Consider the following 72,089-nt stretch of genomic DNA (forward strand, 5'->3'; position numbering starts at 1 on the left):
ATCGTCATACTGGCGTATCACGCGGCGTGATGGTATGGGGTGCCATTGGTTACACGTCTCGGTCACCTCTTGTTCGCATTGACGGCACTTTGAACCGTTGACGCTACATTTCAGATGTGCTACGACCTGTGGCTCTACCCTTCATTCGATCCCTGCGAAACCCTACATTTCACTAAGATAATGCACGACCGAATGTTGCTGGTCCTGTACAGACCTTTCTGGATACAGAAAATGTTCGTTCGACTGCTGCCCGGGCCAGCCCATTCTCCAGATCTCTCACCAACTGAAAACGTCTGGTCAATGGTGGCCGAGCAACTGGATCGTCACAATATGCCAGTCACTACTCTTGATGAACTGTGGTATCGTGTTGAAGCTGCATGGGCAGCTGGACCTCTACACGCCATCCAAGCTCTGTTTGACTCAATGCCCAGGCGTTCAAGGCCGTTATTACGGCCAGAGGTAATGTAATCACATGTCAGTTCTAGTATAATATATTTGTCCAATGAATAAACGTTTATCATCTGTATTTCTTCTTGGTGTAGCAATTTTAATGGCCAGTAGTGTATTAGTTGTTTGAATCAATCGTTGTTATTCATGTTTACATGTTTTCACAGTCACACTCGATTTCAGTTTGTAGCCATGGCAGTTGTGCGTAGTTACACTACTGAGGAGTTCTAAGTAACAAGAGTGTGGATGCATGAACGAGAACACACAGGGCAGAAAATGGGACAGTTATGGGAACATTCAATAAATGTTTAATACGGCTCCTCCGCGAAAGGTAACTCTTTTGGATTGCGAAAGTCGTGCTTTTCCTTTTGGCAGTGTTAGTGGCAGGCAATGGAGTGTAAGGAAGGAGACACGAGAAGAAAGATGAGCCAGAGCCTCTGCTTCGATTGAATAATCTCCCATGAAGTGAATGTGCTTCGGAACTAGATATACCGAGGAGATCACACGAAAAACGACGTTGAGGTCAGACCTTTACGACCGACGTACGTGAACGAGTAATCGGATACAGACCATAACGAGTGCGTTTTAGAATGTCCTACCTTGTTAACGCAATTTCCGAATGCAATGAACCGTACCAAAGTTACGTTTTCAGGTTAATGTGGTTTTGTCGCAGCTCGCGTGCTAGAAGTATGGCCATTTTGGCCAAAGAGAATCCTCATTGCACAGTCGAGTTAGAAATGAACCTGCCTCACGAATGATATGGGTAGGCGCTACAGTCTGGAACCGCGCGACCGCTACGGTCACAGGTTCGAATCCTGCCTCGAGCATGGATGTGTGTGATGTCCTTAGGTTAGTTAGGTTTAAGTAGTTCTAAGTTCTAGGGGACTGATGACCTCAGAAGTTAAGTCCCATAGTGCTCAGAGCCATTTGAACCATTTGAAATGGGTAGCGATGACATCACAGTATCTCGTTGGACCGCACTTTTTGAAAGGACTGTGAATGCCGCAATTTATTTACACATATACCAGATATGGTCAGTACCTCAACTTGAGGAACGGGGCCTCACAGAACGCGTATAGCTGCAGCAAGACGGGGCATCACTTTACTACACTCTTGCAGTCAGCGGTTTACTATATGGACACTTTCCAGGACGCAAGCTAGTTCATGATGCATCAGCAACGCCGGGTACTTTGAAATGGCCACCAAGATGCCCTGACCTTACCACACTTGGCAATTAGTTGTCGGGAGTCATTAAGGCACATGTATCTGCAGTTTGCTGTGCTGCAAACGAACAGCGCAATGCCTCATTTCGCACTATAACACTGGGCATGCCCAAAATATGTCAACAAGAACATGGAGGCAGATGGAAATGTATTTACAGCATGATGGCGAACATATGGATATAATGGTCACTAAATATGTAAGTAATAATTCTTGTGCTAAAACAAATCGTGTCAATTGGCATTCGATGCTAGTAGGTATGGGGTTCTCGTCCAACCTGTAGTATCAAACGAAAATTACATACCATGTCGAGTTGCGCATGGCATGGCTGTCATTTTGGAGGTCGTCTACACCGAAGACCATACCTAATTGTGCGCGGCAAGTAGTTTTTATTTTGTACTGTTTACGATGTTTCCAGAAATGAGATTAGTGATAAGGCAAAGAGATCATTGCTGACCAAAAAAAGTCTTCCAGCGTCAAACACTGGCGTTAGTTTCAATAAAAAAGTTCTGAGATCGTACTATTGGAGTACCGCATTTTATGGAGTTATAGACCGTGGGAAAACAAGAAAGAATACTTTCGAAGAGTTTAAGATGTAATGTTATAGAAGGAAGGTGAAAATGAAGTGAAATAATAAGATAATAAATGACGAGTTTCTCTGCCGAACTGGTGAAGGAAGGAACTTCTGGAAAACAGTGAGAGGAAGAAGTGCTTGAATGATAGGATATGTGTTAAGAAAATGAAGAGGCCGGCACAGGAAAGGAATTCTTGGTGGACCGCATCAGACCAGAAAGAAGACAGGTGACCCAATAAGAAAACGGAAAAAAAAATGTTTCCACATCTCTTGTGCACTTGAAAATAAGCTCACATTCGAAACTAGCAAATATTCTAATTAAAATACTTACTAGAAATAAAACACTGGTGGAAAACACGTTGCTGTCAAAGGTTATCGGTGACCACAAGGAACACTGTTAACAGTGTGAGGAATCCTTAGGGCTGAATCAAAAATTCTACTTCCTCGATATCGTAAATTTACAGTTAACAGCAAAGTATATCATTGTGGCTCACGACTCTGATGCGGCATTGAAGCCTCAAATTCCTCTACATTTATTTTCTCGGGGACCTCCTTCCCACCAGAACCAATAACATCGTCTTTAATATTGTGCTCTCTGAATGAGGAATTGGTTCCAGATCTTCACCTCATCGTCATGGAGAACCCTGAGATATTATCAGTCCCTTGTGTACACAGCAACATTTTCGAATTCTTGAACTTTTTTTTTTTTTGTTAGGTGACATTATGAATAGCACCCTTGGTGGCAATAGCGGACTATATGTATTTTACTATGAAATTACGAATCTAATATAATTTTTATTGTAGTAGTGTTGTTTTGGCAGAAATTTAGAGCCATATAACTGCCGAAAATGAAAGAAATCTGCACAGAACTAAAAAGATGGGGGTACGTAACACAGATGCGAGTCGGAGAACACTTGCCAAATGAAGCACAGTAGAATAAAAACTGTCAAAATTAACTGCTGTCTAAATACTGTTTACGTTACACAAATAATAACGACTAAAATAGTCAGCTATTGTGACACAGTCGTTTAAGTAGCTAACTCGGGAAGAACGTTACTCTCCATTCCGCTTGTGGCATTACGTGGAAATATGCTGGGCCATCTAGTATAATAACAAAACTCTCAGTCTCAACTGCTACAGACATGTCTAGCGTTTATGTTGCTTGTACATCTCACGATATTACAAATGTGTCGGTGATAAAATTGTTAAGCATATGCAAGGTGTAACTAAATACCCTTTAAAGGCCGTGAGGAGAGTTTCCTTATACCAAAATTGGGAAAAAAAGTCTGGGAAACGTAGGCTATAAAATGCATACCTTAGGAGCTATGATCTACGCATATTTCTTACTACAAGCTCTTTGCTTTCATTGTTTTAGGACGAAGTAATATGGGCCAAAACAAAAAACAAAAAAACAAAGAATGACTAGTAAACGTGGGCTTCGAGATGCATACCTTAAGAAGTGCTCGTAGATCTTACGCTATGCATTAAAGAATTCATGCAAAATGGTCATTGTTTTCTCCTTCTTGTCCAGTTTAACTCCTTTCAAACCATTGAAATCAAAGGGCTTGCCGCAGGAAAAATGTGTTTCACAGTAGTGAAGATGAACAACTGCTCAGAGATATGAGATATGCATCTTAGAGCCCATGCTTACTGGACTTTTTTCTTGTTTTAGTGTAAGGGATCTGCTCTCAAAGTCTGTAAAGGGAATTTAACTACACCCTGCATAAGTAAGAAATAGTAATGGGGACAGTATTATTATGAAGTGCCGACCGGTATAGTTTGTCTTTTCTGTTCTTACATCTCAGTGTTACATTCGTTTCTGTGTAAGATCTGATTCTGTTTAGATATCATGAACTAAGTCTCATCATCAAGGAGTGACAAAAACTTAGAGGAAGACAGAGATTACAGTTACATTCTAAGAAATGCCCACCGTGTGCGGGCATTTCTTAGAATTGTGAGCCATATACTTGTGACTATTACAGCGCCATCTATCACAAAGCGAAAAATGTGGTCCAACTAAAACATTCATATTTCTTTACGTACTATACGAATATGTAATAAGAAATAGGGGTTCCTATTTTTAAAAAACGCAGTTGATATCTATTTGACTTATGGCAGTGCCATCTAGCGGACCAACCATAGCGCCATCTGGTTTCCCCCTTCAAGCTAGACGAGTTTCGTTCTTTGTAGTTTTTTTCGTTTGATGCTTATTTCGTGAGATATTTGGTCCGCTCACTATCAATGGACCACCCAGTATACGTAACATCTAACGATTTCCGTTCCATTCGCATAATTCCATCGTAGGTTTTTTTCCCCCTTGGAGTGTACGGAATTCATGGTGCGTTACATCGAACCATTCCGAAGACAGAAATCCTGAAAAAAAATGTTACTGCTTAGGGTCACAACTGCTAACAATCCTACAGCGCCGCTGGGTACACTATCTGGGTAGCTCATCACGGCCATTTCGTTGCGTTTCCCTTGGCTAGTTCTTACAATTACGCCGATTCCATACATTCAAATTATTCGTGCTACACTTACGGTGAGATCGAGTGACGTATAACAGTGATAGGTGGGAGCTCCAGTGCTGATTTCAACAACCAATTAAGGTATGCGTGCCTGGAACGTAGGAGATGGTTAACATTGTGGTCTACCTATTTGAGCTGCAAATGCATGATAACTTGGCGACAGTGTGTTTTCACAGTTAGAAAGTTGTCAACGAACTCGGCTCACGGTTTGAAGACTTGAGTTTCAAATCTCTGACTACTGCTCCTGATCTAGCTTTTGCATAATTTCATAAATATCGGAAGGTCGGTAAAACATGCCAATGCGGAATCCCTACTACGTACTTTAAGTCTCCTAAACAGTATGTATTTTCTTCTGTCTGAACGAAGGTAGGAACTTGGTGTGAACTTTAACTCACATATCTAAACTAAATGTTTTCCTTCGCGTCACTTCAGTTCATGTGGTTGCCACTAGTGGTCACCTTGGTGCAGCTAAGTCCCTCACAGGATCCAACTACCTAGATATGTTGGATGTATGGATTCTTCACATATCCAAAATTTCATTTTCTGGTAGGACAACGCCACTGCACTGGCCGTTGCATGCAAGACAAATTCTTAACAGTAAGCTGCCGCAACGAAATTATTAAACAGCCTGCCAACATCAACAGAGAAGATGGCTACAAACTCCCGGCGTCCTGGCTGCCGGCCATCCCAGTCCAACGGGCCGCGAGCGGTCGCGGGGCAGAAGCTACACGGGACACGGACGTATCAGCACAAACAGCTGTAGAGCAACTGTCAGTCCACTTCCGCGCACACCAGGAGGAAAACTTGCCGACCAGAAGCCGAACGCTGATTGGCGGACAGCTACCAACCGTTGACTATATGGACATCCACGAATAGCTTCTTTCTTTCCATCTTCCCTTACGTCATGACTAGCCAATCAATTAGAGGGCCCATTAAAAGTTTTACAACAGTGACGTCAGATATCGATAGTCTGTAATAAATAGTAGCACCTATCCCATGCAAAACCAGTCGTGCCCTGAGGAAGGCCGTTGCAATTCGGCCGAAGCGTCGGTTTTAGTTTATTACTGTCGTTAGTTTTTAGCAATGACGCGGCATAATACCCAGAAGAATTTTAATCAATACGACAAATTGTTTAATTTCCTACTTGTTTCTATAGTTATTTTACTGACGTCATAAGTTGTTAATTTTGCCTCCTAGCCCAGCCCAAGCGTTCAACAGCATATTAGGCAGCTTTAGGGTACCTACGCCCAGTTCAATGGTAGCACAGCGGAGGTGAAGGGAAGTTGGGATGTGTTAGTAGACGGACGGTAGCATGATAACGATCTCAAGGATGGATGAGGGTGTAGGGTGCTGGAAATCAAGTTTACAGGAGATGTACGGGAGGCGAAAGTGTTCTAGGTATTTGAGGAGTGCAACTTTATGAACTGGTAGAGGGAGTAATAAAGTCTGAAGAAGTGGCATAGATAAGAATGGGAGTGATGAAGCTTTTATATTTATGGATGATGGTTGATATTTAATTCCCATGTTACGCCGGTAGTTTCAGTGGTCTTAGTGTTTCCTGGACCTCTTTTTTGATGGTTAATTTGTAAGGTTTCCTGGCTAGCTTTTGTTGGAGTGTTAGATCAGTATAATTAAATGCTTTAGTTACTTATATTGGAACTTTGTGGATTATAACGTACAGGTGTCTGCGACGGAATGATCAAGTGATTCTCTATAAGTTTGTTGATTCACCCGTGCCGTTTATGCCTTAATTCTACAAAAGCAACATCGTCGGATATCTTGTGGAACTTCGAACTTTACTGAGATACAAACACACTTTCTAGAGACTACGCATTTACATATATGGTAATATTCTTCATTCTGACGAAGAAGATTGGCCATTCCAGTCTCATTCATATAATAATTCGACTTTCATTGTCTCAGGATAGTTTTGTACTATCTATTGCAAAATAAAAACTCCGTATATCGTAGAGCATCCTTTCCAAAACCCATTTGTTCCTCATGCAGTACTACTTCCGTTATATTCTTAAGCCTTGTGTCTAAAATCTTAATATCTGTAGGCTGTCAACCAATTACACGACGAGGGTTTGGCAGATCGTATGAACATGTCCCTGAATTTGTGTGTAGCAGAGTGAATCGCAACATCCTCAACCAGATCCTTCTCAGCGATGGGGCAACCTTCAACACTTGTGGAGGGGTCAACCGACGTAACTGCGTCATGTGGCTGACGCACTACCAGTGGAACACCGGGAATTCCAAACAGACTTCGCAAACTGTGCTGATGGGAACATCTGTTGACAAGATCTACAATAATTATTTAAAAAAAAATCGATACTGAATTTCTGGATTCCTTTTATTATTGGACCCTTTGAATGCAAGTGTTCAACTTCATGTAGTATATAAGGAAGAGAGACTAGTTTCCCCGAGAACTGCCAATTTCGAGAGTTTTGTGAAGTAACAAATCTTCAAAGTCCGCACAATTAACAGAGGATATTTAGATGTCACAGCAGTGGCTACAAAAATGCAGTTTCCGAGCGCCAGCCCCGGTTCGCTTAAGAACAATTGTCTCTCGCACTTCACTTGAATATCGTTTATGACACATACGATAAATACCTCGGAGCTCCGATTCCGGATTCGTCGTTACAGTGTTATTAGTACTCCTAAGTGTCAGTGTTGGTTTACAGCTCTGTGGGCTGTCGCAGAGGTTTTACGGAATTTCTGTGTAAATATCTAAGTGTCATAATTGACAGTACACTAATACCTGTGCCGCAAAGTATCCTTAATCTACAGGGAACTGGTGTCGCAGATCTGTGGAACGTTTCCGCCGACTGTATGGTACACAATGTGACCCTTGTGTGACTGTATTGTACAGAAGAACTAAGAGACTGTGTAGCTATGTAAGATACCTCTGGCAACGTACATTATGATCCGACACCGCTATAAAATAGTTTCAGGAATACAATTACCTGAGCCAGCCTGTGCTGGCCTGACAAGGGAATGTGTTGCGTGGGTTTAGTCGACTCTTTTTCTTTTTATCGCGTGGGACTACATCTACAATGCCGCGTTGTATAACGAACGTTAGAGGTACGATACTGAGATGTGATAAGCCTCATTGACATAAAGTGACGTACGGTCCCACAGTCTTCCGCTTGTTATACGTGTAGTAGTGCGGAAGGCACGAAACCAAACATTTCGCTCTTTTCCTTGGCATACATTGTGCAAAATTTAAACACGTAAACACTGTCTCTCTTCATCTTGAGGTTGAAGCTCTTTTGTCTGTGTTTGCTATAAAAATAACGTATCTTTTTGGGCGAGGTCCGCCTTTAGCAAAACACAATTTTGTTTTTTGTCCCAGACATGTTTCACTGCAGTTGCAGCATCATCTGTGTTTTTTATTATTATGGCTGTTAAACATAAGGTATGTTCATTTCAACATAAATACATATAAATATTAGTTTCTAAATCGTAATTGCGGGTTTTTTGAAGAGTACATAAAATTGTGTATTCATACCTTCTTACCACATGGTGTGATTTTCTTACTGCATTACGTTTTTACAGTGTCTGTTTTTCTTTACAGTTTGTCACCTGCAACTATATACAACTTAATGTCGGCATAATACTTACGCAATAATTACGATTTCTAAACTGTTATGGCTATGCGTGAGATTAATAATTCATGTGAAAGATTGTGTGCGTGTGTGCGTGTGTGTGTGTGTGTGTGTGTGTGTGTGTGTGTGTGTGTGTGTGTGTGTGTGTGGAAATTCAGCAACAGTCCCCCACAAAAACTAATAATCGAGGAAAATTATCAAACACAAAAGCTATAGTTGAAGGAAAGCAACTAATAAATGAATACACAGCTCTCTGCAATGGAACTCTGTTCCCTGCCCTCAAAGAATTATTAGATAATACCAACCTATAGATTCCCCCCCCCCCCCCGGCCCCACACATGCACACACAGACACACACATACATACCCACACATAAAACAATATATATAATTGCAATTATAAAGATATATCCTACTCTCTCTCTCTCTCGCTCTCTTTCTCCCCTTCCTCTTCTTCCACACACAGACACAAACACACACACACACACACACACCATACCTCTGAGAAATTCAAAACAGTCACCAATGGCATCTTCAATTGTTCCACTGTCCGCCATCTTGTTTTCACTCCATCAGCTTGTTATTACAGCTGGTAGACAGTGACAGTGGCAGTGACAGTGAAAACTCAATACACAGAACTTGACAATGAAGAAGATGACGAAAAAAGGAACTGTAAATGAAACATAATGTAAATAGACACACACACATACACAACCTTTCGCATAAATTATTAATTTCAGGCATAGCTATAACAGGTTAGAAATCGTATTTTTTGCGTAAATATTTTGCCTACATTAAATTGTTTCGAAGAGTACATAAAATAGTGTATTCATACCTTCTTACCATATGGTGTGGTTTTCCTACTGTATTGCGTTTAGACACTGTAAAAACGTAATGCTGTAGGATAACCACACCTTATGGTAAGAAGATATGAATACACAATTTTTTGTACTCTTCAAAAATCTCTAATTACAGTTTTGAAACTAATATTTATATGTATTTAAACAGTAAAGAACATTCCTTATGTTTAACAGCCATAATAATAAAAAAACACAGATGATGCTGCAACTACAGTGAAACATGTCTGAGACAAAAAACAAAATTGTGTTTTGCTAAAGGTGGACTCCACCCAAAAAACGTATGTTTCTCTCTTTCTGTTCCTAACATGCATTTATTCATAATATATGAGACTTCGTTATGGAGGAGGGTATCATTTTTCTATTCCAAGTTTCCCCTTCAGATTATTACTACGGACTGTCGCTATTTAAAATAGTGAAGCGTCTGTGAAGTATTGATTCAGACATAGATAAGCATAAATACAAACATGAAACTGGTAAAGAAAAGGCGGTTTTTCAATGAGGGAACCCACTAATCTTAAATACAAGATAGAATTACGTCAATAAATCGATGAGTCTCGTACAAAAGTAAGTGGAATACAAAGAATCATCATGATTGATCAGCCGTAGAGAGACTTAAATTATTCCACCCAATAGTACAAATAACGTTAGTCTTACACCTCCAAGTTTCTTCCAACCAACCAACACGTTTCAAGTAAGGAAACAGCAAGAACTGGTATGGAGCCAAAATAAGAGAACAAGATAGTCTACAAACATTTAGAATAGAATTTGGTGCTTTCTTGCCATTTTGACACAAACTACGTTAGCTGCAACGTAGTGGTGCTAAAAGTACACTACATTCCGTGTATATTTTGGTAATATTTATTCAACTTCTGCGTAACAGAATAGAACTTGTCACGGTACTTAGTCAGACCAAGCTAGTTTACACTGTGGGAATAACGAAAAGCAATAACCACCACCAAATCGCACGACACATTGCTCGTTTTTTATTACTTATAAGCCGTTGTCGACGGCTTCATTTTTAAAAAATTTAGAAGATGCTCTACCACATTTTACCATAAGACTTAAGTACAGGAAATATGTAAGTATTATTAACGCATTGATCTTTTACATACATGTAGGTGAGACGTTGCCGATGTGACAAAACTTACGAGTTTCAAGGTTGGATGAAATGTTTAAATGCTTTAAATTATTTATATTGATGTGTGTTGGGTCCCTAGCAGACAAAACTTTAATATGAAGAATATGTTTTTCAGTAAATGTTTTAATTATTCCTAAGAATGCTACCGGTTTCGAAAAAGTATTTTAGTTTTCTAATACACGTTATAAAATATATCCATGGGCAATGGAGTTCATCGGACACTCAAACAAAACTGAGAATTGGACACATCTCTTGATAAACGCAAAAATGGTCCGTTTTAGGCTGTAACGCGTTGTTTATTAAACCGTCCGATTAGGTAATTCCGACCAAGCGTCATTGCCAAGCACACTTATAACATCTGTGTTTCACGTCATTTTCAAATCACTCACTCTCAATTGCAAGTAAAAAGTAGCCATATTCGGTCGCTGACACCTTTTAAGATCGTCAGTGATACTTTTTAAGATAGTAATCTGAACTTTTCTCTGTGTACAACAACACGGTAACTGTACTAATGATTGGAAAATGACATTATATACAGATGTTAGAAGTGTGCTTGTGAATGACGCTTGGTGGAAATTAGCTAATCTCGCGGTTAAATAAACACCGCGTTACGGGCCTACGGGCCTTGTTTACGTTTATTAAGCATCTGCAGGCTATGGGTCCCCACAAATAACAATATGTTAAGGACACAACTTTGTTTGACACCTCGGCAGATCACTTAGCCCTACCACACAAATCTAAAGGGCATTCTGCTATATTCATCATGCTCAAACTTATGATTACTGCTTCAGTACTGCAGACTCCAATACACGCGTTTCCATATTTTCTACGGAGCAGTAATACGAAAAACCTGAAAGAGCCACGTCGTGATTAATGCGATGGCAGTGGGTGATTTGGACTGGCGTTCAACTGAGAGGCAGCAAAGCTAATTTTTGTTTGCGTGCTAAACGTACACCTTGGGCGTCAGTATATACAAAGTGACGGGCATTTTTGAAGTCATGTATGTGTTTCGGGGAAGATCGTACTGTAAGAAAATTTGTAGATAAGATACATTCTGGAAAGAATATTCCGCACATCCAAGAAATGTTTAGAATCTCCATCGGCATGTACATTTAAAAGTTCGGAACATTCTTAGCTGTTCACTGGCTACTGCTTGCTCGAATCTGTTCCATTCCTTGCACAGAAATCAGTATTTTGTGACTACCCGAAAACCAAGAGAAGCCCAGCTGTAGAGAAATAATTCTCTGAAAACCAATAGTGATAGTGTTTTTTGTTACTGTCTAAGTTGTCTACGTGTTGTGAGTGAGAGACATTATTAAACTGCTTTGGAGGTCGTATAATATGCGGCACCAAGAATTGGTTAAAGTCAACAACAGAGAGCAGTAGTACTTTTGAATCAAAACTATTTGCCAGAAGGACAGATTCCTTGAAATGGTAAATGGTGTATGTTTAGCAATAAAAAAAAGAGTTTAAATAATCTGCAGTAGAAATTTGTATACTAAATAGTTTCGACAGGTATAACAAGATTGAACCACAGAAATAAATGATAATTCCACAGGAAACTCTTATTCTGTAGTAGATTGAGTAGATCTGATTCAGTCCACAGTAGACAGGAAAAAAAGTATTTCGTACCTGGCGAACAAGAGAAATCTTGCAGCAAATTTATTGTAGAAGCTTTCTCGGAAAATTATCTAGAACATGGTTAGATACTTTCTCATAGTGTAAATGTACTATAGCTGTTCTCAATAGACCCGTCTTCTGGTGTTCATACTTCACGGGTCTGTAGTCCGGGTGCAGTTTTAGCAATAATGAGTAAAAACATAAAATGTTATTGAAATAAATTGCCCATGTTGAGGGAAATGGATTAATAGGTGATTATTTCATTTCTGAGACGTATTAGAATCATTCGATGGACGCAATACCTAATTAAAGGATGTACGGCAAGAGATAAAGCGAATAAATGACAACGTTGTAGGAAATTACGTAACCAGCAGAAAAAGTAGTGATGACAGAAATCCCCCTTGGCACATAGACAATATGAGGAAGCATCTTACGAAAAAGCTCCAGGTGCACAGTACGTGTAAAACAAATCCTAATTCTTCAGATAGGCAGATGTTGAAGCAAATGCGTTCGGCTACCAGAAGAACGTATGTTTCCAATTTAAATTAAGTAGCAAATTTTCTATCACAGGTCTTATCTGAGAACCTCTACTATTCAAGTCATAATTCAAGAATATTAGTGTAACAAAGATCCATATCCGTTTTCTTTTAGACAGAACCGAAACTGAACTAGCACATACAGAAACAAAGACCTGAATGAATTCTCTTGTGATACGTTTCTTCCCAAGGGATAATCAATTCTATAGCTGTTTCGGAGTTGAGTGACGTAGTAATTAATAGCAGTAGCGGCCTTAAAGGGCATAAAATGTCGACAAAAATCAACAAGACCTCAGAGATCGATTGAGTCCCTGTAAAATTCTATACAGAATTTTCGTGTGAATTAGATCCGATCTTGATAACAATTTACCGCACACGTCGTAAGCAGAGGTATATTCCCCTTGATTGGAAAAGAGTACTCAGCAACAAAAAGTTGAAATGTTCGACAGATCTACCGTTCTATATAGCTCACATCTACACTGACAAGGCAAAACATTATGAGCACTCCTCATCGCTAGGTAGAACGACGGCCTGGTGACGCTGTAGTGAAGTGACCCAATAGCAAAGCACGAGGGGCATTGGCAATAAGTAACGCAACACATCTTTTCTAGACCAGTTTCGCTTGAAGAAATGCGGAATTTGTTGTGGGACATCGTGGAATATTCCCACTTCAGCCCCTTCAGTTTTATGAAGTTCCGATAGGTAGCGGTTTCAAAATCGTGTATGTAATGGAGGTGCGTTCCATGCAGACAGCTCTCATTGAGTTTCTTTTGGTGGAAAACTAGAGCATCGCAGATATTCGAAGGCCTTTACAGTATGTCTCCAGAGACCTGGTAGTGAACAAAAGCACGGTGAATCTTTGGGCGAGGCGCCTGTCATCGCAACAACATGGGGCAAACCTGTCCGACTTCCTGCGTACCAGCCGGCCGCACGCAGACGTGACTGCTGCAGTGTTCGAACGTGCGGACAGTCTTATTCGTAGTGATCGACGCATTACAATTGAACACTTCGCTGTTCAAATGAGTTTATCTGCTGGTAGTGCTGACACACTCGTCCTCCAGTTGCCGTACTCAAAGCTGGGTGCCCACTGGGTTTATCGCCGCCTAACGGAAGACCGTAAAGAGCAACGGAGGACGGTCTGTGCACAGCTGCTTGCGTGTTACGTTGCTGATCGTGAAAATTTTTTGTCAGGCATTATCACGTGCAATGAAACACGGGGTTCATCACTTCGAACGGAATTAGTCCAATGTGAACTCGATGTAAAAGGATTAGGACGCTAAAGAGCGCCAGATCCGGGGCCACGAAATACCGCAGTTTGCGAAAAGCAACCAGCGACTTGTCCATTCTGCTCAGAATCGCCGCTTTTATGCGTACCAAAGGTACACGAAGGAGCAGCTGACTGTACTGACTATGTTTGGTGTGGCTCAGTGGAGTCTGTTGAGTCCGTTGCCGGTCTCGTTATTTGATAATGATTTAAAATATTAGTCAAAATCTCATGCTGCTCACAGTTGACTTGTCTATGAGGAACAAAGGATAAATGCTACAATAACATTCATACAGATATAGACAGAAAATCTGCTTGATGCTACGACTGGCAAATAACTCTTAATCTGGAGAAACGCAAAGCTGAGCCTTTCACCAAACGTAAGAGCGCGGTATCCTTCGACAGTTTTGGCACATGCTAGGGTAATGGTGTGCTACGGTTCACTGACAGAATACTGGGAAATTACTGTCTCTTTTTTTCCTTTTTTGTGAATTATGAGTCTTCTGACTGGTTTGGTGCTACCTGCCACGACCGTCCGTCCTGTGCCAACCTCTTCAGCTTAGACTAGCATTTACACTCGATTATTTATCGGCTATGTTGCTATATCAGTCTTCTGTTACAACTCTGTCAGGTACCCTGAAGATATTCTTGATGTCTTATCACATATCCCACCAGCCCCTCCCTTCTTGTTGTCAGTGCTTTTCTTCTGTTCCATCCTTCGCTGATTCTGCAGAGAACTTACTCATTCCTCATCAGTCCATCTAATTTTCAACATCCTTCTACTGCATCACATTACAAACGCTGCGATTCTCTTGTTGTTTAGTTACGCCATAGTATTTGATTCATTTCCACGTAATGTTGTGCTGCAGACGTACATTCTCAGGAAATCATTCTACTAATTAAATTCAATTTTTGATAGTAGTAGAGGTCTTTTTGTGATCTCTTTGTCTGCGGTAGTCTGCTTTTCATGCCCTTCCTGATTCGACCGTCTTATGTTATTGCGCTTGCAATATAACAAGATTTCTTCAATTCGTTTACTTCGTAGTCTCCAAATTTAATGACAGATTTCTTACAATCTCATCTCTGATACTCTTCATTAGTCTTTATTCGGTTACTCTCAATCGATATTCTATGCTCAGTTAGCTTTGTATTCCATTTAGTATTTCCTTAAATGTCTCACACCTGAATGTTGTTGTTGTGGTCTTCAGTCCAGACACTGGTTAGATGCAGCTCTCCATGCTGCTCTATCCTGTGCAAGCTTCTTCATCTCCGAGTACCTACTGCAGCCTACATCCTTCTGAATCTGTTTTGTGTATTCATCTCTTGGTCTCCCTCTACGATTTTTACCCCCCGCGCTGCCCTCCAATACTAAATTGGAAATTCCTTGATGCCTCTGTTTCACTTCCATACATGTTTACACTCCATACAAATACATTCAGAAACGATTTCCTGACACTTAAATCTATACTCGATGTTAACAAACTTCTCTTCTTCAGAAACGCTTTCCTTGCCATCGCCAGCCTACATTATATATCTCCTCTACTTCGACCATCATCAGTTATTTTGCTACCCAAATACCGAAACTCATTTACTACTTTAAGTGTCTCATTTCCTAATCTAATTCCTTGAGCATTGCCCGATTTAATTCGACTACATTCTATTATTCTTGTTTTGCTTTTGTTGTTGTTCATCTTATATCCTTTCAACAGACCGTCCATTCCGTTCAGCTGCTCTTCCAGGTTATTTATTGCCTCTGACAGAAATACAATGACATCGGCGAACCTCAAAGTTTTTATTTCTTCACCATGGATTTTAATTCCTACTCCGAATTCTTCTTTTGCTTCCTTTACTGCTTGCTCAGTATACAGATTGAATAACATCGGGGTTATGCTACAACCCTGTCTGACTCCCTTCCCAACCACTGCTTCTCGACTCTTACAACTGCCATCTGGTTTCTATACAAAGTATAATAGCCTTTCGCTGCCTGTATTTGAGCCCTACCTCCTTCAGAATTTGAAAGAGACGAATCCAGTCAACATTGTCAAAAGCTTTCTCTAAGTCTAAGAATGCTAAAAACGTAGGTTTACCTTTCCTTAATCTATCTTCTAAGATAAGTCGTAGGGTCAGTATTGCCTCACGTGTTCCATCACTTCTACGGAATCCAAACTGATCTTCCCCGAGGTCGGCTTCTGCTAGTTTTCTATTCGTCTGTAAAGAATTCGTATTAGTATTTTGCAGTCGTGACTTATTACACTACTAGCCATTAAAATTCCTACACCACGAAGATAACGTGCTACAGACGCGAAATGTAACCGACATGAGATGATGCTGTGATGTGCAAATGATTAGCTTTCCAGAGTATTCGCACAAGACTGGCGCCGGTGGCGACACCTACAACGTGCCGACATGCGGAAAGTTTCCAATCGATTTCTCATACACAAACAGCAGTTAACCGGCGTTGCCTGGTGAAACGTTGTGGTGATGCCTCGTGAACGGAGGAGAAATTGCATACCGTCAAGTTTCCGACTTTGATAAAGATCGGATAGTAGCCTATCGCGATTGCGGTTTATCGTATCGCGACATTGCTGCTTGCGTTGGTCGAGATCCAATGACTGTGAGCAGAATATGGAATCGGTGAGTTCAGGAGGGTAATACGGAACGCTGTGCTGGATCCCCACGGTCTCGTATCACTAGCAGTCGAGATGACAGGCATCTCATCCGCACGGCTGTAACGTCTCGATCCCTGAGTTAACAGTTGGGGACGTTTGCAAGGCAACAACTATCTGCACGAACAGTTCGACGACTTTTGCAGCAGCGTGGACTCTCAGCTCGGTGACAATGGCTGCGGTTATCCTTGACGCTGCATCAAGACTGAAGCGCCTGCAATGGTGTACTCAACGACGAAAATGGGTCACGAATGGCAAAACGTCATTTTTTCGGATGAATCCAGGTTCTGTTTACAGCACCATGATGGTCGCATCAGTGTTTGGTGATATCGCGGTGAGTGCACATTGGAAGCGTGTATTCGTCATCGACATACTAGCGTATCACCCGGCGTGATGGTATGGGGTGCCATTGGTTACACGTCTCGGTCACCTCTTGTTCGCACTGACGGCACTTTGAACAGTGGAAGTTACGACCCGTGGCTCTACCCTTCATTCGATCCCTGCGAAACTCTACATTTCGGCAGGGTAATGGACGACCGCATATTTCAGGTCCTGTACGGGCCTTTTTTGGACACAGAAAATGTTCAACTGCTGCCCTGGCCAGCACATTCTCCAGATCTCTCACCAACTGAAAATGTCTGGTCAATGGTGGCCGAGCTACTGGCTCATTACAATACGCCAGTCACTACTCTTGTTGAAGTGTGGCATCGTGTTGAAGCTGCGTGGGCACGTCTACATGCCATCCGAGCTCTGTTTGACTGAGTGCCCAGGTGTATCAAGGCCGTTATTATGGCCAGAGGTGGTTGTTCTGGGTACTGATTTCTCAGGGTCTATGCACACAAACTGCGTGAAAATGTAATCATACGTCAGTTCAAAAAATGGCTCTGAGCACTATGGGACTTAACATCGGAGGTCATCAGTCCTCTACAACTTAGAACTACTTAAACCTAACTAACCTAAGGACATCACATACATCCATGCCCGAGGCAGGATTCGAACCTGCGACCGTAGCAGTCGCGCGGTTCCGGACTGAAGCGCCTAGAACCGCTCGGCCACCGTGGCCGGCAAGCATATGTCAGTTCTAGTATAATATATTTGTGCAATGAATACCCGTTTATCAACTGCATTTCTTCTTGGTGTAGCAATTTTAATGGCCAGTAATGGAAACTGGTAGTTCGGTAATTTTTACGTCTGTCAACTCCTGCTTTTCTTGGGATTGGAATTATTATCACACGAATAATATGGGGCCCTGTTGGGTGGAACTAAGATAAGATATGACAGCGTACTGAAAAAAGGCAGTGTGAATCATCAACGCTTGTCTGATTGGCGAGAAACCACGATCCATATTCACCCCAATGGGTACGATATCTGATCAAATATATCCGGATATTTATTAGTAGATATTTATGTGACAAGTCCCCCCATGAACCATGGACCTTGCCGTTGGTGGGGAGGTTTGCGTGCCTCAGCGATACAGGTAGCCGTAATGCAGGAGTAGGTTTAATAATGAATAGGAAAATAGGAATGCGGGTAAGCTACTACAAACAGCATAGTGAACCCATTATTGTGGCCAAGATAGATACGAAGCCCACACCTACTACAGCAGTAGAAGTTTATATGCCAACTAGCTCTGCAGATGACGAAGAAATAGAAGAAATGTATGATGAAATGAAAGAAATTATTCAGATAGTGAAGGGTGACGAAAATTTAATAGTCATGGGTGACTGGAATTCGGTAGTAGGAAGAGGGAGAGTAGGAAACGTAGTAGGTTTATATGGACTGGGGCAAAGAAATGAAAGAGGAAGCCGCCTGGTAGAATTTTGCACAGAGCACAGCTTAATCACAGCTAACACTTGGTTCAAGAGTCATAACAGAAGGTTGTATACATGGAAGAAGCCTGGAGATACTGACAGGTTTCAGACAGATTATATAATGGTAAGACAGAGATTTAGGAACCAGGTATTAAATTGTAAGACATTTCCAGGGGCAGATGTGGACTCTGACCACAATCTATTGGTTATGACCTGTAGATTAAAACTGAAGAAACTGCTAAAAGGTGGGAATTTAAGGAGATGAGACCTGGATAAACTGAAAGAACCAGAGGTTGTACAGAGTTTCAGGGAGAGCATAAGGGAGCAATTGACAGGAATGGGGGAAAGAAATACAGTAGAAGAAGAAAGGGTAGCTTTGAGGGATGAAGTAGTGAAGGCAGCAGAGGATGAAGTAGGTAAAAAGACGAGGGTAACAGAAGAAATATTGAATTCAATTGATGAAAGGAGAAAATATAAAAATGCAGTAAATGAAGCAGGCAAAAAGGAATACAAACGTCTGAAAAATGAGATCGACAGGAAGAGCAAAATGGCTAAGCCGGGATGGCTAGAGGACAAATGTAAGGAAGTAGAGGCTTATCTCACTAGGTGTAAGATAGATACTGCCTACAGGAAAATTAAAGAGACCTTTGGAGATAAGAGAACCACTTGTATGAACATCAAGAGCTCAGATGGAAACCCAGTTCTAAGCAAAGAAGGGAAAGCAGAAAGGTGAAAGGAGTATATAGAGGGTCTATACAAGGGCGATGTACTTGAGGACAACATTATGGAAATGGAAGAGGATGTAGATGAAGATGAAATGGGAAATACGATACTGCGTGAAGAGTTTGACAGAGCACCGAAAGACCTGAGTCGAAACAAGGCCCCCGGAGTAGACAAGATTCCATTGGAACTACTGACGGCCTTGGGAGAGCCAGTCCTGACAAAACTCTACCATCTGGTGAGCAAGATGTATGAGACAGGCGAAATACCCTCAGACTTCAAGAAGAACTTAATAATTCCAATCCCAAAGAAACCAGGTGTTGACAGATATGAAAATTACAGAACTATCAGTTTAATAAGTCACAGCTTCAAAATACCAACGCGAATTCTTTACAGACGAATGGAAAAACTACTAGAAGCCGACCTCGGGGAAGATCAGTTTGGATTCCGTAGAAATGTTGGAGCACGTGAGGCAATACTGACCCTACGACTTATCTTAGAAGCTAGATTAAGGAAGGGCAAACCTACGTTTCTAGCATTTGTAGACTTAGAGAAAGCTTTTGACAATGTTGACTGGAATACTCTCTTTCAAACTCTGAAGGTGGCAGGGGTAAAATACAGGGAGCGAAAGGCTATTTACAATTTGTACAGAAACAAAATGGCAGTTATAAGAGTCGAGGGGCATGAAAGGGAAGCAGTGGTTGGGAAGGGAGTAAGACAGGGTTGTAGCCTCTCCCCGATGTTATTCAATCTGTATATTGAGCAAGCAGTGAAGGAATCAAAAGAAAAATTCGCAGTCGGTATTAAAATCCATGGAGGAGAAATAAAAACTTTGAGGTTCGCCGATGACATCATAATTCTGTCAGAGACAGCAAAGGACTTGGAAGAGCAGTTGAACGGAATGGATAGTGTCTTGAAAGGAGGATATAAGATGAACATCAACAAAAGCAAAACGAGGATAATGGAATGTAGTCAAATTAAGTCGGGTGATGCTGAGGGAATTAGATTAGGAAGTGAGACACTTAAAGTAGTAAAGGAGTTTTTCTATTTGGGGAGCAAAATAACTGATGATGGTCGAAGTAGAGAGGATATAAAATGTAGACTGGCAATGACAAGGAAAGCGTTTCTGAAGAAGAGAAATTTGTTAACATCCAGTATAGATTTCAGTGTCAGGAAGTCATTTCTGAAAGTATTTGTATGGAGTGTAGTCATGTATGGAAGTGAAACATGGACGATAAATAGTTTGGACAAGAAGAAAATAGAAGCTTTCGAAATGTGGTGCTACAGAAGAATGCTGAAGATTAGATGGGTAGGTCACATAACTAATGAGGAAGTATTGAATAGGATTGAGGAGAAGAGAAGTTTGTGGCACAACTTGACCAGAAGAAGGGATCGGTTGGTAGGACATGTTCTGAGGCATCAAGGGATCACCAATTTAGTATTGGAGGGTAGCGTGGAGGGTAAAAATCGTAGAGGGAGACCAAGAGACGAATACACTAAGGAGATTCAGAAGGATGTAGGTTGCAGTAGGTACTGGGAGATGAAGAAGCTTGCACAGGATAGAGTAGCATGGAGAGCTGCATCGAACAAGTCACAGGACTGAAGACCACAACAAAAACAACATGTGACAAATGTCCACCATTTGCCTTTATGAGGGATTCAGGTCCGCTGGGACACTTTCAACGAGATGTTTCGATGTGTGCAGAGGAACGACAGAACGACAGTTCATTTTTCCTCTACAGCCGAAACCTGAGAAGGAAGTGATGTTCCCAAAATCGTTCCATTCTGCTCAGAATGGGACTCGGGGCAGGCAAGTCCATTTCATGAATGTTTTTGTCTTCAAACCAATGTCTCACAGACGCTGCCTTATAAGACACTGCATTGTCTCCGAATTTGTCAACTTTATGCAGTACGTAGTGGTGTAAAATGTGTGAATATCCATCCCAATTAAGGCTTTCTTCAGCGCAATAAGGGGATCACACCCTAACCACGAGAAGCACCCCTGTGTCGTCACATCACCTCCTCCGTTCTTCACTGAAGGCACTACGCATGATGACAGGCAAAGTTCTCAAGTCACTCGCCAAACGTAAACACTTCCAGCGTAGTGCCACGTATTATAGCGTGATTCATCACTCTAGATCCCTCGTTTCCAAGCACCCACAGTCCAGTGATCTCGCTTAGCACCGACTACAGAAATGTGTCGTTAATGAGAAGCTGCTCAACCACTGAAAACCAATTCTATTTAAGACCATGTGCACTGTCATTGTGCTAGGGGGTCTGGTGGTAGCCGTTTGGAACTCACGGGAGATTGCTCCCACCGATGTCATGCGGTTTTTCTTACACTCACCTTCCGCGGTACTCGATTGTCCCTGTCCTTCATATGGTCTGCCTTGACTCGGTTTAGCTGCGCTTGTTCCTTCGCCCCTCCACCTCACAGTCAAATTACAAACAGTCGTTTTGGGCAGTTTTAGAACGGTCCCTAACGTATTTGTTATTGTCATGACGTCTACGAGGGTTATTCGGAAAATAAGGAACGATCGGTCGTGAAATGGAAACCACAGTGAAAATCCGATGAAGTTTTGCACAGGTGTGTTGTGCAGTGTCTCTACTATGCCCGTCGATCGCATTACGTCGTCCTTTTTGGTTCAGAGCACACAGGGCGCACATGAAGATACCTAGAACAATAGTGTCTGCCGCCAAGTACGAGGGCCTAGTGAGAAATTTCGCCTGAAGCTATGCAGTCAACATTACATAACTGTCGTGCGTTTTCTTCTTCAAGAAAATTCTCAGCCGCATTCTGCAGGGGCAATGAAGATGCTGCTGCATCGTTTTAATTGGAAGTGTTTGATTACCCACAATGCAGCCCGTACTTGTCTCCCTCTGAGTTTCATCTCTGCTCACATGAGCCGCTGGCTATGAAGACAACATTTTGACACAGACAACGAGCTGTATGCCAGCGTAGAGAATTGACGGAAAGCGCTGGCGGCTGCCTTCTGGAACGTGGGTATTGGAAACTTGGTACAACGTTACGACAAACGTCTATGTCGGATAAGCGACCGCGGAGGTAAGTAGCTGGAAGTTGTAGCTAACTGTTGAAAATAAAACAGTCTAGATTTTCACTTCGGTTTGCATTTCGCGACCTATCGTTCCTTACTTTCCGAATAGCCCTCGTTTATAGATACACCATGAGGCACCGTGCAGGGAGTGGTATAGGGTGCGCTGTACTACTACTAGTCATTACCTTTCATGTTCCACTCGCAAACAGTGCGATGGAAAAACGACTATCTATATGCCTCCGTATGAGCCCAAATTTCTCGTATCTTATCTTCGTGGTCCATACGTGCAATGTATGTTGTTGGCAGTAGACTCGTGAGGCAGTTAGCTTCAAATATCGGTTGTCTAAATTTTTCCGTAATGTTTCTCGAAAAGAACGTCGCCTTCCCTCCAGGGATTCCCATTTGAGTTCGCGAAGCATTTCCATAGCACTTGCGTGTTTTTCGAACCTACCCATAACAAGTATAACAGCCCGCCTCCGAATTACTTCGATGTCTTCCTTCATTTCGACCTGCCACGGATCACAAACACTCGAGTAGTACTCAAGAATAGGTGGCACCAGCGTCCAATATGCAGTCTCCTTTACAGGTCAACCACTCTTTCCGGAAATTCTCCAAATAAAACGAAGTTCGCAGTTTTCGTATCGCTTTGCAACGCTACGCCCAGGTGTTTGAACGACTTGAGTGAGTGAAGCAGGACACTAGTAAAACTGATGTGAACATGACAGGTCTTTCTTCCTACTGATCCGCATTAACCTAAATTTTTTCAGCATTTATTGCTAGCTGTCATTCACCACACCAACTAGGAATTTTGTCTAAGTCGTCTTGATTCTTCCTGCAGTCACTCAACCGCGAAACTTGCCGTACAGCCCAGCATCATCACTAAACAACCTCAAATTGCTGGCCACCCTGTCTGCCACATCATTTATAAGGGTGGTCCATTGATTGTGACCGGGCCAAATATCTCACGAAATAAGCGTCAAACGAAAAAAGCTACAAAGAACGAAACTTGTCTAGCTTGAAGGGGGAAACCAGATGGCGCTATGGTTGGCCCGCTAGATGGCGCTGCCATAGGTCAAACGGATATCAATTGCGTTTTTTTTTAAATAGGAATCCCCCATTTTTATTACATATTCGTGTAGTACGTAAAGAGATTTGAAAGTTTTAGTTGGGCCACTTTTTTCGCTTTGTGATAGATGGCGATGTAATAGCCACAAACATATGACCCACAATTTCAGAAGAACAGTTGGTAACAGATAGGGAATTTAAATTAAAATACAGAACGTAGGTACGTTTGAACATTTTATTTCGGTTGTTCCAATGTCATACATGTACCTTTGTGATCATATTATTTCTGAGAACGCCTGATGTTACAGCGTGATTACCTGTAAATACCACACTAATGCAATAAATGCTCAAAATGATGTCCGTCAACCTCAACGCATTTGGCAATACGTGTAATGACATTCATCTCAACAGCGAGTAGTTCGCCTTCCGTAATGATTGCACATGCATCGACAATGCGCTGACGCATGTTGTCAGGCGTTGTCGGTGGATCACGATAGCAAATATTCTTCAATTTTCCCCACAGAAAGAAATCCGGGGATGTCAGATCCAGTGAACATGCGACGACCAATCAACCTGTCATGAAATATGCTATTCAATACCGCTTCAACCGCAAGGGAGCTATGTGCCGGACATCCATCATGTTGGAAGTACATCGCCATTCTGTCATGCAGTGAAACATCTTGTAGTAACATGGGTAGAACATTACGTAGGAAATGTGCATACATTGCACCATTTAGATTGCTATCGATAAAATGAGAGCCAATTATCCTTCCTCCCATAAATCCGCACCATACATTAACCCGCAAAGGTCGCTGATGTTCCACTTACCACAGCCATCGTGGATTTTCCGTTGCCCAATGGTGCATTTTACGCCGGTTTACGTTACCGCTCTTGGTGAATGATGTTTCGTCGCTAAATAGAACGCGTGCAAAAAATCTGTCATTGTCCCGTAATTTCTCTTGTTCTTAGTGGCAGAACTGTACAGGACGTTCAAAGTCGTCGCCATCCAATTACAGGTGCCTAGAAATATGGTATGGGTGCAATCGATGTTGATGCAGCATTCTCAACACCGACGTTTCTGAGGTTCCCGATTCTCGCGCAATTCGTCTGCTACTGATGTGGGGATTAGCCGCGACAGCAGCTAAAACACCTACTTGGGCATCATCATTTGCTGCAGGTCGTGGTTGACATTTCACATATGGCTGAACACTTCCTGTTTCCTTAAATAACGTAACTATCCAGCGAACGGTCCGGACGCTTGGTTGATGTCGTCCAGGATACCGAGCAGCATACATGGCAAACGCCCATTTGGCATTTTGATCATAATGCTACACATCAACACGACGACGACCTTTTCCGCAATTGGAAAACGGTCCATTTTAACACGGGTAGTGTATCACGAAGCAAATACCGTCCGCACTGGCGGAATGTTACGTGATTCCACGTACTTATACGTTTGTGACTATTACAGCGCCATCTATCACAAAGCGAAAAAATGACCCAACTAAAACATTCATATTTCTTTACGTACTACACGAATATGTAATAAAAAATGGTTGTTCGTATTTTAAAAAAACGCAGTTATATCCGTTTAACCTATGGCAGCGCCATCTAGCGAGCCAACCATAGCGCCATCTGGTTTCCCCCTTCAAGCTAGACGAGGTTCGTTATTTGTAGTTTTTTCGTTTGATATTTCTTTCGTGAGATATTTGGCCCGGTCACTATCAATGGACCACCCTGTATATACAGAGAGAACACAGCGGTCCTAGCGCATTTCCATGACGATATCCTTGTCTCTGATGAACACTCGCCGTCAAGGACAATACACTGGGTTCTGTTACCTAAGAAATCTTCTAGCCACCTCTCATATTTGTGAATTTATTCCATACGCTCGTACCTTCTTTAACAGCATCGTGTTAAGTGCTTTCCGGAAATCTAGAAATACGGAAACTGCCTGTTGCTCTTCGTCCGTAGTTCGCATTATACCACGTGAGAAAGAGCAAGCTCAGTTACGAATGAGCTATGCTTTCTAAAACCATGCTTATTCGTGGACATAAGCTTCTCAGTGTCAAGAAAGTTTAATGTATTCTAACTGAGAATATCTTCAAGGACTCTGCAACAAACCGAAGTTAGGGATATTGATCTGTAATTCTGCGGTGTCTGTTCTCTTAAGCTTCTCATATGCTGGAGTCACCTGCTGTTTTTCTTTCCACTGAGCAGTCCTTGTTCGAAGTCTGCGAGCTCCTCTCATCGACCGGTCCTGCTGTTACAGCCTCTCTACTGCCAACCCAATAGTCCCCGCCTCCTTTTATAGTAGCTGGTCCGTCTCTCGTGAAATATGGTGGTCGATTCCATTTATGTAGGAATACCCGGATACTTCGGATAAGACAGAAGGTGCGTAGAGAAAGGGTGTCAAATAACTGCTTGCACAGAGGCTAGAAATATTCTTTCTACGTTCCACTCGTCAATGGATCATGTAGCGACTAATACTTCATGCGGTACAAATACCTTCTGTGCCTTTATAGTGTCCTGCAAGTTTCTCCTTAAATTGTGGAGTGATAGGACATCGTTCCTTTACAGGCGGTTCTGAGATGGAGTTCGCTTAGCTGTTGGGAAACTGTTCAATTGAAACGAAAGAGAGTTATTCACTACCCAGCGACAACAAGGAAGTGCAGAAGTAATCTCGGCTTCATTGGAATAACATCGACATTATACATGAAGCAATTCCGTGTAACTGTTCAAAGAAAAATAGAATGAGGTTAATCGTGCTGGACGTACGTTGGTACTAAGAAGCTCCTTCAATAGCTCTTAAATGATACGTAAGGAAGCCACATAGCACTGAAAAAGGAACCACAGATGAAAGAAACCGCATTAAGCTCTCGATGGATATTTCTGCTTCATGGACAGCCGTGTCGGTCGGAAACAGCGAACCGCAACTTGAAGAGAATGAGGCCATTAAATGACAACGAGCCAAGCTGCGGTTGCGGTTAAAAGCGCATCACGATAACGTCACTCAAAAACGCTTTAATAATTGTTACGTCAATTACATGACGCAGGCAGCTAAAAAATGCATCCGTGTGGCAGCCGCCCCGCGCGCATCCCCGCCACTCATATCATTTTCACGCACTTCGTTTGATGTAGTTTTGCATTATACGGCGCATTCGCTTGCGTTTTGTTTCAACTTTTACATTTCACCAGCAATCGGATATTTATGATACAATTGAATTCATAAGCAAAACAAAAAAATTGGTATCAAATGTTCGTTTCACGTATAAAAACATCACAACGAAACGTTGCGCATATCATTGTTTCCGCTGTATGTGCATGCGATACCCCGTTTTTTAATTTTTTATTATTGCTTCTCTGCAGCTATGGATGTAGATTACAGAACTCTATCAAACGAAACTTTTGTTTTAGCACCCATGCATTTTCTCTGTGTAACAGCTCGTGTACCTCATTGCTCTAAGGTATTATTTTCGTCCCTCCTTGTGTGTAGATGTGCGTGTCTGTATTTATGCACTTGTCGTTCCTGCAGCATTTTCATGTGCAGTACTTCCTTTTATGCTGACAAAAGCTGGGTGCAACGGCAATTCACTATGTTTTTTTCTTTTGAAAATGTTACCCTCGCTTCAAAAACCATTTGTAGCAGTTCTAAATAGGATTTATCACTTTAGGAACCTGGAAAATATCTCCTTCACTACATTTATTTGAAACGCCCCCTTTGAACAATTGTACAGGACTGTGGTTAAACTGACACACAATATTTTTGGAGCAACGCAATCTGACTTTCAAAAATCCCTACAGAAGAATGGCCCTGACTAACCTTAACCTATACCTTTCACAAATCACTTACCTCACCAAAAATCTTGGTTACTCGAACTACTGCAATACAGCCAGCGCCACTACTGCCAGCTAAATAAAAGATTCAAACTACGGAAGGCACTAACTACTGATACACATAGTTAACAAATGAAAGATTTTGATAGAGATCAAATGATGTATTTAATTTAATAGTCATAATATATATAGCAGTTCATGACATCCAGTCTTACAAATTTCAAAACTCCGCCATCTCTCTGCCCACATCCACCACTGCTGGCGGCTCACCTCCAACTGCGCAACGCTACGCGCTGTTCACATCCAGCTGCCCAACACTACAATGGCTGACAACAATGCAAACTAGCCACAGACTGCACACAGCACAGCCAGTGATTTTCATATAGAGCGCTACGTAACGTTGCCAATATAAAAACCTGAACAGCCTACTTACATATTACACCTACGAGCAGAAAAATACTGTACAGTTGGTTGTGCAAATGGCTATTCTAAAACACCTTTATTAATACTTCATCAGCAACGTTTAGTTGACGTATTCAAATGTTAGGTGTATCGCCAAAACCGCACGAACATTACGTCGCAAAAACAATTGAACAGTATGTTGTGTCTAGACAAGACAGCCTAGACACAGTGAGAGGAAGCCGACAGGCACGCGCTAAGCTAAAGAAGGATGGCGTGAGGTCTGAAACAGGATACGTAATGAATGCTATAAAGAAAAGTACGTAGCTTCTGGAATACTTAACTTTAATCCATCCTTTTGGTACATCTGGAGATTGTGGCGATATAAGTGAGACTCTTTAGATACATGCAATGTTACTAATGGCGCCTTGCTAGGTCGTAGTCATTGACTTAGCTGAAGGCTATTCTAACTATCTGCTCTGCAAATGAGCGAGGCTTCATCAGTGTGCATCGCTAGCTACGTCGTCCGTACAACTGGGGTGAGTGCTAGTCCGTATCTCGAGACCTGCCTTGTGGTGGCGCTCGGTCTGCGATCACACAGTGGCGACACGCGGGTCCGACATGTACTAATGGACCGCGGCCGATTTAAAACTACCACCTAGCAAGTGTGGTGTCTGGCGGTGACACCACACAGTAGATGTCATGCTGGTACATCGAAATATAAAGTGGCTTTTCACGGCCCCTGTTGGGTCCAGGCGCAAAAAAGGCAAGAATAAAAATCCATTGTCACGTCGCATAACTTAGAAAGCTATGAATTATTCTTTGCAAAAGTGACTGAAATTAATAACTGCTTTGACTGATTGATTGAATTGAGGGAGGGGATCAAGCAACAAGGTCATCGGTGCCGTGGGATTTGGGAATAATGGGTAAGAAAGTCGGCCAAACCCTTTCAAAGGAACCATACCGGTATTTGCCTGAATCGATTTAGGGAATTCACGGAAACCTAAATCAGGATGGCTGGACGCGTGTTTGAACCGTCTCGTCATCCGTTAGAAGAGTCAACAGTTTACTGAACACTGCGTCACCTCGCTCTGTAATTTGTAAATGAGACTCTTTTTTGTAGAAAACATTTTCAATGCGTTTACATTCATGCGTGTCACGGATTGCGTGGCCCCTCCCGCTGGAGGTTCGAGTCCTCCCTCGGGTATGGGTGTGCGTGAGTTGTTCTTAGCATAAGTTAGTTTAAGTAGTGTGTAAGTCTAGGGACCTATGACCTCAGCAGTTTGGTCCCTTAGGAATTCATACACATTTGAACATTTGAACAAAGTATCCACAAAATCTTAACACGGGAGTTCGATAAGTCAGATTAATGGAGCTAATCAACTTTAAAAAAAAGTATTTTCATTATAATAATAGGAAGCAGGTAGTTACTCATAAACTCGGTGTATTACGTATAGTAGCTGCTAACAAGTGCTATACAACAGATCAGTTGCTCTGTTGCTTGGTACCAGCTCCAGCTAAGCATAACATCAACTGAAAACAGAAACTGGAAACACCTCATAACACCTACAGTTTGCAGGAATTAAAACACCTAACAAGTATGCTGCTTGAAGAAAGATTTATTCTGTGTTCTAAAATCAGAACGCTACTTTTGGAAACACACAGAACAATAACCAATTATAACTTCTGTGAGTAGTCTGTTTAGGTTTTTATGTCGGTAACGCCACGTAGCACTCTGTATGAGAATCAATGACTGTGCTGTGTGCAGTCTGTGGCTGGATTGCATTGTTAGAATTTGCTATTCTAGTGTTGGGCAGTTGGATGTGAACTGGCAGTTGGAGGTGAGCCGCCAGCAGTGGTGGATGTGGATAGAGAGTGTAAGTGGGCTGTTTAGGTTTTTTTATTGGTAACGCCACCTCTGTATGAAAATCACTGGCTGTGCTTAGCATCTGAGCTCAGTAGATTTAAGTTAGCTTAAGAGGGGGTCGACTATATAAGAAACTGACTATGGAGAATAGGTGAAGAATGCATTGCGAAGTTATATAAAAAAGATTTGGGCCCAAATGAGTATTGTACAATCAGAAATAATTATTTTGAAAGAAATATGAACAGAATACAGAAAGCAGGCTTAGATAGGACTTTTTGGGAATAATGATGAACAAAGGGAGATCTCCATGCAAAATACTGCAGTAAAACAAACCCTGTCCTTTCCCTTTTGTGTTATCCCACTATGTGTTTGTGTACCCTTGTGTATTTGTTTTCTTCCTGTCTCTGTGTAGTTTCATAGGACTTTTTCTTCTTCTAATACTAAGCTACATTAACTATGATGAGGAATACTGTTATCCTCAAATATAATTGGCATTAATAATATGTTATTTACCTTATAAATATGCTTACACATTATTTATTCTGTTTTGTTTTAATGCTCATGTGTGAAGTTGATGTTTCGAAAGTGATTCTGATCTTTTATTTTTGTACTCATGTCATAATTCCACTGATGTATATGTTAGTTCGATTCTTTTGAAAACCTGTACTACAAATGTTATCTGTATTGTTATGTTTTTAATGATGTATTTTGTACCTTTGTTATTGTATTTTTATGTTATCAAATTGTAATTGTTACCATTTCTTCAAATTAAGTATCATTTCACTGCACACGTTTCTGTTGGTCATAGTATATGGACAATATGTGAGAAGTAGGGACTGTTAGTGTTTGCACGTGTGTTACTAATTCAGCAAGGGACTGGATAACAGCATTGCTGGTTCTAAGGACAATTCCAAAAACTTTGTGAGTGCACAAGTGGTGGTTTATGGACTTGCTATATTGTCCGCAAGACTCTTCGATGGTGATTGTGCACCTCCACAGTCGCAACAGATGGCTGCTGGCATCTCTACAAGGACTACAGTGGGTCTGCACCTCTGGTGGCCCACCAATACCATTATCTCTACAAGAACTACAGTGGGTCTGCATCTATGATGACCCACCAACGCCATTATTTCTACAAGGACTGCAGTGGGTCTGCACCTCTGGTGGCCCACCAATACCATACTCTCTACCAGGACTACAGTGGGTCTGCTCTGTGATGACCTACCTACCAATATTCTTCCAAACTATGACTGACTCTGCTGTGGGTTTGCTCTGTTGTGGCCCATTATCTGTCTGCATGTCAAGAGTTAGCACTGTCTTTCCGTTGGAAGGACAACACTACTTCTTCGAGACTGCATGGAAATCCACTACTTCTGCGTGCATTTTCTTTTACTGCTCAGACTTTGAGAAAAACACTACTATTTTACTGTGAGGAATGATGAGGACTGTCTTTATGGACTGTGAGAAAATTTTAGCTGTTGACCAACATTGCATCAATAAGTGTGTGCATTTGATTTCTTTGTTATTGTAATTACGAAAATTTTTTTCAAATCTGTATTGGCCACTGCCCAAACCAATTTGTAAAATTTTTTGTGGGGAGCATGGGGGCTATGTAAGTAGGCTGTTTAGGTTTTTTTATTGGTAATGCCACCTCTGTATGAAAATCACTGGCTGTGCTGTGTGCAGTCTGCGGCTGCTTTGCATTGTTGTAATACTCGCCATTGTAGTGTTGGGCAGCGGCAGCTGGATGTGAACAGCGCGTAGCGTTGCGCAGTTGGAGGTGAGCCGCCAGCAGTGGTGGATGTGGGGAGAGAGATGGCGGAGTCTTGAAATTTGTCATGAACTGCTATATTTATATATGATGATATCAAGGTAAATACATTGTTTGTTCTCTATTAATATCTTTCATTTGCTAACTATCCCTATCAGTAGTTAGTGCCTTCCATAGTTTGAATCTTTTATTTAGGTGGGAGTAGTGGCGCTCGCTGTATTGCAGTAGCTTGAGCAGCGAAGATTTTTGTGAGGTAAGTGATTTGTGAAAGGTATAGGTTAATGTTAGTCAGGGCCATTCTTTTGTAGGGAATTTTGAAAGTCAGATTGCGTTGCGCTAACAAAATATTGTGTGTCAGTTTAAGCACAGTCATGTATAATTGTTTAAAGGGGACGTTTCAAGAGATGCCAGAGTTTTGAGAGGTTGCTATAGGTGGACGATCTGGACGTGTGTCCGCCAGAGGAAATTTGTAAATGTAGATGATATATATATATATGATGACTTTTGAACACTATTAAGGTATGTACATTGTTTGTTCACCAACCAAAGCTTTCATTTGCTAGCTATCCATTTCTGTTATTAGTGTCTTCAGTAGTTGGAATCTTTTATTTAGCTGGCACTATTGGCGCTCGTTGTATTGCAGTAGTTCGAGTAACGAAGATTTTTGTGAGGTAAGTGATTCATGAAAGGTATAATAAGTTATTGTTAGTCAGGGCCATTCTTTTGTAGGGATTATTGGATTACTGAAAGTAAGACTGCGTTGTGATAAACGTATTGCGTGTCAGTTTAGTGATGATCAGAATAAGTAAAGAGAGAACTGTCTAAGTACGTTCAGTTTTACTCAGCTGTCTTTGTATCAAATAACGTACAAGTTTACTAGTGCAGTCATTCATAATTTTACAAACGGGATGTTACACTTTAAAAAAAGAAAACTTATGCAGCAACACAGGTATCGTTATCTACAATATAGAAAATGAACTTGTAATTTATACGGTCTTTAGTATTCTTCCACAATGTCCATATTTATTATTGAATCAAAGATTTAACTTACAGTCTTTCCAGTCAAAAGTTTTATTATTGATAAAAATCTTCACTTGTAAAACCTTAGTAAAAGTTCTAGTTGTTCATCTTGTGATGAAACATATTCTAAATTTATTTTCTTCACACTGACAGTCGTTCATACATTACTGGCCATTAAAATTGCTGCAGCACGACGATGACGGGCTACAGACGTGAAATTTAACCGACAGGAAGAAGATGATGTGATATGCAAAATAATTAGCTTTTCAGAGCATTCACACAAGGTTGACGCCGGTGGCGACACCTACAACGTGCTGACATGAGGAAAGTTTCCAACCGATTTCTCATACACAAACAGCACTTGACCAGCGTTGCCTGGTGAAACGTTGTGGTGATGCCTCGTGTAAGCAGGAGAAATGCATACCATCACGTTTCAGACTTTGATAGATGTCGGATTGTAGCCTATCGCGATTGCGGTTTATCGTATCGCGACATTGCTGATCGCGTTGGACGAGATACAATTACTGTTAGCAGAATACGGAATCAATGGGTTCAGGAGGGTGTAATACGGAACGCCGTGCTGTATCCCAAGGGACTCGTATCACTAGCAGTCGAGATGACAGGCATCTTATCTGCATGGCTGTAACGGATCGTGGAGCCACGTCTCGATCCCTGAGTCAACAGATGGGGACGTTTACAAGACAACAACCATATGCACGAACAGTTCGACGACGTTTGTAGCAGCATGAACTATCAGCTCGGAGACCATGGCAGCGGTTATCCTTGACGCTGCATCACAGACAGGAGCGCCTGCGATGGTGTACTCAACGACGAACCTGGGTGCACGAATGGCAAAATGTCATTTTTTCGGATGAATCCAGGTTTCGTTTACAGCATCATGATGGTCGCCTCTGTGTTTGGTGACATCGCGGTGAACGCACATTGGAAGCGTGTTTCGTCATCGCCATACTGGCGTATCACCAGGCGCGATAGTATAGGGTGCCATTGGTTACACGTCTCGGTCACCTCTTGTTCGCATTGACGGCACTTTGAACAGTGGACGTTACATTTCAAATGTGTTACGACCCGTGGCTCTACCCTTCGTTCGATCCCTGCCAAATCCTACATTTCAGCAGGATAATGCACGACCGCATGTTGTAGGTCCCATACGGGCCTTCCTGGATTCAGAAAATGTTCGGCTGCTGCCCTGGCCAGCACATTCTCGAGACCTCTCACCAACTGAAAACGTCTAGTCAATGGTGGCCGAGCAACTGGCTCGTCACAATACGCCATACACTACTCTTGATGAACTGTGGTACCATTTTGAAGCTGCAGGGGCAGCTGTATCTGTACACGCCATCCAAGCTCTGTTTGACTCAATGCCCAGGCGTATCAAGGCCGTTGTTACGGCCAGAGGTGGTTGCTCTGGGTACTGATTTCTCAGGATGTATGCACCCAAATTGCGTGAAAATGTAATCACATGTCAGTTCTAGTATAATATATTTGTCCAACGAATTCCCGTTTATCATTTGCATTTCTTCTTGGTGTAGCAATTTTAATGGCCTGTAGTGTACTTATAACGTGTTCCTGTATGTTTAGAGCGTTCGAAGAATCCAGCAGCCTACCTTTTATGTATTTAACAGTAATTTATCAATATGTAATGTAGGAGTTGAATTCCCTTGAATAACTTTAATTTCCTTCAATAAGTTATCCAACCACTTTAATGATTTACTTGCCTCACATGCAGCAACAAATTCAACTTCCGTTGCTGACAGCACAACACATTTTTGAAGTTTACATTTCCACATTACTGTTACGCACAATACTTCACTTGTTGAAAGTCCATTCAATTTCTCAACTGCGTCATCGGCGTCATTATAAGGTTTTATAGCAGAAGTCTTCGTTTTCATAAACAGAATTCCATCGTCAACTCTACCTTTCAGACAGCGAAGAACTCGTTTAACTAATTTAATGGGCTTCAGTGAATCTTGACAACAATGACAGCACAAGTTGGATGTTGACGTGGTCCCATTGTTAACTATGTGAGACTACCAGTGATTTCTCGCTATGTGTCAGTACAAGTAGATTGCTATGAATCACCAGATATCCGTCCAGGTTCAGTGTGCTGCGCTGTTAGATTTGGATCAGGTGCGACAAATCTTGCCAACTTTTTTCGTATGTGCAATCTGGCTAACGTTCACACAGTTTGTATTTGGAGGCGGAAATAGACATTACTCCACTTACCACAATATGAAACTCTTCTTGGAATGTGTGTGTGTGTGTGTGTGTGTGTGTGTGTGTGTGTGTGTGTGTGTGTGTGTGATTGCCAACTATTTCATCGGATCCCTTTACCAATCCAATGCCCACATGAAGTAAAGGGATTAAAGTTTCATTACTATACAGCCATGGATCAGCAGTGCTCTCCCGTAAATTTGATTTCTTAAGGATTCTTTCAAACACTAATTCCAACATTTTGCTGCTTGCTTCAATCCATACAATCTTTGAAGCAATCTGCACGCACAGTGTGTTCCAACGTCATAACCTTGTGGCTGTTGCATGCAAATGTATTCTTCCGACGTATCATTCGAGGATGCCGTTATAACATCATATTGTTTAGTGTTCCAATTTCGTAAAACAGCAACAAACAAAAGGGCTAAATATGGAACAAAAATAAAGCGATGGCTTAAAACTAAAACCTTTTGTAACCAGTAGCACCTTTCGCGGATGACGTCGTTGTTATAATTCAGTTCTGTTGCAAAACTGAGCGATTACCAATAGCTGTCAATCTGTTCAATAAATCAACTGTTTCAGGTACAAATCTTTTAATGCAAATGCATTTTCTCATTCATTGCAGTTTTCCAGTTTTTGCATCTGAAGACTCCACTGACTCATCATAGTCCTTTGGATCTTCCCTCAGTGACAGCACTTTTGCTTACTTGTGTCCATTTCGATAACGTATGTTCTCCAATTTTCTATTGCTCAAAGTTGATATCCATCTTTATATTCAGTCCAGTTTAAGGGGAGCCGGAGGTGCCTATGCTGCTCATGTTAAAATCACTAAGTTTGAGGAACATTTATGTATAAACTACCAAATAGAAAAATTTGATTTTTTTGACATATAGAGTGGTTTAGTATTGCAGTTATGACAGAGGGATTTTGTAGTATCTTTTCTAGTTTCCTTCCAATTATTTTTTTTATTAATGACCCAAATTTTTTTACAAATAATTGCTTTATATTTAAACTGAAATGTAACTACTGAACATATTGCCAAATGGCTGTGTTTCAATGTAAGTTTGACCACTAGGAGTGCTGTATAAAAATTTCATCTCTCTAACTTGAGTGGATTTTGAGAAAATGTTCCTTATATTCGAAAAATTCTAATTTACGGGAAATGGCTATCAAAGTTTCTCAATACACTCCTGCACTATAGGATGGATTATCAGCGTCTTCTTCTTCATCCTCCAAAAGCTTCCTCTTCTGTCTTCTTTTCTGGCCTGTTGTTCCATCATACTTCATATGCCTTTCTCTTCTTTCTGCTCCTCTTATACTTTCTCTTCAATATTTCTTAGTGCTCGTACAGTGTTCACCCCAGCTGTAAATCCTAATGCCTTCAGAACTTCACACTTCACACTGTTCCCTTGGTTGTAGGTTGCTATTGCATCATAAATGCCAAAGAGCAGTGTTTTTAGGCTTACAAACACCCTTTTAGGAATCACTTTGCAAATCAAATTGTTTATGCTCTCATTAGGATTCTGCGTCTTTCCGTGTAGACATTTGTGTAACAATTCTGGCTGTGCTAAAACATGAAAAACTGGTTTTATTGCATTTATCACAACTGCTGGCAAACCATATTTGTGATCATAGTCCTTTTTTGCATTTTATTTGCACCAGGAATCTTTTGGGCACAGGCTGTGTTGAGGGTATTCATTGGAAGAGGCAGTATGAAGGAACAATGCCCACACTGCTTTTCGCATGTCACTAACATTAATAGTATTTTACCTTATAGCATACCCATAGTATCTCTGTAGACGTTCAATCACCTCATCAGTAAGCCTGCCTCTCCCTCCTATTGTGTTTCCATCACTGAGCTTACTTGAACCCAAAGTTTGTTTGAGCCTTCGAAGCCGTGCACCCATACGCTTTTGCACATGCCCAATGCATTCCAACTTTTCAACTACAAATTCATTTCCATATGGTTTCATTTCCTCTATAGTCTTGAAACCTTTGGAGTCACCATCCCGAGGGTAGTATTTGTACCTTTGATCCACTAAAATTTGCCTCACAGGTTCCACTGTGCTCTCCTTTGATTTTATTTTTGCACCTACAATGTTTTGATAATATTGCATCATCTACCACTTTTGCACTATCACCACAAATAGCAGTTACAACCCCATTCAGTGATTTATGACCCCTCTTTTGCCAGGAACCATCCAATGCCACTACCAAATCCCTAGAACCTCCGTTCATTTCTACAGATTCCTCCACTGCTTCCTTCATGGTTTTCAAAGCCACATCTTCAACAGAGGATCCTACCAGTTCACAGTAGTACCCAAATTTGCTTGGAGGCAATGGCAAGTTCATAATACCACAAAACAGCTTACCAGCAGCAGACCCTTTTCCAATGGATCGAAGACCATACACAAGTCGAACATTCACATCAAACACTCTAGATCGTCCATTTTCACCAAAGAGACTGGCATTGTAGAAAGTCACTTGATATTTGCAACACGCACAGATTATCTTCATCTCACAAGCTAAACCAAAGTGCTTTTTTATCTCTAGTCCCACTCCTACACTTGAACACATTTTGCACAGAACACTTTCTTTCACCACAGAAGATAATAATCCAATATTCAGTACTTCGTTAATATCATCACTGTCACTAACATATTCACGAAATCTGTCACTTCCACCAGTCAGCTTCTTGCTAGAAGATGTCATAGGGCTATGGCCAACCATGTGTTGATTAGCAGAAGAACACACTGTTTCAGTAATTGTAGTATCGCAATTTGGTATTAGTGTTAATTTTCTTTTACCTACATTCTTCCTCTTCTTATATACACGGTTACTAAAACGTGGCATCGTAACCAGAACAACGCTTTACACAAGAACTATAACACTACCAACAACAGGCGCAACACTGAACTAATTCGAAACGGTAAGCAGCTAAGAGACGATGTTCCGCGCTCTTAGCGCGATGTTCATTTGTCACAGAAAACAATGCAGCCAACCCTTGGACACTCGCTGTATGCGTAACATAAGGCGCTGTATGCGTAACAGGCCGAGAACATCCCAAGCAGTTCGCCAGGAAGTCACGAGAGGGTGTTAGATGCATTCAGCGGCCGCCCATTTCCTCTGCAGGCGTGGGGGAAAATGGTAATAACTCCACTTCTAGGGCGAGTAGAACAATAATTCAAAGTTTACATTGAAGAGGAATGTTCCAATTAATTATCGGTAGCAAAAAAAAAAAAAATCGTAATTTTTTGGATTTCACCACCTCCGACTCTCCTTAAAAAGATGTGATTCACATCATGACTCACTTAATCACGATCATGATGATACAATTCGACAATATTTCCTTCGAAAGATTCCTCATAGTTGAAATGAGATGACGTTGGAGGTGTAAAATCACCTATTGTCATCGTATCAATTAACATGGTAACATCATTCCTCAACTGTTGTTGTAAGGTTTCATCCTTGAATTTTACATCTCGACTGCCAATAACTGCATGCCTACCTGGAATGTACGCACGGTGGCCACAATCATCACAGCCAACTATATAATATTTCAAAGATTTGGCATGCAATTCCTCCATTTATGTGTTTGAATACATAAAAAATTGTGTCCCAGATTCTTTTAGTTGATCAAACTGACGGTCTTTTTCCTTTAAGCCTTCTTGGTCCAGTAAATTTAAGTGCTTGAGTTCCAGTAAGCACTGCTTCACCCCATACAGCTTTTGAAATATGCCTCCCTGATTGAACCTCACGGATAATCCTGTTCTCGCGTTCAGGGACTCCATATTTTCGTCGAGCACATTGCACAGTCAGAGAATGTTTTAATCCAGTTGACGCAGAATTACCTATCTGAATCACAAAGGTAAAACTCCTGGCCAACTTCTGTTTGCAATCCTTTCATGTTCGGCTGAATTTATGTTTTCATCATCTCAGCAAATACTGGAAAACCCTCATTAATCTCATTTTTTCCCATCTAAATAAATACCGTCAACTTCTGTCCAACCCTCATCTTTTCTGATAAAATAAAAATCACCAATAAAAACAAGAAAATATCGACAGCCAGTTAAATCCTTTTCTTCCACTGGATCACAGACATGGGCAAAGACTAACTTTTCTGGACTAGTTGATTTATTAACTCAGTTACCAAAACTAGCTGTATGCCTCAGATGCACTGTTCACAAAATTCGCCAGCGATTTTTATACCGATACCACGTACTGTAAAGAATTATTGTGAGTAGCGTTCACACTTGTGCCCGAACCTCTCATGTCACATTTGAAGAGTATGAGTAGCTTCTTTTAGAACAAAAGTCTTATTTCCTTATCACTTTGGCTTCCATAAGACAAAATTCATTCTTGCTTTCAGACAGAGCAGCAGAATCTGGTATGTTGTCTCTGTACGATAACCATATTTTCTAATCATTTTTTAAAATGTTTTGATCAATTTTTCCCCACCTTTCTAACAGCAAATAAATTACAAGTCCTATCAGAGTAGTGCCTCAAATTTTCCAAATTTCGTTTTTCCACCAAAAGTTCCAACATTAATACGATCACCTCCAAGCGGTTTCATGTGCAGATTACTCATAGCACTAACCATTTTCTTTAGTGTATCAAGGGGATTGTGAGAAACATGTCGTCGGTTTGTTACATGATGTGTTGCAAGCATCACACTTCAGTATAGCCATATTTTCAGGTATATCAGTTATCTCGAGCCAGGTATTTCATGGACCTCATTCTGATGACATTTGCGCAGTTGATAACATTGTAGAACCACCACAGCTAGGACAGTTTCTGGATACATGACCTTTTACCTTTGCATTTAGAACCTAAAAACCTGTTTTACAAACTTTTGAAATTGTGTTTCCTTGAATTTTGCCCTTTTTGCACAGTAACTATTTCATTTTTCCATTACTGTGTTGTCATAATTACCTTGGACTTTTAAAACATTACATTTACTACATTTCTTTAATCTCGTCCTTCTATTCCCAAGTCGTTATTCAGACACCTTTCGTCTAATTTATGCCATGTTTTGTGTTCTTGTGGAAGACATGATAACTACTATAAATGTGATCAAATTCTGTTGGCAATACGTGCACACAAATCAGCTTCATGTACTGGTCTATTTAGCATCGAAATCTTTGTTTGAACTTGGTCAAATCTGTGCTGCGTCATCTTGCTTAACACCTGATCTTTCCCATTCACTAGTATGAAATCTATGCCGTAACAAATTAATAATCTCTTCAGACTGACTTTTATAGGTCTGGTACCACTTACCCACATTTGTGGCAACATAAAGTGCCGGTTTTGTATCTAATGGCAAAACGACACATCTCTTCGCTTTGAAATTTGCTTTCGTCTGAGTAGCTAATTTTGCATCAAAATCTTCAACTTATGCGTCTGGTCTGATTAAAATACCGCTTTTCACGTCATAAACTGCGGCAGATTCCTAAATAACATTCATGAGGTTGTGCAAGGTTGTCCATTTCTTTCCAACAATTAATTTTTCGATTTGGTGTTTTTCTTGAGTCGTGATGTTTCTTCTTGTCCACACATGTCTATTAGAGTCCTTGATGACTTCAATGTCTTCTTTTTTAAATTTGTAAACACGTCACATGACCTCATAATAAGATATAATATCAAAAGCTATCTGTTTAGATTTGTCGTTTCTCAGAACACTTTATAAAATTATACGTTTCAATCATCCATCAGTTCAATGTTCAGCATAACCACACTCTTCTGCCAAGTCAGGAAATAAAATACCTAACAAAAACGCAGCATAAATAAAAATTTATTCTATGTTGTAAAACGAACCCGTTTTCTTGACAACACAAACACATCAACAACAACTAAGAACTTTAAAGAAAGCCCGACTTACACAGCAAAACAGAAATCGTTACAATACGTAATAAATCTGCAACAGATACAAGGGTGGATCAAAAAGTTTCCGCCTGAAGGCGCTGCTACAGTAAATATGTAAGCCTGGGCGACTCTGATGGGTGTATACAAGGGTCGACATATAAGCAAATGGTTAGTATTTCCTTCGAACGGAAACTTATTGATCGCACCTTATATCATAAGTGGCGATCAAAAGCTTTCCATTAGATGGTGATACAGTCCAGAGTTGGTGTGCTACTCAGGCAAAATCGCGGTGAACATTGATAACGATGGTGTTGTTTGGTTTGTGGGGCCCTCAACTGCGCGGTCATCAGCGCCCGTAAAAAGTCCCAATATTTTACACAGTAAATTTTTTTGTCACAGTCCAATCTAGCCACTGTCACGAATGGTGATGATGATGAAATGATGAGAAAAACACAAACATCCAGTCCCCGGTCAGAGAAAATGCTCAACCCGGCCGGGAATCGAACCTAGGAATCCGTGATCCGGAGCGCTAGCCACTAGACCACGAGCTGCGGACATGAACACTGAGGAAATCATGTACTGACCCACGAGGTCGAATATACCCGTTTGATAAAACTTCGCGTCCTGCTAAATGAAGAAGTCCGTAACTGCCTACATCGAATCCTCGTCCAACAGGAACTGTCGATCTTTCAAAATACTTTTTAAGGAACCAAAGGCATGCGCCTGGGACAGTTTGATATCTTCTTCCAGTATTTCAGTTGACAACTGTACAGGTGATTTGGTGACGGGAATAAAGTCACACAGTAATGTGAAATAAATGCGCGTGCGTGAAATGCTGTCGGCAAGAAGAACATCAGTCACCGATAAAACTATAAGTCAATGAACAAAGTACAACAAGGATGTATCCACAGTGCTTAATAATTTTGTGGTTAATTATTAAAATGGATGGAAAGTGCTGGAATGCCAGGCAGCTATGACTCAGAAGAATAATTCCTCTGAGGACACAGACTTGAAATTAATGGTTTCCATGATTTGTCGAGCTGGAAACACTACTTTCGTTTGAGCATATTGTATGTGAACCGTCTTTTCACGGCTTTCTTGACCGTTGAATCCAATTAGTTTGAGGCTGTGGTCAATAATTTTTCTTTCCTGCAACTCATGAAACGGCCAGTGTAAATATAAAGTCAACCTCTGCAGATCTGTTCGGCCGCAGAAGGCGGGAATGTCACTAGTATTCGATGCACCGTTAGTGTACAGTGCATGTTGTTTGTTCTACATAGCTTTACCTCGCTGACAAGAACTACACATATACCTGCGTTCCGTAATAGCAGATGTTTCACAGATGCAACAGAGCCCTTAGAGTGAAGATAAACTCCACTTGATGTTTATTCATTATTCTGGCAATATCACATCCACTTTATGCTCCTCCATTATTTTTGTAGTTTTTGAAGAAGCATTTACTGCGTACTGTAGGGTACGTCTTAAACTTCACGTCTGTTTCTTCTTGCTCTTTCTTTGATTGGTCTGACGTTTTCATTTATAGAAAGCTCTTTGATTTGATGTTTCGTATATCCTCTTTTAATTACTACCTCTTCCAAGTGTACCAATTCATCCTGTAAATTACCAGCATCGGACACTACATGGATCCTATGTACTAATGCTCTAAGAAAGAGTATAGTTTTCAAATAATGATGGCAGACAGATGCCTAAAAGTGTCAGTATAATAGGCGTTACAGTACACGCTATGCCCTAGAAATAAGTTATCATTGGCGACAAAGGTCTACCCAATGCGACACCATCAATGTGTTCAAAATATTGGTTGTCGAATAAAAATAGGTTGGCGGTTAGTGCATGCTAAATACAACTACTCCCCCCCTCCCCCCCCCCATCCCTCCCCCCACCACCCAGTTAACAGCGCGAGAAAAGGCTGCAGTCTACCTGATCAGCCCAGTCACAGGCATGCGCCACAGACAGGGACTTTAGCATTTTTTAAATATGTTGTTGTGTAATCCCCGACCTTTCTGCTAATCGATGATAGTCAACAATAGGTGTGTATTGTGTACTGAACAGAGACCTAGAAACGACGGAGAGGCTTCGTCCCGCCGTAGCCCTCAGTGGTTCACCATCCCGCAACAGGGCACAGCAGTCCACCCACCCCACCGCCACCCCACACCGAACCCAGGGTTATTGTGCGGTTCGGCCCCCAGTGGACCCGCCCCCCCCCCCCCTCCCACCCGGGAACCAGACGAACGTAACCCCAAATATTTGCGTGGTAGAGTAATTATGGTGCACTAGTAAGTGGACAGTGTTTGCGCAGCAATCGCCGATATAGTGTGATGAGGATGAAGTCGCATACTCCTTGACAGAGCATAGGGGAACGATGCGGGAGACCCGCACCGCCGTACTGGGCAAGGTCCTAGTGGGGGTGGCTTGGCATTGCCTTCCTCCGACCGTAATGTGGATGAACGATGATGATGAAGACGACACAATAACGCCCAGTCAATTCGGGGCATGTGAAATTCCCTGACCCACCGGGAATCGAATTGGGACCCCGTGCTCGGGAAGCAAGAACGCTATCGCGAGACCACGAGCTGCGGACTCGACATAGTGTAGCTGAGGCGGAATAAGGGGAACCAGCCCGCACTCGCCGAGGCAGATAGAAAACCGCCTTAAAAACCGGCATACCGGACCTAGACACTAACTCGCGGAGTGGTTTCGTGCCGGTCCCCGGCACGCCTTCCCGCTCTGGAAGCAACGCGTTAGATCACGTGGCTAGGCGGGCGCGCTCAACAATAGGTACTACAGTAAACAAGGAGTTGACGTCAAAGCTAACCAGTAAATCTAAGATGTTAAGTTTCAAATTATTTAAGCTACTAATAAAATCCCACGAATTACGGGCATGAATTTCACATTTACCTACAAAATTTTTCAGCAACGAGACTGAATATTTGGCAAAGGAATGAGTCGCTGCGTCTATGTCACTTACTATCGGTCTAGTAGTTAACGCTTTTAGTATCTGCTCCAAGCGCGTTTTATGAGTTCATTTTTCTCCTGTACCACTTTTTTATTTCTGTATTACCTTGTGGACCTAGGGGAGGCCTCATAATCAGGGAGACGTAGAGTTTGCTCATAACCTCCATTGGTAGACCTTGTAGATAGATTGGACGAATATTCTGTAATTTAACCATTTAATTGATTGTACCTGTTTTGTAAAGAAAACCGCATTCTCCTGCTGCCGCTTAATTTATACACCCCAGACGCGTTTTGCCTTTCTCGTGTTCTAAGGCATCATCAGTGGGATGATTTTCTGTGATCTGCATATCCTCTCATATGGTCTGGAGGTCGCACTACCACTTTATTACAGATATATAAGCACAATTTTGAGTTCCGACCTTTTCCATAACGTTCACCATGTTTCTCCTTCTTTTTGGGGTATACTATTGTCCTTCTGCCACTCGATATGATAATTTCTTCGGACCCTGTGCTTTTAATAACGTAAATATTCCTACATCATTGGATGTAGTTGCAATATTTACGTTGTTAAAAGCGCAGTGTCAGAAGAAAAGTAACACTGAGTGGCAAAAGAACGATAGTACATCACTGATGATGCCTTAGAACAAGAGAAAGGCGAAACGCGTCTGGGATGCATAAATTAAGTGGCAGCAGCAAAAGGCGGTTTTATCTAGCCTGGAGTGGCAATATGGTTTTAAAAGCGTTTTTCTCTTCCACCTGGATAAACAGTGCGTCATTCTTTCGAAAAACAGTAGACATCTTGAAAGATGTCGCCTGAGACAGTGAAAATATAATTAGGAGCGACAGTCCCCATTAAGTTATTAACATGGCCTAAAAGTAAAAAAGGAGACGAGTGTACGGAATTGAAAATACCCGTGGATTTATCACTACCAACATCTCTTTCATAACAACGATGGTTCCGCATCATCAGCTTGTCACATATTTCTAGTCTGTGTGCTAACTAAGATGTCAGTGTACGTGCCTGTGACAAAGAAAGTCTGGTTTCGACTCCCAGTACGTCAAATATTAGGAGATTAGTGTGCTCCCTTGGGTACGAATGTCAGCTTCAGAAATGAGAGTCTCGAATTCTTCGAGTAGCTTCACAACTGTCATTACTGTGTAGGGTCCATTCCACCTCGGTGGTGACTAAAACATGCCCCCTGTGTGGGGGGTCAGGATCTAATGTGTACATAGATCATATGCTTATATGCGCTCATATGTCCACAGTCAAAACATGATGATCACCTACTTAATCGAGCGTTGTTCAATTTAGGAACCCAGTACGGCAGCTATACCGCGTGGCGTGGGTTCGACAAGTACTCGGTAGGTTTTCGGAGGTAAGTGGCTTCAGATCTCTTCGCACAGTGACACTTATCCCAAAAGTCACAAGTAGGTGAGTTGTGGGTGCAGGGCTGGCGTCTGAAAGCGTTTGAAATGTATTCCAGCAGGTTCAGCTGAGGCAAATTTTTTGGCCAAGTCATCAACATGAGATCAGTATCATGCTTCTCAAACCACTATAGCACGATTCTGGCCTTACGACACGGACAGTTTCCGGCTGGAACAGCATGAAACTCCTATTATTGTGTGTCTTAATTATTTATTCCAGGTACTAGTAAACTCTACAGAAAAGGAGTAAAGAACAAAAGTGCTAGTACTATAAAAATGATTAAAAAAAGTAAAAAATGAAATGAGCGTATGGCACTGTTGGCCGGGAGGCCCCATGCGGGGAAGTTTGGCCGCCGTATTGCAAGTACTTTTTAGTTGACGTCACTTCTGCAACTTGCGGGTCAATGATAATAAAAATGATGAAGAAGGACACACATCACCAATCCCCTGCCGAGAATCGAATCCGGGCCCCCTGCATGATAGGCGGAGACGTTACCGCTAAGCTACGGAGGCGGACTGTAAAAATCATAATACAATAAGTATCTATTGTAATTTTGATAATTAACAGCCTCCGTTGCACCGTTTGCCTAGAATTTACCTAGGTTTCAGCCGGGATAACCCAACCTTCTTCAGAATAACAGTAACTACCGTCTTTCCATAGTGGACATCGTCAAGCTAAAACTACAAATCCATAAACTGTCGTCAGACTGTAAAACTTATCTGGAACTGCCTCGGCCCCACTTCGCGACCGCGATGCGGCAGCCACGAGTGCTGTACCGGAACTGACCGTAGCGTCATGAGGCCCGCCTGGGCTGACACGATACTTTGCGCCTGCGCTTAAACTGTATGATAGTTACTTGTTGGGACAAGACGTGAACTTAACTCTGGACATTGAATTTACTAGTAAAGTGGAATAAAAGGTATAGCTGATGAAAAGGGTGTATATGTTAACCTGTGCAGAACGTACTTAGATCGACTGTCTTAACATTTATGAAGTATTCATTGGTCATGATATGAGGAAGACATGTGCTTACAAGGTATGGCCTATCTAGGAAAATTTTTGTGCTTAAGCTCGATGGCTAATCACCTAAGAAGAACTTAGGAGTGGGAATGATAATATAAAGCCAACATCGTCATTATTACTACTACGTCTAAAAGTTTTTAAGACGTAATTGTTAAGTACTTGCTTAGCTATGGTTACAACGCATGAACATCTTATTGACTTAGCACACAGATGGTCATGACTGAACTTAGGAACAAGTCTATATCTAATCTGTAACATCCGTCAATACGGACCATATAAAATAGATGGTCATTATTCAAGATAGTTTATTTGACCTGAAATGGTCTAGAACCTAGTCAAAAACTAATGCACGTGCCTGATTGAGCTTCTTGGCGAAATTATGGTTGTGAGCTCCAGAAAACACTAAAGTAGCGGATAATGTGGCGGCAATGGGGTACTCAATTTGCCTCCATGGAGGCGATCCACACACATACTGTCAAAACTTTGTATGGACCGCTGCCATCATAATTCGGGCCTGGTGACCACTGCCATTTAACTTAGGGAATGGCTAAAGTGTGACTTGGCGAACATTGCTCCGGTCAACACACTTAGATTAATTGACCGACATAGGTCAATATGTACTCAAAGAACTAGTCTAAATTATGGGAGGATGACGGGAAATGGTTAAATTATGTGATTTGGCGAGCAGCGCTCCAAGGACACCTTTAAACGTCATTGAGTAAGATCAATTCAAACTGATCCGGCTAGTCTGAACCAAAACTTCGTATCCAATAGATTGTGGCAAGGTGACTTTACCCTCTCGTGATACTTATATTGATATGACTGCATGTAATTAAGTTAATAAAAAGTTGTGTATGACTAGGTGATGGCAACACTGCTGTCGTATACACATAGTATTGACCGCAATCGGTCATATTGAAGGGTCATGTGGTAGCACCTATATTCTGTAAAGGGGTAGTGACTTGGTGATCGTCGTTCCGGTTACTACACGTACATGCTATTGACCGATGAAGTTATTATCCATTATTTAAATCATGCGTTGAAACCGTTCTTAACTCTAGAACGTGCATACCGAATATCGGTTGACCATCTGTGTGCATGTTCAAGGTGTTCAATACGCCAAATATTAACCATTTACGCTGTTAACCCTAAATAATAATGAAATATTAATAAGGTAATTGAATATTCTCATATAACTAATAGACAGCTTCACAGATGGGTCCCAGAATTTTTAACGGTGTCAAAGTAAAATACCAAGCTATACAACCTACCGGAATACAGACATATGTTGGCAATTGTAAAGCATACCCCGCATTAGCATTACAGTGGATGAAATAATGGTGGAAAACCTTCAAAGAAGCTTCTATTTCGCAGCTGCAGCTGGTCGTTAAGAAGGTTGTTTTTGTCATGTAGTAAATGTTTAAAAATTTGCATTTTCTCTAAAATGTCTAACCTTGCACCTTTTACTTCACTATGCAAGAGCTGAATATTGTGGGGGAGGGGGGGGGGGGAGCATGAGCCCATTGCACTAAATGTCCGGCAAATGTCGAACTACGTGTGCAATCTCCAGTTTTAGTCGGAATATGCTCCTTGTATCTTGTTAATAAGGCTCTTCCTGTTTAGCCAATATAAAATTTCGGACATTCGCCACACGTGATCTTGTATACTCCGGATAATGACAATTTATTTTTAGGGTTTTTAGACTATGAATCAGATTCTTCTGAAGACTACTAATAGTGGAAAAAACTGTCTTAAATCAATGGTTTTTCTAAAGACGCCCGATTTTATATGAAACTTTGCCTATAAATATCTACCACTGTAAAGATGCTATAAACGCGTCAACCAATAACCCAATTACCAAAACAAGAAAGGAGTCCGCAATGATGTTAATGTTAGCCCATAGCTGGCGTAGCGTCTTCGATTAGCTACCAGGTTAACCATCCCCACCCCCCTTCAAACAATAACACTGCCGCCACTAGCCCGAATCCGTGGGGCGGTGAATATTTACATCATTTATCTTGGATGACACGAACTTCCACCTATTCTAACAAGCAATGTGACTCTTCCGGCCAGATGATACGTTTCTACCGATCCACGCTCGAATCTCGACCATCCTGCGCCTACTGCAATTGTAATTTACAATGACTTTAATGGGAACACAATAGGGGTCGTTTTCTGTGGAGCCCCATGCTCAACAGCGTGCGTTGAGCGGTGTGCTCCGAAAGACTTGAGCCTGCACCAGCTAAGACTTTCTCGCTCTGTGATGACTAAAGTTCCTCGACCACCTTGCGCCTCTTTATGACTTCACCGTCCTTAGATTACTTTCCATTTATCCTCACGACAATAGCATCCAAACAGCCGACCAACTTGACCACTTCGGACATGCACGTTGCTGGGTGCACGACCATAACAATCTGTCCTTTGTCAGGGCTGTTTATCTTGGTGGACTTTCCTATCTGAGGACGTTTCTTTGCTAGAATGAATCTCCATTTGTCTCCGCTCCGTTGACATACTGTACTTCCCTTAACACTCAACGGCACCAGGCCCCATACATTCACTCGGTTGGCAGTGGCCAAAGTAGTTTGGCTGATAGATACAGATACCGTGTGTGCAAGTAACTGTAGAAGGTAGAAGATTGTAATGAAAGGAAGGTAATGAAATTGGTTCGTGCAAACGCTGCCGTGTTGTTCGACAGGTTGAACGCATATATTTTTAATCTGGCACCAAGAGCATCATATTCTCTGGAAATTTTCAGTAGATTTTCTACAGTTACCAGTCCATCTGTATTATGTACAGTCTTGGAGTTATGAGGGCTCTGTTTCACTTCATACTGTGAGCCATTTCCGAAAATATAAAAAGCGAGTCGTAAACTTAGCAATGAATCTTGAGTCTAGACAGACATTTCCAAACAGTTCTGACTCTTCCAGAAAAAGTTCTAAACTGGTACTTTAGACGGAATGTTTCGCTTTCCGAATGAGGGAAAACTGTTTAAATAATTACATGTCTTTAAGTATCGGATTTACTTTATATACAATCAGGTGTGGACTCAATCAAAATTGTAACTGAACGGAAAATGTTACTGAATGGAATTGATTTGTAAATCCATTGACCACATACGCCTCCACATTTTCCTCACATTAAATTACTTAATTTCTGGAAACGGGCACTCGTAAAAACTGTCTTAACGTTCTTAGTAAAATAATAACAGTTTTTCTTTAGATTCTAGTACAAAACAAGCTACGGCACCATTTGAATTATTATCACTTCAAACTAAAATGTTCTATTGATTATTAACATGCCGCCGTGAAATCTTCTCGACTCTGCACCCTGACTGTCCCACTTCGAAAACTCACATCGCTCTGTCGAAGAACGATCCTGTAAACCACAAATATAGACTTGTGCACATTTCCCCAAGGCCGCAGAGTATATCATGATCGCGACCTGGTGTAACAACGAATGACATGACAAGTTTTTCTAGCAATCAGACATACTTTTTTTCTCACTTTCATATACGGACCTTCCGCTCATTCAAGAGAAGAACATATACCCGTCGCCGCGCGGGATAGCTGCGTTGTCCGAGGCGACTTGTAACGGTTCACGCGGCTCCCCATGTCCGAGGTTCGTGTCCTCCCTCGGGAAAGGGCGTGTGTGTGTTGTCCTTAGCGTAAGTTACTTTAAGTTCCACCAAATTTTCAAAATATACCCGCCATCGCTCAGGAAGCCACAAAAATATTTGTGACATGCTGAGTGGGAACCGTTAAACCACATATCCTTCAACCAAACAATTTAGGCACCGGCGATACAAAAACTGTAAGTGACTTTCAGGCGGAAAGAAACTTTCGTGTACACCGTACTCAAAAGGAGCAGGAACTATCCCTCCTGGAACGTGTGGCACAAATCGTTGGAGGTATTCTAGGCAAAGAAGTAGAGGTAAACCGAGGTCGTTCCTTCAAGAGAAATAGTTGTTACCCCCATTCTTCGTGAGGTGTTATTCGTCGAAATGCGTGTGTGTCGGGCAGTAAGAGCCTATGGGTACTGCCAGCACGCCACATTACCTCTACAAATACGTGCCGAGCCAGCCCCTGCAGGCAGTAACGTAGACAGCCCGCAGTTGCATAACGGCCCCCTCCGTACCCGACTGCTAACGCCAGGCGCTCCCTTCAGAACTTAGATGATGTCAATGTCGGCTGCGATTCTACACCTCCTGCAAAAACATGTCGGCCCCTCATTTTTCAGGACTTCGCAAGAGGGTAATCCAAGCAGTGACGACCTACTGGGTATTCTTTCTGTGCAGACTGATAGCAGATTTCTACTCAAGACCAAAGATTTCTTTGGCATCTCGTCTCAGTGCTGTACGAGTTGCACACAAAGAAAGTTATGGTTTTGGATTCTGTGATTCTTTAAAGTGACCTTTGTCACACAATTTCCCGAAACTTTCAGGTAGCAGGTATTTTTAGACTTTCTGAATTTTCAGTATTGGAACCTGTTAAAATCTACCGTCTACGACGGAAGTGTTTGATGTGATACATTTATGTGTGAAGTAACTGGGAGAAAGGAGTGTCAAATGTTGCAAGATGATAAAATGTTACGAAACTCGACCCAACCATCCGACAATTTTCACAGAAGGATCGATTGTGTGCTGGCGTAAGCTGTCCCTGGCATATCGGTTGGCAAAGAGGTTGCAAGAAGGTCGATAACAGGCTCTGAATCAAGTGCGCCTACATTGAGAGAGGCCATAGACAGACTCGCAAGCAACGTTCCGCCATTTCCCTCTCGACCACAAGTATTTAGATCACCGTCACGGACCGAAAGACCCAATCTGAATCACAGTCAGTCCAGTCGCAGTCACACAGTCTGTCACGGTTCCAGTCACTCACAGAGCCAGTCAGTTGCATTCGCAGACAGTCTTAGTCGCAATCAGAGTCTGTCTCAGGCAGCACATAGCGACCAGAGTAGTGCGCTTAGCGGAACTTGTACTTCATCAGCAGTGAGGCTAACAAGTACTACCAGAGAAGAAATTGAACCACAGCACATGGACTTGCTTAAGGAAAGTAGCTTTCTGTTCTGTTAAAAATAAAGAATCATGTTAATATACGTGTACAGTTGTGCTATAGAAGAGGACACCGGCCACCAAACAACATCCCCTCTCAGGCTTCCCATGGAAGCAGACTCTACAGTGTCAACAATGACACAAATGATTGAAAAACGAAACTGTGAAGAACAGACCCGTAATCCTATTCGTTTTACACTGTTCTTTTCCAAATACCACTCTTTCTATGTTTCATGAAAGTGTGTTCGAATATCTTGGTTACATCAAAATTAGGCAGTTAGATCTTTGGGGTGGTAAAAATAAATGTCGTGTGACTAGGGCCTCCCGTCGGGTAGACCGTTCGTCGGGTACAAGTCTTTCTACACTCCTGGAAATTGAAATAAGAACACCGTGAATTCATTGTCCCAGGAAGGGGAAACTTTATTGACACATTCCTGGGGTCAGATACATCACATGATCACACTGACAGAACCACAGGCACATAGACACAGGCAACAGAGCATGCACAATGTCGGCACTAGTACAGTGTATATCCACCTTTCGCAGCAATGCAGGCTGCTATTCTCCCATGGAGACGATCGTAGAGATGCTGAATGTAGTCCTGTGGAACGGCTTGCCATGCCATTTCCACCTGGCAACTCAGTTGGACCAGCGTTCGTGCTGGACGTGCAGACCGCGTGAGACGACGCTTCATCCAGTCCCAAACATGCTCAATGGGGGACAGATCCGGAGATCTTGCTGGCCAGGGTAGTTGACTTACACCTTCTAGAGCACGTTGGGTGGCACGGGATACATGCGGACGTGCATTGTCCTGTTGGAACAGCAAGTTCCCTTGCCGGTCTAGGAATGGTAGAACGATGGGTTCGATGACGGTTTGGATGTACCGTGCACTATTCAGTGTCCCCTCGACGATCACCAGTGGTGTACGGCCAGTGTAGGAGATCGCTCCCCACACCATGATGCCGGGTGTTGGCCCTGTGTGCCTCGGTCGTATGCAGTCCTGATTGTGGCGCTCACCTGCACGGCGCCAAACACGCATACGACCATCATTGGCACCAAGGCAGAAGCGACTCTCATCGCTGAAGACGACACGTCTCCATTAGTCCCTCCATTCACGCCTGTCGCGACACCACTGGAGGCGGGCTGCACGATGTTGGGGCGTGAGCGGAAGACGGCCTAACGGTGTGCGGGACCGTAGCCCAGCTTCATGGAGACGGTTGCGAATGGTCCTCGCCGATACCCCAGGAGCAACAGTGTCCCTAATTTGCTGGGAAGTGGCGGTGCGGTCCCCTACGGCACTGCGTAGGATCCTACGGTCTTGGCGTGCATCCGTGCTTCGCTGCGGTCCGGTCCCAGGTCGACGGGCACGTGCACCTTCCGCCGACCACTGGCGACAACATCGATGTACTGTGGAGACCTCACGCCCCACGTGTTGAGCAATTCGGCGGTACGTCCACCCGGCCTCCCGCATGCCCACTATACGCCCTCGCTCAAAGTCCGTCAACTGCACATACGGTTCACGTCCACGCTGTCGCGGCATGCTACCAGTGTTAAAGACTGCGATGGAGCTCCGTATGCCACGGCAAACTGGCTGACACTGACGGCGGCGGTGCACAAATGCTGCGCAGCTAGCGCCATTCGACGGCCAACACCGCGGTTCCTGGTGTGTCCGCTGTGCCGTGCGTGTGATCATTGCTTGTACAGCCCTCTCGCAGTGTCCGGAGCAAGTATGGTGGGTCTGACACACCGGTGTCAATGTGTTCTTTTTTCCATTTCCAGGAGTGTATTTGACGCCACTTCGGCGACTTGCGCGTCGATGGGGATGGAATGATGATGATTAGGACAACACAACACCCAGTCCCTGATCGGAGAAAATCTCCGACACAGGCATCGAGCCTGGGCCCTGAGAATTGATATTCTGTCGCGCTGGCCACGCAGCTACCGGGGGCGGACATTGGAGTGGTATCACGCAGTCATAAATGCCTTTATTGGTTTAATTATTACTGATGATGAGTCATATGTATCTCGCTTCGAACCAGTGACCAAAAACTGAACACACAGGTGACACCAGCATTCATCATCCAAATAACCACGAATATTTAAACTTATGACGACTGAACTTTGGGTACTGAAAGGGCAGATGTCATACCGAAAACCACCAGGATCCATGTAAATCGATATTGTGACACCACAAGGAAATTACACCGAGTAATGTAAAGTCGTATACGTATCGTAGTTGTGAATTTCCTCGCAGCCCTCACGCTATTGCAGCAACCAGGGGACTGCTAAATCATCTGTATGGGAAATTTTTAATTATCCACCCTAGAGTCCGCACCTTACTCCTACCACTTGTCACCTCTCCACGAACCACGAAAGAGATCGTGGTTGGAAGTTATGCCGAAGTTAAGAATATAGTGACCAACCGCCTTAATGAACTACCGGAACCTACTACGAAATGGAAAATCTAAATCTCAAGGTCAGAGACGAAAATGCTTAAATTTTCAACGTGATTATGTAGATAAGTAAAATAAGCTACAAATTTGAAAGCGACATGTTTTCATAAAATATGTTTCTTGAAGTTATTAAACGATCACTGTTCCTGGATTAAACTCGAAGATGTTATTAACTTATGAGCCCATATTGTTAATGTTATATATGACTGTTTGAAGAAATGGTAAAGTACGATGTGTGAGGTATTTAATACATTTACAATTCAATTTTGATGCCCACGTCTTAATTTTCGTGTGCTCCCTTTGGCCTTATTAAGATATTCCGTCAAAACGAAGCAACACTATTTAGACCGAGTACACACCGACGTTGGCGTATAAACTAGTTCAGTGACCCGCAAATAATGTGCCCGGCACACTGGTGCGCCGCCACATATTGAAGGGTGGGACGCGCACATTTGCATGCTATTGTAAGAAATTCGGAGACTTCGATTTTAGGCACACTATGAATTTTTGTTTCTGAAGAAATTAAATGTAATTTGTTTCCTTCGATTTTAAGTAAGAAGGTGCCTTACGTTAATTGCTCTCGTGCCAGTACTGCAGCGCAGGCTGTGCCGCTAGGATAAGAGTACTTCGTTACATTGTATCTGTAGTGTACGGCTGGTTGTACGAGCATCCCCCTAAATTCCAATAATTAGCAAAACATCCCTCTCTTACTATTTCTATTGCTTTGTTTTGATATTTGCTCCAGTTTGTAGCAGCTTCTTAAACTGAATTCTTCTTTTCGTTCGCCGCTAAAAGACCCACATATATCTGGCAACAGTATAATATCAATTTCATTTCAACAATATTATTGTTCCCAGAATGAGATTTTCACTCTGCGGTGAAGTGTGTGATGATATGAAACTTCCTGGCAGCTTAAAACTGTGTGCCAGACCGAGACTCGAACTCGTAACCTTTGCCTTTCGCGGGGAAGTGCTCTACCAATTTTTTTTCTTTTGTTCAGCTTACCATTTATTTTGCTTTGCTACTTGTTTTCTTTCTGGCCCTCGACAGGAAACGGAAAACTACAAAAAAGTCTACTTGCCACCACCACTTTTGCCCTAACAAAAAAAATAAAGTGCACCTCTTTAGGCGTAGGCGCCTATCTAGGCCTATCCCAGAATAACTAACCTATTATTGCAAGGTTAGGAAAGGAAGAAAGTAGGGCGGAGAAACATAGAGAGTAGCGATAAAAATGAAAGTAGTTGTGAATGGGCTTTTGTTTTTTTGTAGTTTTTCATTGCATTTGTTTTTGGTTTTTGCGTTTTCGTTTATACCGTTACATATTTATATTTTGTTTTATTTGTTTATTTAATTTTTTAATTTTTTAAAAATTGGTTTTAATTAAATTAGTCTATGTACCAGGATTTCAGGAATCACTAGCGCCTTCCGATTGGCAGAACATCCAAACGTTTCTGGAAAATTTAATGGAGTTTCCGTTTGTAGTGCGTTCAGAACGTGAAGTCGGCAAAAAGGTGTCATCATCTCATGGCTTGGACGTTACAGCTGGAAGGTGGGTCATGAAAGGCGCTCCGTAGAAAACTGGAAAAGAACTGCTTGCATCTGGGGTTGCGAACAATTGCAAAGTGTCGATCGTTAAGGTACATCCAGTAACCTAGTTCTGATTTCTCGTCGGGGCTAAAAAGGTAGCATACCGTATGACCGCGTATCCAATTCACAGCGTTAGTTGCGGGGTAATGAATCACATCCGGGAATAAAAGCGCTAGGAAAATGATCTGGGCAGGTGTCTGCCGGGTAAGGAAATCCGATATACGCTTGGCGAGGCTCCAGACTTCAGACGACGGACCACATGAGAATTGATGAGCGTCTGTGTCCTCTACACCACAGTGAACATAAAGGGGTGTGTCAGCGAGGCTGATGCGGTGCAAACGAAACTGGTTGACCTGTTTGCCGTTGACGGTGATATACCAGGTGGACTGGACGCTGTTATCGAGCAAACAAGCATATACCGCTTTCCACATACGACGCCATATTATCTGGAGAAACTTGTGTTCGATGGGGTTGGGGGTTCGACACATTAGTAATGTGTCGTGTCCAGTCTTCGTCTGGAGTACACGTGACAGGGGTAAGGAGTGCAGGATGTAACTAAATTGAAGAAAGAAATGCCGAAAGTGATAAAAGGGGGTGGAATGTCTGATAACATGACTGGGGCTGACTTGGAGACTGGGGCGTATTCATGCAAAAGCAGTCCAGTCAGGCTCGTTGGGCAGCGACGACAGGCTTCCAGGCGGGAGCAAACAAAAAGCGCCGTAACTATATCTGGCACATGGAAGCCCACTCCACCATGCTCCCACGGGAAGGCAAGGGAGGAATGTTGAACTTTAAATAACATCCTGGTACAGACAATGGATCCCTTCGCCATCGACATACTACGTGCGGTGGTAATCGGGACCGGGAAAACTTGTGCCACTTGGGGGATGCGTGAGGCGTGGTGAACATTCACATATTGCGCACGCTGTACAGTGTCGAGGGATCTAAGCCGGTAGGTAACCGTCGTTTGGAGGAGACGTCTACAGTTGGCTGCCGCTGAACGAAGGAGGTCATTCAAAAAATCAATGCCCAAACAGCGGACGCTGGTGGCCAGACTTAAAAGAGCGACATACCGCTGAGGTAGACCCTCATTAATGAGCAGAACCTTCGATTTGGAAATGTTAAGAGAACTGCCCGATGCCTCCCCATATGTTGCCACCAAAGTCAGAGCCGGGCGAACATCGTGTTTATTGCAGAGGTAGAGAACTAGATCGTCAGCATAGGCTGTACAACAGAAGCGATGCCCATGCAATGTCAGGCCAATCAGGCGTTGGCGAAGACCCTGGAGAGGGGGTTCTAATGCCAAAGCATACAGTATCGTGGAAAAAGGGCAACCCTGTAGGACAGAGCGCTCGATCGGTAGAGGCGCAGTGAGGCAACCATTACAGAGTATTCTTGAAGTCGCACCGTTCAAGAGCCGCATTACCACTGTTAGTAAAGTAGCCAGAAAATCCAAGTGTTGGAGGACCTACTTCAGGAAGGTATGGTCGACACAGTCGGATGCCTGGCTGAAGTCAAGCGATGCTAATGCACCAGGCAAATGTTGCGATCGCGCTAGCGCCACCATGTCCCTGTAACGGCAAAGGGCCGTATGTATGTTGTTTTCACCGCCCAGCGAAGTCTGATCAAGCGAGGAGACGTATCTTGCTGCCTTGTTGAGTCGTGAGGCCAACAAACAGGTAAAATTTTTCATGCCACTGTTGAGCAGAGTGATGGGCCAGTAATCCGTGGTCGCCCATGTGGCTTAGAGACCAGGATGATAACCCCATCAAGGAAGGTGGCTGAGATCGTCATTGTGGGTAACATCAGTTCGCGACAGATGGACGTCCAAGATGAGTAAAATTCGAGGGCGAGACCGTCAGGTCCAGGGGACTTGTTGGGTGCTCCCACCTTGATAGCATCTACAACTTCATCGGAGGTCACTTGTTCCTGAAGTTCTTGAGCCACATCCTCTGGCATGGTGTTAACAGTTATTGCTGATACCTCCTCTATTAGAGTTGGGCGATGTGGGACGGCAGTGTACAGCCGGCGGAAATGAGAATAGAAAGCATGACCAAAGGTGCATTTCGTAGTGTATCGTCATCCTTCCGCATCGGTGAAGTCGTGCGGATGATAGCTCAACGACGACGTCGGCGTTCTGAGAGGAGGTGGTACATCGAAGGCGTTTCATCAGGCATGTGGTCACGGGTGCAGGATCTGACAAGGGCCGCTTCCAAGCGTTGCCGCATGAGTGAAGCGATCTGCGCTTTAGCACGATGCACCATCGTCTGATGGATAGGATAGAATGCCATCGAAGTGCAGTGACGAAGCACAGCCTAATAAAAGTCCATGGTGGTCGCTTTCCAAGCTTTGAAGTCTTTGCCATATCCCATCAGTGCCCTGCGTAGAGCTGATTTCGTGCAGGATAGCCACCAGGATAAGGTGGATGTGTATGCGGGGCGACATCGACGACAGAGGGCCCACGCATCCTCAACGATCCGTCGGCAATCAGGGACAGTCAGGTGGGAAATGCTTACCTTCCACAGGCCACGGCTGTGCCACACTTGTTGGCGAGCGAGGACGACATCGCAGATGTAGGCGTCGTGGTCAGAGAAAGCCAGAGGCCATCTTCGGCATTTCGAGTGTCGGCAGCAAGTAAACGTGTGAGGTATATACGGTCGAGGCGACTGGACGAATGCTCCGTATGTGAAACCTGCGTGGGTGCCATGAACCTTTGTCCAGGTGTCACCAAGCTGAAGTCTGTCGAGGATGACAGAGAGGGCCACACATGGGGAATGATGTGGAAGTTGATCATCAGGCCCTTCTGTGGAGTTGAAATCGCCACCGAGGACCATTTCATCCAGATGACCCTCAAAAAGCGGCGTTACCTCGTCAGCAAAGAAGGTGTGTCTGTTACGAGGTCGACTGGTGCCAGATGGCGCATATACATTGAGAATGTGGACGCCGGACAGCGTGAGAGCCATACCTCTAGCATTAGGAAGGTACACTACATCTTCAGCAGGGAATCCAGAATGGAGGAGGATGGCGACTCCACTACCGTTGTCAGAAGCATAGCAGGTGCGTGCCGTGTAGCCAGTGGGGACGTAGAAATCAGCGACGAACACTTCTTGGAGGAGGGCAATTTTGACACCAGCAGCATAAATGGTCTCTCAGAACATTGCCAGTTTGTGGGAAGCCCGAATGGTGGCCAGATTCATCGTTTCGAGGCGGTAATGTTAAGGGCGTGCTCCCACCATTGGCACAGATGCTCCGGCAGAGATGTTCGGCTGGCGTGTAACATCCAGCGCACCCACTGGGGCTGCAATCACTGGGTGGAAGGTGGCTTAGGCACCTCCAAGGGCAGTGCCTGATGTGGGGGCCACTGCTCCATCGTCGACATGATCAGCCCAGGAGACTGGAACGTGGCAACCAGCTGTCACACTCCTCAAAGTCGAGTTGCGGGTGTGCTGCTGTAGCGGGGTCCAGGGACTCTCCCTACATTTGATCCATCGTTGTTGGGTGGGATTGTTCCTCGGATGGGGCATTAGGAGCGGCCACTCCTGTCGTCATGGCGGTCGAAGGGAGACCACTGACTTGTATCCGCTCCACTGCCTGTGATGCCACATGAAGAGGTGTGTCGTCGAATGGCATTTGACTTCTTTTCTTCCGTTTTCGGGGCGACCGCTGCTTTCGGAGGTGCTGTTCTGTGTCAGAATGTCGACGTTCAATGTCCGAGGTCGCGCCCGTCTGAAGAAAAGCAGAGGTAGGCACTGCACTCGCATCGATGTCCATCGCAGAGGGCGGTCTGCTCATCGAGCTCAGGAGAGGTGGTGGTCTCGTAGCCGTCGGAGGAGATGGTGCTGGCGAGGCGGTTGCAGCACCGTCATTTCCAGTAGGGAGTGCCGGGGGGAGAACAGTTGCTTCCTGAAGTGACGCATCGTGGCTGCGTACGGCTGTGGAGTAAAGGAGTGACCGTTGCTTTGGGAGCTGAGTCAGTGGTCTGGACCTGGTGCAAACATCGGCGGAGACAGCCTGACCGAACTGGCCCTCTTGTCCGCAACCGTCACACGTCCGCTGTTGGCCATCACACATAACGATGCCTCGCACGTCATCTGTCAGCAGATAGAGTGGTACATGTTTGGAGAGTTCGATTTTGGTTTGGCGGACACCACTCAACACGTGATATGACGTGAAAGTCTGCCACTTTTCCGTGATGTGCCCCACAACATTGCCATAGGGTCGGAAAGCTTCAACGACCGCGTCTTGTAGCAATTCGAAAGTGAGCTCAAAGAGCCGAATTGTACGAAGACCGAAACCGGCGTGATCCACCGCTACCTCTCCAATATGCCCGTCAGAATGCTTGATCTTGAGGCCGTGTGTGTGTTGTCGAACTACCTCAGCACATGCTTCCTCCGTCGTCATTTTAACAGAGACGATGCTGCTAGTGATAGAGAAGTGAATACCTATCACTTCCTGGAGGTTCAGACGTAGCTCTTCGCGAATGAATTGTTCAATTTCATAAACACGCAGTCGTGCATGTTCGGCTTGGAATGTTACTTTAAGTGTCGCTCGGCGGTAATCGTGCGCTATGAGGTGCAGTAGTAATGGACGCTTCTCAACACGAAACTGCGCGACGCGGAAGTAAACAACTGCGGTGGGCTGTCCGGCGCGCGGAGCCGGTCCTGAGTTCGAGTCTCGATCTGGCACACACTTTTAATCTGCGAGGAAGTTGAGCGCACACTCCGCTGCAGAGTGCAATCTCATTCTGGAAACATTCCCCATGCTGTGGCTAAGCCATGTCCGCAATATCCTTTCTTCCAGGTATGCTGGTTCTGCAAGGTTCGCTGACGAGCTTCTGTAAAGTTTGGAAGGTAGGAGACGAGGTACTGGCAGAATTGAAGCTGTGAGGCAGAGTTGTGAGTCTTGCTTGGGTAGCTCAGTTTCTATAGCACTTGCCCGCGAAAGGCAAAGGTCCTGACTTCGAGTTTCAGCCCGGTAAACAGATTTAATCTGCCAAAAAGTTTTAATATTACTGTTATTTCATACTGGAATTCCCACTGTTTGAGTGTTTCACTGCTGGTTTATTTCAAATTATACCAGCTGTGCTCTGCAGTAATGCGAATATTGTGATTTTCTATTACAGTGTCATTAAACTAAAAGTTCACTGAATGGAGTTGTCCGTCCTCTAATACAGGTAGTGAAACCGTCGAGCACGAAAGAAAGAAACAGAAAGCAGTTCAAGAGCAAAATAGTGATAATCATCTAACTTACGGATTTTTTTTGTTGTGGTGGCCAAATACGACCAATACCCGTGTGCGTTGTGTGCGGTAAAAAAGTCAGTAATTCTGCTGTAGTTCCTAGTAAATTCAAAAGTCACTTAACAAAATATTTTTCCTGGTAAAGACAGATGTGAATTATTTTCTTCGGTTGTCAGAGCAAAGTGAAAAACAAGTGAATCTCACTACTGTGACGTGTTTCGCAAAAGATACAGGAAAGCTACCCGAAATTATCGTAGACACCAAATAACCACACTCAAAATCAGAAACGTTGTAAAAGCCCGCGTGTGAGAAAAATGGTAAAAATAGTTATCGTTGCATAACCTGCTGCTGAAATTTCTAAAATTTCTGTCTGTGCTGACACAATCAGCCTCTGAGTTAGTAAAACGTCCATTGGCATCGAAAACATTTTGAAGCAGATAATAAAGAGCAGTTGTAAGACCTCGCTTTAGATCGAAGAGTCCACCAATTTGGTGGTCATGCACAACTTCTTTCTATTTAAGGTATGTTGAATGGGATGCAATTCCAAGTGATTTCTCTTGTTTCCAAGGAACTACCCGAGCGAGTAGTATGTGAAGAAGTATATCGTTAGACTAGTGTATATTTCGTCCTTAATGTATTAATGTGGGAGATTTGTGTTAGAGTCTGTACAGACATAGCTGCTTCTACGACGGGTCGAATGATGATGGGTAAAGTATGCGAAATAAATCCCCACTTAGGAACCGACTACTGTCTCATTCACCATGAACCTATCGTTGTTAAGTGTTCCCCGTCACCTCTGAAAATTCTGGTGGACTAGGTAGTAAAAGCTGTGAACTTCATCAAAACGCGGCCCCTAAACATGTGTCAAGAAATGCAATCACAGCACACTAAAACTTCTGCTACATACAGAAGTAAGACGATTATCTCAAAATAAAAATTCCCGTGAATGTTTAACTATTGAGGGGCGAGAGCATGTGGATTAATTTGTAGATGATCAATGGGTACCTTCACTGGCATATCTTTCTGGTAGTTTCGTAAACTTCAACGCATTAAACAGAAAAATGCACGGTGGAAACTAAAATATTATGTCTAGTATATATAATATTCAAGGATTCGTTAATAATTTATATTCGTGGATACATGCATTTGAAAATGGATCGTGTAAGATGTTCCCAATTATGTGACCTCTTATTGACGATTAAAGATTTTGACGGACTCAATTAAAGAACATTTAGTACTCTTGGAGCAGAATTTCAAAAATATTTTTGAGGGATGATGATGATATTTGCTTGGTTCGTGGTAGACGGCCGTTGTGGCCGAGTGGTTCTAGGCAATTCAGTCTGGAACCCCGCTACGATCGTAGGTTCGAATCCTGCCTCGGGCATGGATGTGTGTGATGTCCTTGGGCTAGTTAAGTTTAAGTTGTTCTAAGTTCTAGGGGACTGATGAACTCAGATGTTGAGTCCCATAGTGCTCAGAGCCATTTCAAGTTCGTGGCCAATTCGTGGATCCGAAACATCTGCGGAATAATTTTGCTTTATGCTTGAAACAGGAACTGACAAATTTGGAAGTAGACAAAACATTGAAATCAAAATCCTTCAGAGTATCTCAGGATACATTTTGGTTTTCCATAAGTAGTGAATAACTGGCCATCTCCGTGATGGCAGTTAATGTGATATTACCATTTTCTACTACGTATTTGTGTGAAATGAGATTGTCTACGTTGACTGAAAGTGAGAGATCAAAGAGAGGGAGAGAAAGAGAGAGAAAGAGAAAGAGAAAGAGAAAGAGAGAGACACTCAGATCCATCATGAAGAAATGAGGTTTGCTTTATCAACGATTCCGCCACGAATGATCCATCTGTGAGCTGTTAAGCAGGCTCAAGACATGTTCAAGTATATTCTGAAAGTTTCAGCTTTCTATTATGAGCAGATACAGAAGACACACCTTAAATATTGAAAAAATGAACTTACAGAAAATGGAGTCAAAAGCTGAGATATTAAAGTTTGCCAGCTGCGTAGCTTGGATTTTGTCTTGGCACCTTGTTCAATTCGTTTTTTTTTTTTTTCATTCCTCAGTCTCTCCCTAGTCAAATTTCTAATTGCCTCAACAGTGCAACAGCCTACACCTAATCCTGGAGACTTCAGAACATATTTTACTAATGTCGCCTTGATTGAAGTAGCAATGGCACTATACACACCAAAATGTAAAATTTATATGCCCACCAACACGTTTTTGGGTGAGTAGGTCCAAATGACACTGTTCATGGTCTTGTTTGTATTCTTCGTCCTGCCATGCAAACATTTTCGAAGTACATCAGTCTGCCGAGTCTTTAAATATTGGCTTTACTAAGCTTCTTATTTCGTACGAATAGTGGCAAATTTGAAAGCACTCGCTAGCATATTGTCAGTCCAGTCTGACAGGTAAAGATACGGCTATATTGAGGTTTAGCACATAAGTTTTTGTGCAAGCAATTACTTAAAAAATAGAATAATACACTTCTTTTGGTGCTATAAAAAAGGTTTAAATACCATTTCAAACATAAAATTCTAGATTCAGAACACAAAATAAATAAACTTGTAATTTTTGACTGAAATCCCACTCCTTTCCCTCACTCCCCCTTTTCATGTACTGTTCAGTGCTAATTACTTTATTTTGTACTTTAGGAACTTAGTATATAACGAATATGGAATGGTAACTGACTTCGATGTTAATAACTGATAAAGGATAGAAAGGGTGTGAGAGAACTGGGCTTATTGCGAGTTATATATATATATATTTTACAATAATTTTCACGTGATTTTTGAAACTTAAACTCTACGCAAGACAAATATTAAATTAAGCCTCCAGCCTTGTTTACTCCAAACTGAAAACATAAAATTTAAACAAATTAAAATATCCAAGCTGGCGACACTCAAATTCCTTTCAAAAATAATGAAATACGGCAGTTAAACCATTTTAACAATAAAATTTAAAAAATTGTTGTTTGCACAAAGCATTAATCACTTTTATTACACAACCGGCTTTAATCATAAAGTGTAATAAAATGCGTAACCCAGCTGTGTGCAAACTAAGTTTCTTAAAAAACTTTTAGACTCTGTAAATCATCGTTTCCTCAAAATAATAAAGCTCCGCTTAGATTTAAAATGCGAAATTTAAAATAACAACGCAGCCAGAATGGTGCTGGTTTACCTTTCGTGACAAGAAAAACTTGATGCACATCAGTTAGGGCGACAGCTTAATTACGGATACTGCAGTAAATATCAGAAAGGACATGAACAAGTTTCCACTAACAGTATTAATGAAAGGAACCGTTACTTTACCCTTTCAGACCCAATTTCTTTCTAGAGGTAGGAAACTTTTTCTTTAGGTTGTAACGCTCTTCGATGATTATTAATGATTTTAGATGACAGATTTATACAAAAATATGAGCCCGTTTTCAATATATACTTTGTACTCTTGAGTTCTTTTTATAGACTAATACATCTAATTTTGAAATATTCGCTGTTGTAACAAATACGTGGGTTGCAACCTAAATAATGGCAACACTGCTGAGGAGACACTATGCCCTGAAATCTACTATTGACGCTGACAGCACAAGTTGTTGACGTACCTACCTTACCTCCGAGCAAATGGACTCGCCCGTCCCATGTCACGGGCGTGCGCACAATCGAGGGAAACGCAGTCACTTGTCAGCGAGTGGTCTAACGTAAAGGCGTCACTATGTTTCCGAAACAGGAACAACGGAGTTGGATCAAGATTGAATGTGCCAGAGGTCGTACAGCACGATAGTGTCATCAAGCTCTTCAAGAGGCGTGCGGGGAATCAGCACTGCCGTACAGAACAGTGGCACGTTGGGTAAAAGCCTTCAATGTAGGTCGGAAAACTGTGGTAGACATGCAAAGGCAGGTCATCCTAGCGTCTCTGAAGAAGAAGTGCATGCTGTTGCCGCGTTAGTGGACAGTGATCGACGCCGTACGATTCTTGAGTTTGCTACGAAGCCGGATTAACGCATACGACTGTGCTTTGCATCCTGAAGGAACGCCTGGGCATGCGAAAAACTGCATCACGATGGGTTCCGCATGACTTGACAGAAATGGAGAATTGGATGCGTCACGACGCTGCTCAGACGCACTTGAGCGCTATGACCGCGAAGGAGAGACTTCCTTACGCCGTATCGTAACACTGGATGAGAAATGGGCCACATCGTACGAACCAAAACTGAAACGCCAGTCCAACGTATGGCGTCATTATGGGTCGCCGCGAAAGTCGAAAGGGCGTCAGAACCCCAGTATGGTGAAAGTTATGGTGATTCTCGTGTGATGTTGTTATCCTAGCGCATTACGTTCCTCCACGGCAGACAGTCAATGCACAGTGTTACTGTTCATTTTTGGAGCATCACCTGCGGTCAGATTTGTAAAGGAAGAGGCGACACTTTCTGCGCAACGCACCCATCATTTTGTACGACAATGCATGGGTTCATACAGCGCAAGCTGTGGCTGCTCTGTTCGGTCGATGGGGCTGGGAAGTACTATACCATCCACCGTACTCCACGGACAAAAGTCTTTGTGACTTTGATTTGTTTCCGAAGATGAAGGAACCACTCCGTGACATTCGCTTCAGAGCTGTTCCAGAGATTAGATAGGCAGTAGACCGCTGCATTCGCACCATCAACACAACAGGCTCTGCAAACGGTATACTACGCCTTCCACATCGCTAACAGCGGGTTCTACACAACGCTGGTGACTACTTTGAAGGACAGTAACAGGTGCAAACATGTAACTCTTTTGTATCGGTTATAAATAAATAGTTGCCAATATTTAAGTTCCAACCCTCGTAATCATTCAATAATTACCAGGCAAAATAACAATAAATAATGTTCTCTTATAAAGTGGAATATAGCTAACCAACCATTTATGTGTATTCTGGTAGTCACAAGCTGCTGCGCACTGCTACATTGATTTGTTGATATTTTTATAGCGACGGGAGGTGGCGGGTTGAGAGGTGGACATGTCCCCCAGATTCATTAAATAAATCCAGTTTTGTTGGGCTAATACACTGACCCCCCCTCCCCTCCTTTAACAACCACAGATCCTATCAAGCAACAGACAATTTACGGAGGTAATTATGATATGGCTCTCTTTGTGGTCACTTTGAGATTTGTGTTCAAAAATGGCTCTGAGCACTATGGGAATCAACTGCTGTGGTTATCAGTCCTCTAGAACTTAGAACTACTTAAACCTAACTAACCAAAGGACATCACACACATCCATGCCCGAGGCAGGATTCGAACCTGCGACCGTAGCAGTCACACGGTTCCGGACTGCGCGCCTAGAACCGCGAGACCACCGCGGCCGGCTGAGATTTGTGTCTTCAACATATTTCTATTTATGATAATTTAACAGCTGAGCACTCGTATCTGGCAAAGGGCTCCGACAAAAAAAGCTTCATTTCAACTATTAAATGACAGAAAGATATTGGTACCACAAAGTGATTCATTAGAATAATCCCTAAAGTATTACAAGACACAAATATTGAATGGAATATAAACCAGAACAATGAAAGTTGAGTAATGAGACGTTGGTTGAATCTGCGTACAGTGGAATAAACTATAACGTTATAGAACCCTACAGATCTTGTGAGCGTATGCCTTCAATAGTTACGCCTGACTATTACGAACAATATCGATTGGGAATGACAGCACTTGAAACATACCACACATGCAAGCCGTAGCTGCGTATGGCGACGACACGAGAGTGCTGTCTGGGATGGGTCAAATTAACTAGACTGCCGGGAATACATTACTACCTCCAAGACAAGCAGCGCCGAAGATCGGAGCACAGGGATGATGTTGCAGCTTCTCTCAGTGGTGTTCGCACCTATGAATAAAGACCGGAGAGAAATAGTGTGAGCGTGGAATGACAAACAATACCGACTGTTGAAACTTCCTGTGCTGGACCGAGACTCGAACTCGGGACCTTTGCCTTTCACGGGCAAGTGCTCTAACAACTGAGCTACCCAAGCACGACTCACGCCCCGTCCTCACAGCTTTACTTGTGTCTCCTACCGTCCAAACTTTACAGAAGCTCTCCTGCGAGCATTGCAGAACTAGCACTCCTGAAAGAAAGGATATTGCGGAGACATGGCTTAGCCACAGCCTGGGGGATGTTTCCAGAATGAGATTTTCACTCTGCAGCGGAGTGTGCGCTGATATGAAACTTCCTGGCAGATTAAAACTGTGTTCGCCATGTCTCCGCAATATCCTTTCTTTCAGGAGTGCTACTTCTGCAAGGTTCGCAGGAGAGCTTCTGTAAAATTTGGAAGGTAGGAGACGATCCCCTGTGGCACGATGAGGGGCCGTACTTGCTGCTTTTGACGCTCAGGTAGCCGTGCCGCCACACATCGCCCCATACCTGATAAAGTGATGATGATGATGTTTGGCTTGAGCGCTCAACTGCGCGGTCATCAGCGCCCGTGCAAAATTCCTGTCTTTATACAGTTCAATCTGACCACCTTGACGAATGATGATGAAATGATTTGGACAACACAAACACCCAGTCTTCGGGCAGAGAAAATAGCCAACCCGGTCGGGAATCGAACCCAGGACCCCGTGATCCAGAGGCAGCAACTTTTTCTTTTTTAAAATTTTCTTCATTTTGTTCGGTAATGGAGGTTCCTTTTGGTCTGGACGGACGTCACATGACATCCGTTCAAATTGATCGTTGATTCCTTTCCTCAGTTATTTTATTCCAGAGAGCAAGCAGCCCTCTGACCAAACACTGGCATCCAGTGACAACCGGCTGTCCCAGCTTGGGAACTTAACGAGAAAAAATTGAGTCAAGGCAAAAGAAAAAAAAAAAAAAAAAAAAAAGGAAGGAAAGAATGAAGGAGAAGAAATGGGACAAGCTACGAGAAGTTGGCGTCTTTCAGTGAGGCCCAATAATTTGAAGCAGTTGTACAAACAAAAAAGTGTAACATTCAAATATGTGCGCTTGAGGTTTACACTGTGAAAAAATATTTGTTACAACTGCGAGACACAAAAATTTGATGTACACAGTTGTAGCCGGTGGGTCTGAAAGGGTTAAGGCTGCGCTGTTACTGTGGTACGATGGTGGCATAACAGGAACACCTCGATCAGTCAGATTATTTCGAACATCCGAACCAGAATTCGTGAAACTGCCACGGCAAGATTCCAGCAACATTCTGTGGGCGCGTCATTGACGCAACACAGTCGAGAACGCCTGATCCGTCAGTGACCCTCATCCCAGCACAGTTATACCCGGTGTGGACACACCAGCGTACTGTTTGCTGTCCGGTGAAACTGCCATGGCAGATTCCTCACGGGCGGCATGTCTGCGTCCACCTCGACCAAAACGATGGCGACAGAGCCCTCTATACCGCACAGCAGGCTCGCTGTGTGATTAAAATTGAATTAAACGTCGGTCCCCCTTCACTGCACAGTAACCCACTGTGTACAACATTAAAAATTTTTAGTTAAACGAAAAATAAAGACGTTATCGGACAATGATTCCATTTGAAGCTTTGTACGCAGCAGAAAGCCTGATTGTGCGTAAGAGCCTAGAAATCGAAAAAAGAAAGCTTTTCGTGAGGAGGGTGGGACCTTGAAGAACAGGAGACGATTAATTTGGAAGAAGGCGAGCAAAGAACAGTATACCTAGATGAAGAGGATCATGGACATTGCCAGGCAAACGGCTAAAAAGAGACTTCAAAAAGTAAGTCAAACACTATTATGGCAGCGCACTACACTTAAAAGTGACACAGAGGCATGACAATATTTTTCAATAGTCGCCAGGTCTCTGTCAACAATGGGCAGGAAATTTTAATTGTTAAATTCCTCGACGATATAAATCCGCTCTTCGGTCACGGAACCATTCGACAAACGCTGGGTGATCGTTCTCATCGTTGGGAAATCTCTTTCCCCCGGACGTTCTTTGAGCTTGCCGAAAGATAGAAATCACTTGGTGCAACATTTGCACATCTGTGCAGCCTTGGTCAGATTGTTGGCACCGTTTCACAAATGCTAGACATGAAATGGCATTTAATCTATATGCCGCCAGAATTTCATGGTGAATATGTATGCAGTTTATTTATGTTGCCCACAAGAATCGTACTGTCCAGCGTATTTTAAATTTGGAGAACGTTTCCGGTTGCCGTGGCATTTCACTCAAACACTGATGTACGTGTCATCTGAACAGGACAAGAACTGTGTCTGCAGGAAACCTGCAGCTCTAGTTGCGCCATGGTTTTAGCGTGGAACAACGTGTGCAACTTGCACAGCTTGAGAATTCCTGAGGAATAACTGACACTTCATAAGGAATAACTGGCACTTTGTAAGGAACAACTGACACTTTATGAGGAACAACTGACACATTAGAAGGAACAACCGCCAATTGGTACGGAACAACCGACCAATGATAGTACGAGGGAACGTAGGAGGTAGGACGTGTTAAAGGAACAGACATCTAATTCCCAGGCAGGCCGCTGCAGATCTTGCAACCACTAATGCTGCACGTGTCCCTGCTAGAACCACTTCGCGAGGAATATATCAGGTTGGTTTCTATGCTCGGTAGCCCTTTAAATGCATTCGACATCAACTTCGCCATTATCGAGAAAGAGTTCGTCGGTGTAGGGAGCGTGTTGGTGGAGTCAGTAACAGTGGTACAGAGTGTTGTTCTCCGACTAGTCCTGCTTCACTGAGGCAGGTGGTTCTCGCCACCAATGAGTATGGAGGGAGAGAGGAACATGCTACACACCACATAATGTTCATGAACGTCATCGGTATGGCCTAGGCGTTATGGTGTGGGCAGGCACTATGCACATTGGCCGAACACCGCTACATACACTCCTGGAAATTGAAATAAGAACACCGTGAATTCATTGTCCCAGGAAGGGAAAACTTTATTGACACATTCCTGGGGTCAGATACATCACATGATCACACTGACAGAACCACAGGCACATAGACACAAGCAACAGAGAATGCACAATGTCGGCACTAGTACAGTGTATATCCACCTTTAGCAGCAATGCAGGCTGCTATTCTCCCATGGAGACGATCGTAGAGATGCTGGATGTAGTCCTGTGGAACGGCTTGCCATGCCATTTCCACCTGGCGCCTCAGTTGGACCAGCGTTCGTGCTGGACGTGCAGACCGCGTGAGACGACGCTTCATCCAGTCCCAAACATGCTCAATGGGGGACAGATCCGGAGATCTTGCTGGCCAGGGTAGTTGACTTACACCTTCTAGAGCACGTTGGGTGGCACGGGATACATGCGGACGTGCATTGTCCTGTTGGAACAGCAAGTTCCCCTGCCGGTCTAGGAATGGTAGAACGATGGGTTCGATGACGGTTTGGATGTACCGTGCACTATTCAGTGTCCCCTCGACGATCACCAGTGGTGTACGGCCAGTGTAGGAGATCGCTCACCACACCATGATGCCGGGTGTTGGCCCTGTGTGCCTCGGTCGTATGCAGTCCTGATTGTGGCGCTCACCTGCACGGCGCCAAACACGCATACGACCATCATTGGCACCAAGGCAGAAGCGACTCTCATCGCTGAAGACCACACGTCTCCATTCGTCCCTCCATTCACGCCTGTCGCGACACCACTGGAGGCGGGCTGCACGATGTTGGGGCGTGAGCGGAGGACGGCCTAACGGTGTGCGGGACCGTAGCCCACCTTCATGGAGACGGTTGCGAATGGTCCTCGCCGATACCCCAGGAGCAACAGTGTCCCTAATTTGCCGGGAAGTGGCGGTGCGGTCCCCTACGGCACTGCGTAGGATCCTACGGTCCTGGCGTGCATCCGTGCGTCGCTGCGGTCCGGTCCCAGGTCGACGGGCACGTGCACCTTCCGCCGACCACTGGCGACAACATCGATGTACTGTGGAGACCTCACGCCCCACGTGTTGAGCAATTCGGCGGTACGTCCATCCGGCCTCCCGCATGCCCACTATACGCCCTCGCTCAAAGTCCGTCAACTGCACATACGGTTCACGTCCACGCTGTCGCGGCATGCTACCAGTGTTAAAGACTGCGATGGAGCTCCGTATGCCCCGGCAAACTGGCTGACACTGACGGCGGCGGTGCACAAATGCTGCGCAGCTAGCGCCATTCGACGGCCAACACCGCGGTTCCTGGTGTGTCCGCTGTGCCGTGCGTGTGATCATTGCTTGTACAGCCCTCTCGCAGTGTCCGGAGCAAGTATGGTGGGTCTGACACACCGGTGTCAATGTGTTCTTTTTTCCATTTCCAGGAGTGTATCTTTGCACGAGAAACGTTACAGACAGAAGTACTGCAGCGAGATTATTCTGGATCATGTTCGTCTGTCTAAGGGCACAGTAGGCCCCATCTTTGATTTTAGACGACGTGCTCAGCCCACACAGGGTTGCTGATGTGTTGGACACACTAGCAAGCGAAGATACTGAATGCATGGAGACGCCTACGTACTACATGGACCTAAACCCTGCAGCGCGCGCATACCTGAGGTGTTGCTGACAGGTGAGTTTCTCTACGAGTGCCCCCAATCCGAGACGTGTAATGCCATGAGAGAGGAGTGGCGCAATATCCCTCCAAGGCCTCTTTAGCAGTTTGGTAACCAGCATGAATTACAGGTGCAAAATGTGCATTACTGTCCGATGAGAGAAGATTCATTACTGAGAGGCAGACAACGACCTTGATGTTGGGAGTCTGAACTATGTCAAACGTGAACGTCATTTCTTTCTGTTACCCTGCTTTCCGATGTGGTGAAATCCGTACTATTTTCCGTTATAAACATACCACTCCAGCATCGCTACGTTTGTATTATGTTTCTTGTCGTCCAGCATAGCCTGCGATTACTCCTGCCCGACAATGTCTCTGTCCCTTAGCAGTTGCCAAGCAGTGTAGTTTCTGAAGCCACTACTTTTGCTATTTGGCGACGTCCTTAGAAAACACCAGGAGAGAGTGACGCATCAGAGAATGCAGGTTGTTGTCATCAAGAGAATCGAAGTACGTTGAAACCAACACGGACAAAGAGGCCTAGAAGAAATCGGGATACAGGAAACAGAGATTTGAAACAGGGGAATTTTGAAAAAAAAAGAAAAATCAGGCTGTAACAGATTTCCAGGACAGAATCTGACGCAGGAAAGGAACATCATTGACTGAAGGATGAAGGTTTCAAAGAATGAAAATGAAAGAATGACAGACAAGAATAAAGACCGAAAGGAACGAAGGTGGTCCGGATGAACGTGTCACTCGAAGAAGAAAGAAGAAGACGAAGAACCGATTATGATGATACCTTCATTGACAGAGCGTCAAATTCTAATCTCCCATTCCTTTTATTGTTTTTTATATGAGAATCAGTCGCACGCTGCCATTTCCTCCGCGACAGCACGGTGGCACTCAGTTACAGGTGAGTACGAGAGCTGGTGCGCCTGCAGGCGGCAAGGAATGGCCCAGATCACAGGGGCGTCGATTTACTAGCGCGTCGGGGCGGTCCAGGACTGTGGCGGCTATTAATCTCACGTGGAGAGGCTGCGGCCCTGATATAGGCCGGGCCGTAGCTCACAACCCCAACCCCGCCCCCACCCCACTGCACGGGAAGGGCGGCTTCGAGAGCCCAGTTCCGCCACAGCGCTCGGTTCGAGGCTGCTCTCTTGCCATCGCGCAATATCCGCCTCATCACCATATCCTACCGCAGCATGTGTATGTAATGCCATTCAGATGGCCTCTCGGAAAACTAATGGAATCGCGCTCCACGTTCCAGCCCGTGTCTAAGCCCCACAGGCAGCTTGCGTCTGGTTCTGACATAGGCGGGTAGACCAGTTACCAACACGGAAATGGAGTGTTTGCGAGAAATATAAGAAGGGCAGGTCAGATAATTTTCTCACTAACAAATTCTGAATCAATCAAAGATAATTGCACTATATGATCAAAAGTGTCTGGGCATATGATAGTCAGCATTAGCCCTAGAACGGGCGGGCTGGGTCTCTCACACCCAAATTTTTTAAAAATATCCGTAAGATTACACTACTTGCGAGTCAGCCATTCATTGTGGCTTTCAGTTAATGTTCCTAGAGGTCACTGCTTGTGTCATCATTTTTCTTTGTTCGCCAGTTGACTGTTGACGTGTAAGGAAGCGTGTTGTGTTTCTGAGAGACCCAGTCCATCTGTTTACGTTAGCTTTTTCTGCTTATGCACACTTCTTGTTATAGTTGACTGCGAGCAATAAAACTGGCAGCG

This window comes from Schistocerca serialis, chromosome 1 (assembly GCF_023864345.2).
Source record: "Schistocerca serialis cubense isolate TAMUIC-IGC-003099 chromosome 1, iqSchSeri2.2, whole genome shotgun sequence".
NCBI lineage: Eukaryota > Metazoa > Arthropoda > Insecta > Orthoptera > Acrididae > Schistocerca > Schistocerca serialis.